At 31.9% G+C, this 57,969-nt stretch overlaps 2 protein-coding genes across 2 annotated transcripts; both read left to right on the top strand.

The window, feature by feature from the left end:
• Positions 1–21,625: 21,625 nt before the first annotated feature.
• On the top strand, positions 21,626–23,658 carry LOC129289084 (uncharacterized). The gene is made up of 3 exons (XM_054925904.1): positions 21,626–21,846; positions 22,018–22,619; positions 23,516–23,658. The coding sequence occupies exons 1-3, from the start codon at positions 21,626–21,628 to the stop codon at positions 23,656–23,658; spliced, it is 966 nt and encodes a 321-aa protein (XP_054781879.1).
• A 3,920-nt stretch (positions 23,659–27,578) lies between these two features.
• LOC129289085 (receptor like protein 22-like) lies at positions 27,579–37,334 on the top strand. The gene is given in 9 exon segments (XM_054925905.1): positions 27,579–27,632; positions 28,278–28,566; positions 28,734–28,781; positions 28,893–29,143; positions 29,267–29,333; positions 30,026–30,103; positions 34,372–36,033; positions 36,036–36,515; positions 36,518–37,334. Coding segments are annotated over 9 exon segments (3,579 nt in total). The 3' UTR covers positions 37,168–37,334.
• Positions 37,335–57,969: the final 20,635 nt, after the last annotated feature.

A 57,969-nucleotide genomic window follows, 5' to 3' on the forward strand; every position in this document is an offset into this window, starting at 1 on the left:
AACTTGTAATTTTTTAAATACTTTTTTTAAAAGTGCTTTTTAATGGATATTTTGCACTGTCTAAAGGATATTTGGATAGTCAATTTAAAAATTTTTAATACTAAATTTGCAATGTTCAGAGTATATCTATTTTGATAATAAATTTATAAAAATTTAAATATTAAATTTGAACCATTAATATAAAATTTAGATCGTCCAAATTGATGAGCAAATTTATTAAATTTTTTGATATATTTTTATAATTTTTATTTCAATAAAAATAAAATATTAAATTTGGATCACCAAATAAAATTTAGATGGTCTAAATCTTAGTTGAGTATAGTGAAGCCTCCTCCTTAAAAAGCCTCAAAGGAGTAAAGTCAAGTCCCAGAATCCACATCTCTCCTAGACCATAAGGGAAGTCTAGATTGACAAATCCCTCATGATTCCCATATGGTCCAAGCCCACATGAAAAATAAAAGCTCCAAAAGCCCATTCGTTACATATCCTTTCCCTTTAAAATGAACCTTGTCCTCAAGGTCCAAGTGGAGAAGGTAAATCGTAGCAGCATACTTCTCAAGGTCCTGCCAATATATTATAGAAATCAGCATTGAAGAAACAAGTTGGGTCTAATAATAAACGAAAACCTTGTTACTGAAAATTGAGCCAATAAAAAGATGGGACAAGCAACCATATATGCCGTCATGCATCATCATCTCAGTAGATAATTTCAATATAATATGCAAGTTGACTTTTAGACGGTAGTAACAATTGACCACAAGACCAAGTAACTGAGTCCAACTTAGTGTAGCAACATAAAGATGTGCAAAGTCCACCTGGCTAGTCTTTAAGGAACCGGAAAAAAATCCTAATTCAGATGATATTGCAATAGTGAAGCTTCATTTGTATCAACAAGAACCCAAAAATGATAACCACAGTAGCCAGTTTCAAGCACCAATCTCTTTTAATATCTCTGAGATCAAACACCAAAACATAATTTGATAGTGTAGATGCAAGATTAATTCTTGAGATACTATCTTCAAGTGGAGTTCTTTGGTCACGTAGTAACACAGAAGTGGTCCTCACGGCTATGCAAAACCACTTTGCATCCAAAATAACATGGGCACCAAACAATTCAAAGGCACAATCTTCTAGGAATGTAACATGAAGCCAATTAATTCTGCCTTGTAAGAATTTAACTGTAATTTGTAAATCCAATGTGGAGCCTAACCAACGTGGAGTAGAGAAAGGATATTGCAAAGAAAATTTAGTCTTGCATACAGCAGCAAATCCACAAAAATGAAACATCAAAGCAACCTATAAGTGGCTCTCCTTAAAATTTCCTTAATGCCAAAATCTAGCCCATAACCACCTCAAAACAATTGCATAAAGGTTATTTGAAATTGCTTCTTGAAATAAGAAATTATATCTAATAGCAGTAGGATTCTTACCGCAACTATTTCTTTTCCATATAAAACCATCAGGCTTATGAGACAATGCTGAGCAAAATTCTTCAATGATGGACTTTACTTTATAGTCACTACTAGAGGGTAATGGAAAAATGAAATTATTAGGTAGCCAAACCTTGATCTCCAATACCAAATAAAATTTGAACACACAGAAATAAGTGAAATTCTGAGACTAGATATTAATCTAGCATGCAGCCCAATAATCAATAGATATTGATGATCAATTGTGACTATGAACACCCATATGACAGCAAGCATAGTAACTGGTGATTGCAAATTTTTAGTAACCAAAATCAAAGACATATTCCTCTTAATCTCTCGAGGGTCAAAAATGAGTCTTGCATTTAAACCAACAAAATCTAAACACTGATCCAATGATGACAATAGGAAGTAATATCTTCTTCCTTTTGAATTTTTGACCAGCCAAAGAGAGTTTTAAAGAAGCCAAACTAAACAGCCAAGTAAAATCACCGGAGTAAGCTATTAAATTCCACAAACCATTATGTGATAATTGAATAATGATAGAGGGACCAGGATCAAACACCAATTGTACACTCAATAGATATGTATTATATAGCAACCACTAATGTCAAGAAAGCCATAAACACCAATAACGTTAAACCCAACAATTCCTTCCTTATAGCCCAAATCCTCAATAATGCTAAACTCATGCAGTACATCATGTTCTCCACAGCCAATGACCTTGTCCTCAGGGTCATAGAGTAGTAAAGCACCAAGGTCAAAAAACCAAAATCATATCAAAACCAGCACCCCACAGCAGATATTGAAATTCATCTTGAGAATAGAAGACAAATGTGTTAAGTACCTCGACAAACCTATCAAGAAGAAGATGTGAGGGAAGCAGTGGAATGAAATCAGAGGTAGCATAAATTGATGACGAATACCCTGGAAAAACCAAATTGCTCGCAATAGTAGTGATCAAGGATGGGAACGATTGAAAACTATTAATAGCCAGCATTTTTGTAAGGTGCAGAGTCAGAATCAAGGACAAGTTTAGCATAGAAAGTTAAAGAAGAGCTTATGGAGATAGGAATAGACATTACCATGGGATTTGGATGCGTTGAGGAGTTTGCCAAGGGTGCCAAAATGAGAGGCAGAGTTTGGAAATCAAGCGACTCATCACGTAGACCACCACTAGTAACTGCCACGAAAGGACATAGGTCGACAGTTTCAATATTGGTAACAATCGAGTTCTCCTCCACTAACCCAAGGCTATCAATTGTCGGTTATTCATATTGTCTCCATCATCCAAGACAGTGGGCAAATACAAAGCAAGGGTGTTGTCTTCAAGGGCTGAATTTGAGCATGCAGGTGCTAAATTCGAAAGGGGAAAGGAATTTGAGAACGTTGCCCTGAAGGTAGGTCGCGCATCAACAACTCCAAATTGATGAGATGGTGACCATTTCAACATTTATTCGATGAAGGCGTGAAAAATCAAAGGTGCGTAGGCAATTTTCAGTCACAAACTCATCAAATGAACTTCAATTTGTCATAGTGAATCATACTCATTGATTTCTCGTTGTAGATTAATCCATGCCTTAGTCCATTCAGTGTCATGGAGTGGATAACACTTCTCAAAAGTATCTGCCAAGGAACCTATAGCTTTAAGAGCTTAAAGAGAAAAGCAGCCTCCAATCGATTCCAGCTTTCATCCATTTTAGGGTATGGTTTAGGTGTAGGAGGAAGAGCTCCATTCTCATGAGAGCATCTTTGTAATAGATTAGCTTGGTAGGAGTGTCCTTCAAACCTATAATTCTAGTGGCTCCTACTCCATGGCACTTCATTAAAAACCCTTTATGGGCAACCATTTTTAGACAACATGCTTAAAGGGAGTGGTACCACCACCTAATAGACTAGCTAATTGGGTGGAAGAGCCCTTCACACTTATACACCTCACACCACTTATGAAGTGTCATGGAGTAGGAGTTGTTAGGATTATAGATTTGAAAATAGGCATTCCTATCAAGCTAGTCTTTTAAAATAGGCTCTTCCTTTAGACTTGTGCTTATTACAAAAAAGTTTTCAAAAATAGTAAATATCTCCTGATTTATTCTTTACTCTATTTTTTCCCATTCAAATGAAAATGTAAATGTCTTTTTTTTTTTTTCATTCTTCAGGCCCAACAAGTCTCAGGAATGATACCTTTACCTTGTAATCCTCCCCAATTGTTGAAATGACATCCTTAAGACTCATGTTCTAATTCATCCTTACTTTATCCTTAGTCTTTTTGAAGAACTACTATTTAAATCTAGACATCCTTGAATTAAAAATACAAGTATGACTTGGACTAAAGGTTTCCACGGAATATATCATACAATGTGTTCCCTTCCTTATCAATCTTAGGCGATCACATACTAGACACTTTATAGGACATCTCACACAATCAATTTTGCTTCATACCCATTGAGAATGACTTATAATTTTCACTTACAAAAAATTTCATATGGAATTAGGGATTGACATATCATTTTTTCTTATGCTATATTTGGATACACATGTATTTGGATTTGGATTTGGATTTGAGTCAAATCTATTGTTTGGATAATTAAAAATTTATGGATTTGAACTTGACTCAAATCCAAATCCAAATTCTACCTCAATCTCTTTAAAATTTAAAATCTTTTCTTAACCCTCATTATTTCAAATCCCAACTCAATCTCTTTTATAATTTGACCTAAATCTACAAAAGCTTGATTGGTCTACCAACAATAATTGGATTGGATTGCCAAAATTGGTAGAAATAAGCTACTATCGTTGACCAAGACTGAACACTCGACTTCCATCGGGATAGGATCTATGAGGACTAGACAGTCAATTTTCACTAGGATTGGACTGATGGCGATGACTAGTACGGGACGACTGACTTCCACAGGGATCAAACAATGACGACAACTGGGACCGGACCGTTGACTTCCATCAAGAATGGACTGATGGTAACGACTGACTTCCACAGGGACTTGATTAATGGCTACCACCGGGATCGGACATCAAACTTTCACTGAGATTAGGCTGATGACTACCATCAAGATCGGATGGTTGACTTCCATCGAAAGTGGTTTCTATAGAAGTCAGCCATCCTATCTTTGTGATCGTTGTAGTTTCGATCTCAATGGAAGTCAATTGTCTAGTCATAGTGGAAGTCAAACATATTGTTCTGATACTGTTAGTTTGGTCCTTATGGAAGTTAGTTGTTATGTCCTCATAGTCGCTGTCGGTCTTGTCTCGATGGAAGTTGTCTATTCAGTCCTATTGGTCATTGCTAGTCCTGTGTCGATGGTCACCATTGGTCAGGTCGCAATGGTTGCCGTCAGTTCAGTCCCGATAAAAATTGGTAGTCTAGTCCAGGTCGTGGCCTTCAGTCTGGTCTCAATAGTTGCTGCCAATCCGATGTTGGTAGAAGTTGGCTGCCTAGTCCTAGCCATCGCCATCGGTCTCATCCCCATTGAAGGTGGCCATTTAATCCTGACTATTGCCATTGATCCTGTCACCATGGAAGTTGGTTGTTTAGACCTGATCGTCACCTTTGATCCTATCTAAGTGAAAGTCAGTCGTCTGGTCCTCATCATTATGTCTGTCTGATCTCGATGGTAGTCGGCCATCCCATCATGGTCATCACTAGTGCCACAATCCTCGGTGGTAGTCAGCCATCCCATCATGGTCATTATTAGTGCTACAATCCCAATCAATTTTGATTGTCTAATCTTGGTGATAGTTGGCCATTCATATCATTGACTTTAACCAAACATCCAAGTTTCTTTTAAATTCAAATTTAAAGTTTAAAATTTTACTTTAGATCTAAATAAATTATTTTAATATTATAATTTAAAATTTTTTATATCATCCAAACAAAGAATTTAGAATTTACAAATTTTAAATGTGAGATTTCAAATATAATATTTTAAATATAAATTCTCAACTTAAATTTACCAATCCAAATGCAATTTTTTTGTTTAATTAGCTCCTTCCCACATCCGCTATAGGAAAATTATGTCACATTTGGAGGTGGAATAATTTTGCGGGAATAAAAGTATGATTGAGAATGGAAATGAAGCAAATGCCATAACTGTGCTGGTACGATACGGATAAACAAAAGACGTCAGTTTTATTGGACAATGATATCCCTACAATATATTAAAATATTCTATCTTGATTTTATAATTATTAAAAAAATAAATTTTTAAATGAAAGTATGGTAAAATATTAAACTTTAATTCCTTCAGTTGGTGAAACTATTTTTAAATTACTAAATCACTTTTGATAAAAATAAAAATTATCATATAATTATAAATTAATGTTTAATTTCCAAATAATATATAAAATGTATGAAAATATTTACTATTTTTTTGAGCATTCTTTAATTTTTTAAAATATTATCGAAATATTAAATTATATCACGTTTTCTTCTCGTTATTCTCAAAAAAGGGAAACTTTTCATTCAACCATATATTATTTTCAGCTAGGCTTCGACATTATGCTCGCTTAATACATAAAAATGGATCATGGTTTGTTAATCTATGAGTTTAATTGCATCACAATGTGAGTCTTACAAATTAAAAGTGAAGAACCGATTTGCTCATTCTGTCTCTCTCTAACTTCATCTAATTAAAGTAAATTTTTGGTCATCCAAGCATGAACAAACAACAAACAAACCCTATACTACGAAATGTATGTCGACGTATCTAGATCCTAACTGGATCCTTCAAAGACGATTACATGATGATCACAATAATTCAAGCTCGTGATTGAATCTTCTGGTTCGCCATCCTTTGCAAACGCCTCTTTCTCTCTTCGTACAGAATCTTCGCCACCCTACTTTTCCCGGATCATAAACAATTAATAAAAAATAAATAAGTAAATAAAAAAATTTAAACCTATGATATGGATCAAAATTATCTAAAATAAACCCACATTGATGAGCCTTACAAGTAAAGTGAGGTTATAAGTATGAGAGGCTCTCTTACCTAATAAGTCAGTCTTTGGGGATGGGCTCTTTTTTAAGACTTGCACTCATAACATTGATGTTTTTATTGAGAGGCCAATATTACGAAAAGGGCTACTTATTTAAGGAGGGTTCTGAGCAGTATAAGGTTAAGTGAAGTGTTGTGGAGTGGAGTCATCAGGACATATTATTAGTCTCACATCAGGGACTCTCATAGTGTTACAAAGAGGGTTACTTATTATCCAACTAGTAGGAGGCTGAATGAAGTGTCGTGGAGTAGAGTCGCCAAGGACATTTGCTTTAGAATGAGAAGTGGCATTGTTATAAGTCTTATGTCAGGGAGTCTCATAAGTAAAATAGGGTTTATAAGTATGTGGGACCTTCCCCCTTGACATGTTAGACTTTTTGATTTGTGATCTTCCTTTAGACTTATGCTAGTAACATTTAGCTGTCTAAGGTCTTGTGACTTTTAAATAATATTAATTTCTAGCTAAACAAACCTTTATAATTCAGACACCTAATAAAAGAAACATTAGCACTTTGCTTGAGTCATTGAGTGGTTTCATTGGAATATTAATTGATAATCCATAAATGAGACATTCTTTAATTCTTTATTGCATGAAAATTTTATGCTACTTGATTTAATCAACAATTAATATTATCTCAAATTCATGGAATTTTAGACTGCAAGTTTAGAGGATTTTGATCCGATATGATAAATCCACTTCTCCAACATCGATCTTTATTTCTAGTTTTAGGGTAACAGAACATACGCGCGCGCGCACCTTTCAAGATTCACTTCATTTGTAACCTTGTTTGGAACTTCCTCCTGCTTAAAAGTGTTGGCGTTCCACATTTTAGTCACATTCCCTAACAGATTCTCTCCAAAGTTTTCAAGATTCTGAAAATTCTCTAGTTTACAGTTGTCATTTGAGCCATCTGGTGTTAATGAATTATCCTGCAAATCTAAATGATGAAACTAATACATGTTTTCATAAGGGATTGTGACCACCCAAAAATGAGGAACAAGAACAAATAGACAATAAGAGGTGGATAAAGGACACTATATTTTAATGCAAAATCTTAAAGTTTAAGTTTATGGGTGATCATTTCACCACTTTATCATATATTACTTATTAAGCTTACCACTTTATTATATATTACTTATTACAAATGGACAATAAGAGGTGGATAAAGGACACTATATCATCACGGCTCTCTTACCACTTGTAATCATTTGGGTTCTTCATCATTGGGAACAGCTCTGGATTTTCCCTCTTCTTGATCGTCACCTCACTCCAAGCCACTACACCCTAGGAGTATATAAGCTCCATATATGCATGAAGACCATCAAATAATATATATTACCTATTATGAGCAGAGGTTAAATGGAAAAGGGTGTGGAATATATTGTGATGCTTTCTCTCTGGTCCTTCCTTTGGGAATTTCTCTCTCTCTGACATTTCTATTCCCTTCTCTTTCTGCATTTTCTTTCACACTAGTATGCTTGTAATCTAATATTGGAACCTTATATCAGTATGTTGAGTATCAACATCTGCAGCAATTAGATTACTTGTGCTTATAATATTAATTCTTGGATTTGATTTGCTGGTGATCATGACACATCGCTATATTTTAGAGCAAGGCATACAATTTGGGCACTTCTTCCAACTGCATTGTACGATAGAAAAAAAAAATTATAGAGTTGATCATAGTCTAATAAAGCTCTGTTCCCTCTGGTCCTTATTATAAAGTATTTCTAACCACCTTACCGGAATTAAAGAAACAAAATTAAGGTATTAATTTTCTTTAAAAATGGATTAAACTTTCAATTTTATCCTTATTTAAATAATTTTTTAATTTGTATTATATTTTGTCTCACAGTTAATGAGTTTAAGTAGGGGTAATGTTGGAAAACATAATTAATACCTTATTAAGTATTCTATATTAAGAATAATTTTTTTTAGAAGCTAAGGCGCTTTATAATTGCGATTGGAAGGAGTATTTTACTGTTCACTCGCTCGTGAATGTAAGAGCTAGCCGAGCAGTTCGCTCCGATCCTACATGTAAAACGCTAATTTCTTTTGCTTAATGTTCACATTTGTCATTTACTCCCAATGATTGCACGTAGACATTAAAGATAGTTTTCAATGTAAATACTTAAAAGAATCAAGGGAAATTTTAAGAAGATTGACATTAGTGCTTTTTTCATATATAAATGACTAATTTAACGAATTTTCTTAATTTCATATTAGCTCTCAGATTTAAAATTTGAAGGAGTATTACAAAAGGCTTAAAGTTTAAAAGCTGATGACGTATAACTTCACGCACAATTCTTTTCAACACCCAAAAGCTGACTAATGTGTCCGGACTCCCGACAAAATTAAGAATAATAAATATTGTACCTTACACGTTGAGAACAGCGTAGGCAAAACCTGCTTCGTGTCGAAAGCTGTGATAACAACATTCGTCAAAGTATCGCTCAGTCTTGTTTGGTTCGACATCTTCTGTGTCATTCCACGCAAGTGCTACTATGCTTGGGCGTCAGCAGGTTTGGGCTGCATATACAAATTAAAACTTCAATGTCAGTCTACAGAATAAAAAATATGAATTTATGGATCTTGATTTTTTATAGGGATAGATAATAAATTGCGCCTTAAATTATAAGTAAAAAAAAATCCAAAACATTAAATTCATTTTTTTATTACAATTTTTTTCTTTAATATTTGAGAACATTACAATATAACTTTTACGATTAATAAATATAGTGTTAACTTTAATCATTAGTTAATTAAAAATTTACATAAAATAATTTCAAAAATTACAAATGTTAAATTGCCTTAATCCATTTCTATGATATTTTGGATTATGGTCTGTAATTTTTGGGTCTTTTATTTTCTGTATTTTTTTAGTCTTTTTTTCTGTAATTTTCTTCTCAATTAAGGGTAAAGTTAACTTTTGTTAACATTATGAGTGACATTGCACTATTTGTAAAAGTTAAATAAAAAAGTTGCACAAAGATGCTTCTAAACCTATGATTTAGAGGGCCAGTTTACCAATTACTCTTTTATCTTATTATAATAATTATAATAATGAAATAATGTGTAGCAATTGGGCGGTGTATGCAGAGGGAAAATATTGGGTGCTTCATCTTTGTAGAACTGAACTATTTCAGAAGCAGCGAACAAAGGTCAACTGTAGAGATGAAAATTTGGGTAGGTTTGGCCCTTAAGGGCTTAAGTTCTAAAGCCCGACTATGTAAGATTTGACATAATTCTGAGGCTTGGTCATTATTTAAAAGGCTTAGAGCCCGACCTAAAGCTCTTTTTTCAAAATAATTCAACACTTTAATTTAAATAAAATATTCTAAAATTTGGCATAAAACAAATCAAAGTCTCACATAAAATAAGATGAGAGTGAAAATCTTTATCAATATAAATCTAAATCCTGCTCATAATCATCTAAAAATAGAATATTAAATCCCTCAAATGAAAGTTCATTATTGAAGATAGAGGTGGAAGTTTCATGTCAATTATTTTTACAACTTCTTTATCACTTACAATAAATATTAACTAAATTATATCATTATTAATCAAATATATATATATTAAATCTATAATGACCCCAAAAAAATAAAATGATGATGATGATCTTCTGGTGGGGTACTATTTTGAAATTTTTGCAACAAGCTTTGGGTCTTTTTTTGTGATTTTTTCCAATCAGTTATTATTTCATTTCTTCCTTCTTCCACGTCGGTGTAAAAAAACGCTGAAACGGAAAAACCTTCTGCGCGTCTCTGACTTCCGTTCTCCTCACCGTCGTTCTTCATCTTTCTTCTCACCGCCGGCGACACAACTGCTTCCCCTTCTTCCGTGTCGTTCGTCTGCCACGGTTGAGGAGTAGTTACAGCTTTTTTTGTTCCTCCTCTGCTGTGAAGCTGTCGGCGGTGAGTGTGTGAGTTAGATTTCATCTTCTTTCCTTCTCAAATGTTGAACGCCCGTACGTGTGTGCATTGTAAGCTTAAGTCTTTTCATTTTTTGGTCAGTGATTTTCTGCCTCTTTCCCTCTTCGAAGAACAGCTGGGCGAAACTCTTCTCTTCTCTGGTGATCTGTGAGCTGTGGTGTGGCAGCCACCGTTGTGATTTGGTTGAGGTTAGGTATTAGTTTTTCCTTCTTCCGTGAGTATTGGCTTTAACAGCAGTGTGAATCATCCTTCTCCCTTCACCGACTGAAGTTGTGCCCTGATTCTCAATATTTCTGCCATGGGGTTTGTAGGAAGATTTAGGTGTTGATTGGACTAACGTTGAATACTAATTTATTTTGTGCTGAGCTGAAATTTGGTGAAGAAATTAAATCTTGAAAATTCTTGAATTTGCTTGGATGTTTGCCTAATAAATTAATTGATGGTGAATGTTCTGATAGAGCTAGAAAATATGTTTAAAAAAATTGTTGGTGGACATAAGATTGTTAAAATTTTTATAGTAGAGCTTGAAAGAATTATAAATATTATTTGAGGGAGCACATGTTTTTACACGTAAGTTTTAAAGTTGAATTACTCATTGAAATCATGTAGCACCTAAAGGAATATTAATAGACTATATAATAATTAAAATTTTGTTAAGTTTGGAATAAGAATGGTGTTAATGGTTGTGGTTGAATGTTGTATAGTGTTATTGACTATTTGATAGAAGTTGTTGAGGGGTTTGGTGGGAATTTAAGGGGTTATTGAAAAATTTAATGAATAATTGAGGAGCTTGAACGTTAATTTCATTTGCTTATATTAAGAAGGGAAATCATAGTGACATAAAATGTGTTTGTTTACATATTAGATTAATTTGACGCATTATTGAATTAAGCAAAAAATTGAGGGAGTCTGACTATAAGATTTTTAAAAACTCAGGTGAGTGAGTAGCGTTTTGAATAAGTTTTGGAAAAGTGTTTATGAATTCCTCTATTTATATTTTAATATTGTTCTTCCAGGTTATATAAAACATTCTGGCAAATTCTATTTTATAACAACTATTTTATAAATGATGATTTCTTGGTTTCACCTATGATTTATGTTATTGCTAAGTAATAATTGAAGTTGATATATGACAAACGATATTACTTTTCAAAAGTGACTTATTTAATAAATTCTATGTTTAATGCTAATTTTTAAAAAATAAAATAAAATACAATTCGTTTATGGAGCACAGGAAAAATAAATATGAGAAATGGAAATGGATAGTTTAACTATATAATTGAAAGAGAAAAAAATTTGAAATTTTATTTTTTTCCATGCATGCTCGATTTTAATAAGGGAGACTAAATTCAAAATGTTGAATGTTAATGGTAGTTTTATTAGTCCTTGGCATATCATAATACACCTAGCTAGCAGGATGCTTATAGGTTATATAAACATTTTGGAAAATTTTATTTTATGACAACTATTTTTAAATGATAATTTCTTGTTTTCACCTATGATTTTATGTTATTGCTAAGCAATGATTGTTTACATATAATGGCCAATGCATGTGGAATGAAGGGACAATTATTCATGAGCATTGTACTTATGCTTGTTTTCATGGGCCTCATGCTTGCGCTTGTTTTGTATCTCTCAACCATGCTTGATTGGTTATTTATCCTCGTGGACTATGTATTTGCGCTTGATTAGTTATTTACCCTCATGGGCTGTGTGTCTACGCTTGTCATTCATTTTGATATAGTCCTCCTAGATTTAAATTAAAATTTATTATTTGTATATTAGTTCTCTAAAAGCATTCTATCTAATTGTACCAGTACCCAAAATTGTTATATTCTATAAGTTGTACAAATCTTGATAAATCTATATTGTTTTATTAGTATTGCTCAATTTTAGGATTGTATTATTGAAAAAGAATTGTTCTTTATTGTTAGTTCAAGTATATGTTTCAGTATTTTATGATATTGTTTTAGACAAAATTTATTAGTTCTATCTTCATAATTTTTGTTTATAATTTTGATTGGAACGCTACTCACCAAAAATTTTGTTGGCCTTAGATATTGTAGATGACCTCGCACCTCCAGCTAATTATTGAGGGGTTCTTTTGCTTTTTTGGAAAAGAGGAAGCCTATTGTGATTATTTTTAGCAAAACTTTGTATTGTATTTTGTAAATTATAAATAGTGCTCCATGTACACCATAGTTATGTCCTAATCTTATTTTGTTAATATGTAGATTGTTGGAATGGAGCTAGCCTCTTTATTGGTTTGGTTGACAAGTTTTTTCATTGTAGAAATTTCATGAGGTCCAAATTATAGGGGACACTCTGTCAAAATTTTTACAAAACATTTAAAACTCTATGAACTTTACTATTATTATATATAACTTATATATATCGATATTTTAGTTTAATTTCTAGTTAATCAAGTCTTATAGAATATAAGTTCGCCTCATATTTCAAGTCAATCATACCCTTAGTATCGGGGTGTGACAAGATCCCTTATATGTAGGGTGTGAGCCATGAGGCAGAGATGAGGAACGTGAGGCGTGAGGTTGACTGATTGACTAGTTGAGGGACTGAGGGAGAGACGAGCAAGGAGAAGTAAGAGGTGATCGCTTAATTTGAGTTCTCCAATCTTTACAAAGTTGAGCGACCTTAGGGCTCAGCAGGGTCCCTTCTTCAAGCATAGCATTTCACAAAAAAATAAAAAATTGATAATAAGATAATAGGACTAAAAGAGTTGTCCGAGTTCAAGCTTTTTTTTATAGGGTTTGAAGGGTCAGACCCTCAAGCCTGATTACTTTTAAAAAAGTTTAATTTTTAAAGTTCGAACCCTTATTTAAATAGGATCTCTAGGCTCGGTCTTTTAAATCTGGTCCTTATTCTCAACTCTAATCTGTTGTTAGAATTTAGAGCTGTGAGCATTTCAGTAATAAGTCCTCCAGTGCTAGTTCCAGCAATTACATCAAAAAAGTCCGCGATCCATAATTGCTCATTATTGGCTATTTCCTGATTTAATAATATTTTCGTGGGTTAAATACATCAACCCATTTACCGACACATTAAACTACTCTCGGGGTTAAGTAAGTGGGAGTTGGACTTAATTACTAAGCTTACAACATTCATGTAAGTGGAGTCTCAAAAAGTATCATTTTCTTAAGTCTGGTCCTAGAATTGTTCGTACTTATTTGAGCTAGTTTGTAGACTCTGTATTACTAGCAAATCTAATACTTAGATGCAACTTTTGCCAAAAAGTGAGGGGCAAGTGTCTAATCCCACTTGTGAATATTGTATTTTGTCAAATATTTTTTAAGTTTTATAAAAATAATAATAAATAATTAAAAAATATATAAAAATATAAAAATAAAATTTAATCTTTTTTAAATTATATTTTCAAAACAAAAAAATAATAATTAGTAGGATTTAATTTTATTTTAGAAAAATTTTCTATTGGTTAGAATTTTATTTCTTTTAGTTCATTAAAAAAATTAAAAAATATAAAAATATAAAAATAAAATTTAATCTTTTTTAGGATTTTATTTTCAAAAAAATATAATAATAATAACATAAAGAAGATAAATAAATTGGTCCTCAGAATCAATTTTGAAAATAAAAAAGTCTTGCTTAAACCTTGCAAAATCTCTTCTAAATTATTTCAACAATTTAAAATATTAGAAATTAACTTTTGAGAGTCAACTTAAAATTTCTCTCCTTAAATCTTGTTATTTTTCATTTAAAAAAAAAAAGAGAGATAAAAGATATTCTTGTTCAACTCAAAATCAGATTTCCTTTTTTAATCTAATTTTTGAGATTAACACTTTAAAAAAAAGTCTGGAAAACAAATAAAAGAAAAACAAAAGAGAGGAGCAGACATAAACTCACACTCACGCGGGCAGAGAGAGGAGAAAAAGAACACAACATTTCACCCTTATTTCCTTGAACTGCTCTGGCTGCACGCATGAAGACAGGAAAAAAAAAAATGCAGAAGAGCAGACAGCAGACACAAAGGCAGTAAGAAACACGGAAAAAAGAGATGAAGTCAGAGAGCACACGAGCTTGAACCTAGTTTTTTTTCCTTTTGCCATCTTCTTTACCTGGTGCGAGTGAAAGACGCAAAGAGCAAGCCCTAAAGGCTTTTGCCACACAGTAGAGACGCACGCATGCACGTTGCAGAAGAAGCAAAGGAAATAGAACAGAAACGCATGCAAGTAGCAGAGGAAAAGAAAAGAAACAGAGCCAGAGATGCACGAGCAGAAAAAAGAGCAGAGAGCAGAGGCAAACACAGCAAATGCAAAACAAAAAGAAACAGAGCCAGACACACACGAACACAGCAGACGGAACAGCAGAGAAAAAGTGAGAAAAACAGAGCAGAATGGCAACGCGTTCGAAGACCTACACGCAAGCTCTTAAAAAAAAAAAAAAAAAAGCTCTTCTGCTTTAAAAAGGGAGGTTGGAACGAGCAAGAGGGAAACGGAGGAGAGAGAATCGAGAACGAGAGAGCTGGGTTCTGGAGGACGGAGATTTCAAAATGAAAAAAGAAGAGAGACCGAGAGCTGAGAAGGCTGGTCCATGAGCAGAGTTGTCTTTTTAGAAGCGGTGGTCATTGTTTCAGTTGTAGTTCTGCTGGGTTTGTTTAACATATAAAAGTTTGGAACCAGTTTAGAGGTAAGGTTTTTCAGGATATAATTTATCGTGACGTGTTCTATGTTGATGTGTTCTATGTATTACTGCTGATCTGGATGATTTTTTTGTACGAGCAATATAGATTACTTTTGCTTGTGTGGTATTTCTGTGTCTCCTCTTCGCTTATATGGGCCAAGCTGCTCATTTGATGAGCCAAGCAATGTTATCTGCTACATTCTCATGCGTGAGGCAAGCTATAGCTTCGGGCTGCTTCCCAAGGCTCAAGATAATTCACACGTCAAAAAAGGCATATGGGTCAAATTCACATCCTTGTAATGAACTATTTTCTTATGACCACGTGTATAGTGGTCATTTCCTTTTTCCAGAGCACAATGTGTCGAGAGGCTTCTTCCTCCTTCTTCTGGTCCATCTATGAAGTGCGTCAAGAAGTTTCAGTCCTCATCCTTCATTTGTCTTTTGGGTTTTCTTTTTGTGGTGAGCTAAACCCTCTCCTCCCTTCTCTCCTTGCAATAGATATGTGCATGAGTTTCTGTGTTGATTATACTGTTATGGGACTAATTCTTTATGGGAATTTGCTTGTGTTGAAATAAGGAGATTTGGAATCTTTGAAAATTTTAGTATTGATAATGGATATTTAGATAGATATTTGAAGAGGAAGTAGCTTTGTATTATTGTGTGAATATTGTCGCCCGTAAGATGTTTGCTAAAATGTATAAAAGAGGAATTGAGAGAATTCATATGCTTGTTAGACCAAGGTTAAATTGGATCTAAAATATACTTTGTATAGCATAAAAGAGCATATGAACCGAATCTGATTTTTTATCTCTTTGTTTCTTAAAGTCAAGATATCAGCTTGATTTTGATTTCCATGGGAGATAAATTGGGTGATTGATGGTAATGATGATATGTGGATCTTATTAATTTTAATTGTTGGATACTATTACCACTACTCTCATTATTTCCTTTTGAAAGTCATATGTGAGCATTAAACTAATTTGAGAAATCTTGAGGAACATATCCGCAAGTCAAAAGATGAGTGAAGTGTCAAAATAGTTTCTTTCCCAATCATAAAACAAAAAAATTATTTTTGAACTCTTTTCTTTTCTTTATTTCAAAAATTGAGAAAATAACTAAAATTATATTACTTTTTGTAATTTAAAACATACATATTAAAATTTCAGAAATTGTTTTATTTGCAAAATGGTGAATTATTTTTAATTAATTTCTCTTTAAAAAAATATTTTCACCAACAATTTATAAGCCCGAACTATATGGACTTTGATCCTCATCGTAGGGTACGTAGGCCTTAGAGTCTGATTCTAAGTCAAGTCTTCCCTTGTAAATAAATAAATATTTCTCACTTAATTTTTATCATTTTTATATCAAACACATGAATAAAAAAAGGGATAATTAAAATAACTTTAAAATCATATTAATATAGCACTACAAACTTTAGGTAATTGTTCTTACGAATGGGTGTTGTAGGGTGCCTAACACCTTCCTCATACTCAATCGACTCTCTAACCTATTCTCTAATTTCGCAGACCATTCTTATTCTCTTTTAAATGGTTTCCCAAAATTTACCTCAAAATTTTGGCGGTGACTCCCATTCAGTCGGTTCTTGCCCCAAAGGTCAGAACCTCTGCTCGCGCGCCGTCTGCGTCGTATTTTCGAGTGCAACACAACTCACTATTATTATTGGCAAGAGTAGTTGAAGGATACTATATTTTTACTCAAAACCTCAATATTTAAGTTTCCTTCAATCTCCTTTGCTATCATCACCTCTAGTCCACTCACTCTTGACAACCTAATACTACCTTTGATAGAAAAGTAAACTCAAAAAATAAATTGTGAAAAGGATCGATGAAACCTGAAGATCAGCTTCAAGGCGTCGGAGAACGATGGCAGGGATGAGTCCTTTGAGACCACCTACATCAATACTGTGAATGGTGACAATATTTCCATGAGAGGGTGGTGGAAGCTTTGGAATCTCACTAACACACAACAGCAAGTAAAATGCCATTGCCTTTGTAATTAAGAAAGCTCAATTAAGGATGCTTCAAGGATGTGGAGGCTATTTAAAGAGGCCATGCATTCCAAGAAGAAATGAAACTTTATGAATAAATAATATTTAGGGCCTCTTAATGCTCTTCATAAATCTATTTTATTGCAAATGTTCCTCTCTCTTTCTCTTTACCGTGTTGTGATTACTGTGATTGATGGATTTAATTGAGGATAAAATAAAAACATTTTAATAATTGGTATGTATAAAGTCTTATAAAAAGCAATGAAATGGGAAAAATATTCAAAGTCTTGCAGGCCACATTCCAAATCACTTCAGCATCCAAAAAATGCTTTGTTCTGATAATCTTCCACCATGTGACCTCTGTCGTGTCGTGAATGTCCCTCTGCTGTATATTTATTTCATTCCTCCATACCCTGAAAAATTTGGAGGTATTATCATTTCTTGTCCATACTAATTCCAACTTCTACTGTGTTAGACTATTATTATGAATGATGGCTTCACAGGTACATCGAGAATACTTTTAATATATTTATTTAACATATGACTGCATGTATCAAGATTCACCCCAGGATAAGTTATTCAACTCCCTTACATGATGTCATTTGGACGCTATTTGGTCTAGTGAGTTGTGGCTTCATAGGTTATATGGAAGTTGTCGGGGAGTAATTATTTTTTCATAGTTACATTAACTTAAATTAATGAACCTCATAACATATTTTAAATAGAGTAAACATTTTTTGATCAAACATATAAAAACATCTTAAAATTTACCAGTTTTGACTATTATTAAAGAATAAACCTTTTTAGGAAATTAAATATATAGAACATATTTTTAATATATATAGTTTTGACTATCGAATACAGGAAATTAATTTGTATAGCTCAGTTATTATATTTTAGTCATATTCTTTTTTATCTCCAAATATTTCAATAAAATAAACTTATGAATTCAATGGAATTGAATGTAGGTTTTTTTAATTATCTAATGCTATTCATTGTAAACATTTGAAAAATTATTTGTTAAATCGCACATATCTCCCTTGAGGTATGTATAGATAACTACCCTAAACATTAAATTATATGCAAATAATTAAATCCCTGATTATATTATATTCTTTTAGTAAAATAATGGATAAATTAATATAAAGTTTCCAATGATTTATGGTAAAGTTTTAAATATTAGTGAGGTTGTATGAATGCGTGCACATAACTCAAACTTCAAGGATTACGTATAATTTTGCCAAAATTATTGGTAACAATGAAAAATGTTATAAATAAATAGGAAATTTAATGGATAAAAAACATAGGATATAAAAGCAATTTTAATTTGTAAATTCTGATCTTGAGTATTGGAGTTCCCTGTTTAATAATTCTACACTTAATTGATTCGTAGATCTCGTGGTTAATTGAACAGCATTATCCCATCAAAGGAATTAATTCTTTTACACAGTCGATTTCAGAGTATTTACAAAAATATTTCAAAATATTTGTCTCTTCTGGAAAAAATTGTTTCATGCATGCGTGTGACTCTCTCTGCTCCTCTTTTACGTTATTGTATTTTATAAGAATCAAGAAAAATCTCAAATTTTATTAACTTCTTAAAATTTAATAAGTAGAGACTTTACCCCAAACAAGGACAAAAAGAATTTTCTTAATAACGTTTTTTAACATTGAATGAGGGTAAAAAGATAAAGGTAAACATAAAAAAAATGATAAAATGTTTTATAAATAAGATTTAAAATTTTTTCTTCTCTCTCTATCCTAAAAAAAAAAATACCCGAGGAGTATAGTATTTCAGTTTTGGGCAAGCTTTTTATTCTCTGCAATAATCCAAAACTCAGACGTGGGATTAACGACATTTGACTTAGGAGACTTGTGTGCCCCACAAGACGACTCTTGTTTTCCGTTGAAAGAAATATTATAGAAAAAGATTACAAACATAATTTTTTTCTTTTGGATGAAGGAAATGTTAGAATATTTATTTATTTATGAATTAATATTAATTAATAAGCCCAATCAGATTAGTCTTTATTATCTTATGTGGACCTGATAGGTGGATCACAAAAGTGAGCCCAATGGGCAGAGGCCCAACCCACAGCCCAGTAGCTGTCAGTTATTCCCTATCTCTTAACTGACTGAGTAAGAGATAATGCAATATTTTTTTATTTAATTATTAAATGAAGCGGTTATTGATCTGATCCTTATAAGCCGATCAGTCGATAACCGCATAGACACAACTCATTTTCTACTACTTTATTATCTCTGCACTCTCTGAAGACTCTGAGAACCTGTGAGTTGTGCACCTGTCTACACTCAAGATAATCGAGCCTTCTCAAGTGTTCATGGATTTTTCAGGTACGCATACATTACCATACTTATTCATATGCATTGAGATATACAAAATTCAACACGTGGCATCAGAGCCTGGTTACCATGGTTTGGAAACCCGGACCGAACCGACTAGGTTAACTCGAAAACTGGCTACCCGATCCCTTGTCCGGTTTGGGTTTATGGCTAAACCAGTGTGAGGTTGACCCGAATTAATCCGGTCAACCTGGGTTCAACTCTGTATGAACCGGACAACCCGATGGGTTGACTGGGTTAATCGGGTTGATTTTTTTTTTTCAAGTTGAACCCCCAAAATGACGTCGTTTTGGGGAAATTTTTTTTTTCAAGCCCTGCCGGCCTGCCCTGACGAAATGAAAGAAAAATAGCGACTCAAGAAATGAGGAACAGGTAATAGCCGAACAGGGTTCGCCTTCGCCAGTCACCACTTCGCTGAGGCTTCAAAAAAAAAGGGCACGGCACGAGCATCAGATTCAGATCAGCATCAGCATCACTCAGTCGCCCACTCATCTTTGCCACATCGCTGCCTCAGAATCAGAATATCAGATCTGAGATCACTGATCACTTAGTCATCTGCGTCGTCTCTTCCTCTCTCGTCCACTCACTCAGTCACCCTCATGCTCTGTCTCCGACCTCTGTCTCTTTTCCAGTTCTCCTCTTCTTTAATCGATCTAAAATTAGAGGCAGAGCACGCACAGGAGACACATTTCATTGTCCCGATCCGTAATTCTTCACTTCTTCTTGACAGCGTTGAGCATTCAGCATCAGCCCATTACAGTGGTTCAGCAGCTCGTGCTCGACTTTCAGCATCAGGTCAGTGTCAGTTTCACTGTATCTCGTGCTGGACTTTGTTTTTATTTCTTGGTTCAGCTCCTGATTATTGTTTTTTTGCCTAATTGTTGTTTCTTGAACTATATTGCTTTTGCAGCTAAGTAAGCTGATTGCTTTCTTGAACTATATTTGCTAGAAGTTTTTGTAGATTGGTCAGGCTTCACTGTAGGATCTGTTTCATAATAGATCACTGGGAGATATCAGATGTGCTTGTCTTACGTAAAAATAATGTATGATTGAGAACAGATTTAAAGATATTCTAAATTTGAGTTCTGAATTTTGAATGTAAAGTATCAGATTATGTCGCCCTTGCATCCCATCATTTCACCTTTATCTTTGTTTTCCTATGGTGTTGTGATTGGTTTCTTACTGCCTCCGTGACACACACTATAGATGATTGTATGATTGAGAACAAATTTAAAGATTTTTCTCGTGATTGTTGTCTCTTTTTGTTATTATTGTTTTTAGATATGATTCAACTTGCCTCTTCTTATGCCTAGTTGTTTCTCGATTCAGCTTTATTGCTAATTTATTATTTGAATTTTGCATTTGTGTTAAAAAATAAAATTGAAGCTTTGTCTTTAGCTTGCAGAATAAAATATAATCATTGTATTGATTATGGATATTGGAAGTAGTCCTAGTGATAGAAATGAGAATCTTACCTCCAATTCCAATAATCCCCATCCTAGTGGTAATGACTCAACATGTGAGGCCCTATTTATGCGTGGAAAAATTGATCCTACTTAGGCACATGTTGCCTTAAGAAAAGAGGGCAAGAAAATATATATATACTTGCCTTTATTGTGCGTCAAGTTATGGAGGAGGTGGGATTAACAAAATGAAGCAACATCTTGCTGGTGTGAGTGGTCAAGTAGCTTCTTGTAAGAAAGTTCCTCATGATGTACGTCACAGGATGGTTGAGTCTTTGAAAGGTTGGAGAAAAAGGAAGGTTGATGATAGAAAAGAATAAGAACAAGAACAAGAACAAGTAGACATTGGGGACCTCAAAACTAATGATCCAATTGCTCCTAGTCCAATTAAGACAGTCCTTGAGAGAAGTGCCAATAAGAGGCAAGCTTCTACTGCTTCAGTTGAGAATTATTTTGCCCCTAGGACAACTCCTGGTTCCCAACCTAGCATCAAGAGTGTGCTTGCAACAAAAGAAGCACAATACAATGCAAAAATGACTATTGCTGAATGGGCTATCGTCAATTGTATTCCATTTAATGCATTAGATTTCCCTTTATTTCAAAAAGCCATAAATGCTATTGCTTCAATTAGGTCGGGATTCAAGGCCCCTAATGCTTATGAATTTAGAATCAATTTGTTGATAGATTAGAAAAAAGGAATGTCAATTACTTATTGAGAGTCATCGAGCTAAATAGAAAAACACTGGATGTACACTCATGGCTGATGGTTGGACAGATGTGAGGCAGCAAACTTTGATTAATTTCTTAGTCTATTCTACATATGGAATGGTTTTTGTGAAATCTGTTGATGCTTCAGATTTGGTAAAAGATGCTAGGACTTTGTTCTCGTTGTTCTGTGAAGTGATTGAGTGGGTTGGTCCCAAGAACATTATTCACGTGGTGATTGATAATGCTGCAAATTATGTAGCATGTGGCAAGTTGATTAAGGAAAAATATAAAAACATTTATTAGTCACCTTGTGCTACACATTGTTTGAACCTTACTTTAAAAGATATAGCAAGCTTAGACAATGTGTCAACACTTACCAATAAGGCATCAAAGATAACTATTTTTGTTTATAATCATATGATCTTCTTGTCATGGCTTAGGAAAAGACTAGGTTGGAAAGAAATTGTGCATCCTGGTGCAACAAGATTTGCTACTACATTTATCACGTTACATAGCATATATATGCATAAGCATGACTTGCAAGCTTTGGTGATTGATAAGCACTTTGTAGATCACAAATTGTCAAAGACTCAAGCTGGAATAATTGTTACTACCATCATATTAGATAATGGCTTTTGGGGTGATTGCTTAGAAATTATGAAGGTTGTATCTCCTCTTATAAAGTTGTTGAGAATTGTGGATTCATATGAGAAGCCTTCTTTGCCTTATGTTTATGAAGGCATGCAAAGGGAAAAAAAGGCAATCAAGGCAACATTCAATGATAAGAAATATTATTACAAGCTTTACACAAACATTATTCAAGCTCGATGGGATAAGTACTTTAAGACAAATCTTCATGCAGTGCCGTATTTGTTGAATCCTGCATTCTTGTATGATGAGAACTTTATTCACAAGAGAAGGTTAATGGATGCAATGCTTGACGTGTTTGAGTCCAATGAAAGTGAAGAAATTGATTATATTGTGATGATGAAGCAGTTAAGTTTGTATTGTGATCGTAAAGAGTCTTTTGACAAAACTTCATGTCAGAGAGCAGCCCAGAAATTAGATCCTTATGAGTATTCATATTTATTATTTAACATGTCCATGGTAATTTTAGTTATTATATAATTAACATCTAACTAAATGTTTTTTATTTACAGATGAATGGTGGTCATTTTATAGAGGTCTATTCCAGAATTGCAAACTCTTGCAATGCACATTCTTAGCCAAACTTCTTCTTCTTCTAGCTGTGAAAGAAATTGGAGTTTGTTTGAACGCATCCATAATAAAAGACAAAATATATTACAACATCAAAGATTGAATGATTTAGTTTTTACAAATTATAATTTGCGATTGAAGCATAAGTAAAAATTAGAGTTTTGAATGGCAATGCTTTTATATGTGATGTTTCTTTTCTTTTCTTCTTATTAGTTTATTTTTAATGGCATGGATAGATTATTGTTATCTTAACATTTAATATGTAGTTTTATGTGCTATTATGGGGAGATGGGTAGCATAACAAATTCAAAATGCATGATGCACAAGGAAGGGATTACATGTGCATGTACATATTCATATGTTTTGTGTGCGTCTCAGTTTCATGATGCTGTATTTTTTTTATTGTTTATCATATTTAATTGCTTTATTTTTTTTTCAAGGAGACAATTGAGGAAAAATAAAAGTTATGATCCCACTGATTATGAATCAATTGATAAAGTTGACTTTTGGGTGGCTGAAGAAGAGGAAGAGCTAGCTCCTGAGTTTGATTCTCATGATGTTACAAATCTTGAAAGTTTCATTCACAATGAAACCACAGCTGCTCCATCAACCTAGAGAGGGATCATGAAGGTTTATTAAATCTACTATCATGTCTAATACAAGTATATGAATTTCTTTCTTAAAATGCCATTCATTAGTATTAATCTTTGTTTATTGTAGGTGATGAATATATGAATGTTCTAGAGTCCCCACCTTTGCCTGATGTTGCTAGTGGTTCTGGTTTTTCTCATTCAACTCCGAATGTCTCAATGCCCGGAGATTTGAATGAAGTTAATGATGATTTTGGTATTGGTGAATATTAGTTTTAGACTTTTAGACTTTTTAATGATTGACGGGTTGTAATTATAAGGAATTAAGGATTGATATTTGAAGTGTTGTATTTTATTATTGTTGGACTTTTGAGTGGTTGGATTTAGTTGACTTTTTTATAATTAATATCTTTTTATTTAAATTGTATTATTTTAATTATGACCGGTTTGTCATTGGTTCAACCCCCGGTTAAACCACTAACCCATGACCCAATGTCGTGACTGGTTCAATGACCGGTCCGATTTTACATACCTTGCTGGTTACAAATATCAATCTGTATGTCTCAATTCATTATTTATATTATACATACGTTATGAATTAATAAAATTCATTTATGAGCATGTTCAGATTTTATTAATGTGCTTAATAATTTCCTTTCCATTATTCTTTACCGCGTATGAGATTTACTATGTAATTGTGTATTGCCATGTGACTTTCTTCCTTCTCTTCCCTTTCATTTTTTTTCAACACCGAAGACGGGACGGAATTTAGTGCTTCTGCCGTTAGGTCGTCAAAAACGAAGCTACCGATGTGTTGTCTGCAACTTCATTCTTCGTCGCTACTCGCCTACTCCAGGTCGCCAGTGACGTCCTCCCCTCTTCCTCCGTCTACGGATTCGTTCTTCACCATTGCTCGCCTGCTCCAAGTCGCCGGGACTTCCTCCCCTCTTCCTCATCTCCTACACAGCTGGACAGACCCAGGGACAGGGTCAATAACCGAATCCTAAGGATCTGCTTCCATGAGTTTTGGGCCCATTTTCATATGGGCCCAAATCTTTGATTCAAAAAAACAAGGGTGGAGGCATGAACAGGGTCAGAAACCGGATCCTATAGATCCGGTTTCATGGAGTGCTGGGCCCAAATTTTGTTTAGACCCAGACTTGATTTAAAAAAAAACTGAAAAAGGGAAATGGGCCATGTTCACTTGAAGATACTAATTCTGGGCCCAAACTGTATTAGCCCAGATCAGTGTCAAAAAAATTATTGTTTCTGTTAATTATGTTTTGGCCCCAAACTAGAATTACCTCCTATGTCCCATAATTTATCGTATTTACTTCGTGACCCTAATAGATTTCTGGAATTACATTTTAGTCCCTTAACTTTCAGAATAACATTTTGACCCAAATCTCCTCTAGAATTACCTATTTACCCTTGGACACCTTTCAAATTTTCACTTAAGTCTCAAATTTGTTCCTTAATTCTCAAAAGACCCAAGGACTTTGAAATTATTTTGTTTTGTCCTAAGGTCATAAAATTTATGACTTTGTAAATTATTGATAATGCTTAAGATCTTGTAACATTGATAATGGACATACCCCATAGGTGTAACATTATTGATGTGATTTTGATGGTTGGTTTTGAGGATAGGCTAATAGCACTCCTTTAATGTGTTAGATATTTGTTGCACCCTATAGATATGGAAATGTTTAATGCATTATTTTGTATGGACTTTTATATGAGCTAGATCTTTATGGTATGTGAGCCTTCTTGGTACATGATTATAGTTGCATAATTAATAATCGCTTGTTGGGAATTCTATTTTATAATTATGTTATGCACACATAATTAATATTTCCCATTTTCTGTTTTGCAATTTGAGTTTCTGCTTTTACGTAAGTATCCTTTGTGAAGGCTCTCAATGGGACTAACTATGATGATTAGAAAGAGTCCCTCAATATGTATCTGACCATTTCTGAGAAAAATTTAGCTCTGAGAGAACCCAAGCCTGCGGATCTCTCTTCTGAGTCCAGTGCTTCTAAATGGCCTTCCATAAATAATGGAGTGAGTCCAACCAGATCTGTCTAGCGATCATCAAGTACACAATTGAAAAGGGAATCAGGGATATTCCTGAAAAGGATACTGCAGTGGAATACTTGAAAGCTGTTGGTAACAAATACAAGAAGCTTGACAAGACTCAAAAGAACTACTATTTGTCACTTCTTGACAATATTCGATATGACAGAGTTTCTGGTGTCAGGGAACACATTTTGAAGCTTGTTCATTACTATAACAAGCTTAAATCATATAGAATTGACTTGGGTGAAAGTACCTTAGTTTACCGTGTTCTTCAATCACTGCCATCGGAGTATGCATTATTGAGGACTTCATATAACTCACAAGAAGCTGAATGGTCTATTGACTAGATGATATCAATAGTCACCCAAGAGGAAAAAGCTATAAAGAAGAATTCCTCTCACTTAGTAAACTATGTTTCTTATGGCTTTAGCAGTAAATCTGGAGGGTCATATAAGAAAAAAGGAGAAGAAGCATGAGGCCCCTAAGCCTAATAATCCAACTTTTAAAAAGGATGGTGATAAGAGTGAGAAGTCAAGAAAGAAACCCTTTAAGAGGTTATGCAATTATTGCAAGAAATCGGGTCACATTAAAGCTAATTGCTTTAAACTGAAGAACAAATAAGAAAGTGAAGGTACAATTCTTCAAACTGTCCCTCTAGCTCTAGTTTGTTTTGAATCTAACACCATTGAAACTCCCTTTGACTTATGGTGGCTGGATTCTGGTGCCACTGTACATGTTATGAATTCTCTACAAGGACTAAGAAACCAGAAGGTTCCAAGTGAGGCACAGAAGTTAGTCTTTGGTATAGCAGGGAGCAAGGCATCAGTTGAAAGCATTGGAATCATTTCTTTGTATTTAAATTTTGGTCATGTTTTACATTTGAACAATGTTGTTTATGTACCTTTTGTGAAAAGGAATTTAATTTCAACTTCTGCATTGGATATTCGTGGCTATTCATTCTTTCAAGGAAATGGGAAAATTGACATTTGTTTTGATTCCATTAATGTTGGTTTCGCTTTGTTGATATATGGTTTATATCGATTAAATGATTGGTCACTTGAACTTCCTAATCTCCATATTAATGCTGCCATTGGGCATAAATGACAAAGGCCTAATGATAATTCCTCCATGTTATGGTATTGTCGTTTGGATCACATCTCTAGAGAGAGATTGGAATGCATGGCCAAGCAAGGTGTCTTACAAGACCTTGATTTCTCAGATTTTGAGACTTGTGTTAACTGTATAAAGGGAAAATTCCCTGCTAGAGCTAAAATCAAAGGGGCAAAGAGATCTGAAAATACTTTAGACCTAATCTATACTGACATATGTGGACCTATCACACCTCCGGCTATGGGTGGTTTTAGATATTTCATCACCTTCACAGATGATTACTCTCGTCATGGATGGATTGAACTCTTGCGTGAAAAGGATGAGTATCTTAATGCATTCAAGACCTTTAAAGCAGCAGTCAAATTGAAATCTGGCAAGTTGATTAAATGTGTGAGATCTGACAGAGGAGGAGAATTTTATGGGAGATATACTGAGACTGACAGAAACCCTGGGCCATTTGCTTTATACCTTTAAGAGCATGGCATTGAAACTTAGTATACTATGCCTAGTACCCCGCAGCAGAATAGGGTTGTAGAAAGGAAAAATCGTACTCTCATAGATATGGTTAAAAGCATGACCATTCACTACTTATTGTCGAAATTCTAGTGGGGTGATGTACTTAAAATCGCTGTTTATATTTTGAACCAAGTTTCTAGCAAGTCAATTCTAAAGACTCCATACGAGTTGTATTTAGGAAGGACTCCTGTGCTGAAACATATGCGATTTGGGGTTGTAAAGTATAGGTAAAACCTTACAATCCACAATAGATGAAACTTGATGCTAAAACTATTGATGGTTTCTTTATTGTCTATTGCATCGAATCTCGTGGGTATAGATTCTATTGTCCAAATCACACTATTAGGGTAATTAAATTTGATCGAGCTTATTTCTTTGAAGATGCCTTAGACAGTGGGAGCTCTATGCCTATGCATATTACTTTACATGATGAAAGCAGTATTTTGCCTATACCTATCTTGACAACCCCTCATGTTAACAGAAATAATGCCATGGATCAGGATGAAGCTGAAGATGAACCACCTTTGGAGGGTGATGGGGATTTGGTTGTTGAACTAAGACAGTCCTAAAAGGTTCACAGGTCTGCTATTCCAGATGATTACATGGTGTATTTGCAGGAATTTGATTCAGATGCTATTGATAGTTTAGACCCAATATCTTACCAAGAGGCTATTTCTAACTCGCATTCTTCTAAATGGTTGGAGGCTATGAGTGAAGAAATCACCTCTATATATCGCAATCATATATGGGAGCTTGTAGAGCTACCAAAGGGTTTTAAACTAGTAGGCTACAAGTGGGTCTTTAAAACAAAATGAGGAGCTAGAGGTGAAATTGATAGATACAAAGCCAGACTTGTAGCTAAGGGCTACAATTAGAAAGAAGGTATTGATTACACAGAGACCTTCTCTTCGGTGTCCACCAAAGATGCTTTTAGAGTAGTAATGGTTTTAGTTGCACAATTTGATCTTGATCTTTACTAGATGGATGTCAAGACTACGTTCTTGAATGGCGATTTGTATGAAGAAGTCTACATGACACAACCTGATAGTTTTGTTTAATCTGGTAAAGAACATCTAGTGTGCAGATTGAAGAGATCCATCTATAGGCTAAAACAAGCCTCTAGGCAGTGGTATCTAAAGTTTGATGAAGTTATTACCTCACTCGGTTTTGTTGAGAATGTCTCATATCAGTGTATTTATCAGAAGTTTGATGGGAACAATTTTGCCATTCTTGTTCTCTATGTTAATGATATCTTCTTAGCCAGCAAATCAATGAATTTCCTCAATGAGATAAAACACCTATTGTCTTGCCATTTTGATATGAAGGACATGGGTAAAGCATCCTTCATTCTTAGGATACAGATTCATCGTGATAGATCTCGTGGTATTCTTGGTTTATCACAGACCACTTATATTGAGCAGGTACTTAAGAGATTCAGAATGGATTCATGTTTTCCCTCACCTACTCTTATTCAGAAAGGTAAGCTGTTGTCAGAGTTACATATCCCAAGGATGATAAGAAGAGGGCTGAAATGAGAAAGATACCATACGCTTTCACTGTTGGTAGCCTTATATATGTTCAAGAGTGTACTCGACCAGATATAGCCTTTGCCATTAGAGTGCTGGGTTGATACTTAAATGATCCAGGTCTGGATCATTGGAAGACTGCTAAGAAAGTTATGAGGTATCTTCAAGGTGCAAAGAATTACATGTTGACTTACAAAAGGTCAAATTCTCTTGAAGTTGTTGGGTATTCTGATTATGACTTTAAGGGATCAGAAGATCTTGAAATTGTTGGCTTTTCAGATTCAGATTTTGCCTCTTGTCTGGATGATCGTAAATCCACGACCGGCTATATTTTCTTGTTGTCTGAAGGAGCTGTCTCTTGGAAAAGTGTGAAACAGACACTTACAGCAGTTTCATCTATGGAAGCTGAGTCTATTGCTTGTTTTGACACTACACGTCACGCTATATGGTTGAGGAAGTTGATATCTAGCATACGCCTAGTTGAGTCAATATCACGTCCTCTAACCATTTACTATGATAACAAATCTGCAGTATACTATGCTAACAACCACATAAATTCTAGTCGTACAAAGCATTTTGATATCAAACTTATATTTGTGAAAGAGAAAATTGATGAGTCTCAATCTCGTGTGGTACACATTCCTGGCATGCAGATGCTTGCAGATCCGCTGACCAAGGGCTTACTTGTAGAAGTTTTTCAAAATCATGTAACTTATATGGGTATTATGAAATCCTTTGACGCCTGGTTTAGTGGGAGTTTGAGAACCTTTTGTGTTGCAATTTCTCTTTAGGCTTTATTTTTCTTCTGTGAGTTATGTTCAGTTCAGTTAGATGCATCAATATTATTTGTATCCTTATAAGATTCAATGATTCTGTTGTGGTACGCTATGCATATCACTTGTTTCCCCATAGGAATCAATGATTTATATTGTTATCTTACTGAGCTGTATTTGAAATAAAATTTTGTGTTTTATTCAAATTATGAGATATCATATCACTTGTTTCCCTATAGGATCCAATGATTTTATGGAGTTTCATTTTCTGAATCTTGTTTGTGGCTTATTTATACTACTTGCTTAATTAATGCAATCCAAGTAGGAGATTGTTAGACTATTTATTTATTTATGGATTAACATTAATTAATAAGCCTAAATAGATTAGTCTTTATAATCTTGTGTGGACCGTGATAGGTGGACCACACAAGTGAGCCCAATGGATAGAGGTCCAACCCACAGCTCAGTAGCTATCAATTATTTCCTATCTCTTAACTCACTGAGTCAGAGATAATGAAATATTTTTTATTTAATTATTAAAAAAGCAGTTACTGATCTGATTCTTATAAGTCGATCAGTTGATAACCACATAGACATGACTCATTCTCTACTACTCCATTATCTCTGCACTCTCTGAAGACTCTGGGGACCTGTGGGTTGTGCACCTGTCTACACTTGAGGTAATTGAGCCTTCTCAAGGGTTCATGGATTCTTCAGGTATGCATATATTACCTTACTTATTCATATGAATTGAGATATACAAAATTCAACAGGAAATTAATCTAATTAAGGTCAATTCAAATAATAAACTAAACGATTTGCAAAAGATAGGACATGTAACTATCTTCTTTTAGAAGCTAAGCAATGTTCTCACATTTGATATTTTAAATTCCTAGTTTGATTTTACATAACCCCCACTTAATTTGGATGTGATCTGAGCTGCCTTGTGTGTGTATTCTAAAATTTGGGAGAAATTCTAATATGAATACAACAATAAGTCTTATTTCACTAGGTGGGGTCTGCTATATAAATTACATGACACTATTGTGCTCCATCATTAACAAGCTTTAAAGAATATTATTAACTAAGAGGTTTCATTCAACAACTTTTATAAGTGTTCTCTTTGATTTTCACCTACCCGTCTTTATAGAACTTAAGATTATCTGTTTTACTCTCCACTTGAATGTTTCTCATGTTCTTCTCTGTACATATCCAAACATTTTTAAATAATTTTCTATCATTTTCCCTTAACAAATGCTACACCCACTTTTTTCATATATGTTCATTTTGAATTTTATCTTTTTATATATGCCCACATGTTCATATCAACATTCTCATATCTGCCATTCCAACTTTATGCCCCTTGCTATTTTTTTAAAGCCTAACATTCTAATATGAATATAATAGATAATCTTATTTATAATATACTTCATATAAAAAAATAGGCAATATAAAATTAGGGGTGCCCACGGGATGGGATGAGACCAGGACACCTTTGTCCTGTATACCATCCAAAAAAAAAAGATTGAGACTAAATTTTTGTCTTGTGTCCCATCCCATTAGGAATCAGGACAGGATGGGACACGAGACGTCCTGCCATCTCAATAAATTGGCCAATGCTGAAAATAGATCTGGATAATAACATTTATTAAAATTTTAAATCATATAATTTATTAAGTTTAAAATCAAAACAACACAAGTACATAAATCACAATAATTTAAAGTCAATTATTAAATTACATTGATCACAACTACGCATTATAATAGCAATTATAACTAATCTCTAGACTATAAGAGCAACAACAACATGCAAGCCAAGCACAACATCAAATCATTACTCTTCTACTTTAGTTAAGATGTGCTAAGCCAATTATTCTTTCAAAAATAAAGCAAGAAATATGATATAAATAAAATTTATTAAATAGATAAACATAAGAATAAATTGTATTAATATAATTAATATATTATAAAGAAAGATATCGCCCTGTTTACTTTATATCACTAAAATTATCAATATAAAAAACTTTATTTTTAAATAAGAATTGCATGTATTGAAATTATAATTGATATAATTAATACAAGTATAAATTATGTTAATATATTTAATGTATATTTTTAAAACAAAAATAATATGTATATATATAATATTCGGTATGAGAAGGATGTTCCGATAGTAATCTTGTGTCCCATCCTGCCTTAAAACCCTTTCCCATCTCGTCTTGCAAAATCTTATCTCTATTGTTTTTGGGTTGGGACGAGACCCATCCTGATTATATCGAGACGATATTGGGCCAATCGGGACAGGTACAAGTAGAACACCTTTATATAAAATAAGACCTATTCTACAAAATTTTCTTTTTATTAAATCACAAAATTCTCTCCTTTTCCTTTTTGCACAGTCAAATTTGTTCTCTTATAAATATTTTATTTTATTTTGATAATTGAGAACCACACATCAGCATTCAGTAGTTTCCTAGTCATCTGCTTGTATCTCACTTCATAGTCTGTCATGGTGGGTTTGTCCTCTTCTCTAATTCCTTGTATTTGAAATTCAAATATTGTATTACATTCAAAGTAATCATCACTTTCCTCTTCTAAATTTATGTCTCCTTCAGAACCCGACTTGCACTGCTTTAATGTTCTTCCATGCAGACCCGTTCAAATATACATAAACTTTTTGCAATCCTGAATTGCTGATATTTTAGATATAATTAATATTCATTTTATAAGAATTTTCTAATTTTGCCTAAAAAAATCGACTTTGCCCTTCTAAAACACAACACTCTAATTTAGATCTGTATTTTCCTTTGTTTTCCTCCAATATTGCTTCTGTTTGGCTCCTTTAATATTTTAAAACCTTAAATACAAATTTTTTAAAAATATTATTTTTTTATATTGATTATAAAAGTAAATTTTAGAAAAAAATTTAAAAAAAATAAAATGTTTCTTGGAAGTCCTTATCATAAATATTGTTTATTCTTATTTTGTGGATAAATGTTTTTAATTTTAATCATGCTCTTAATTATGGAATTTAAGAAAACACTAGTAAAATAATTTGAAATATGACTTTTTAATAGATGATTTCGTTATCTGTATCCATTAGTAGATTTTCATATATCATTATATAAAAGATTACCAATAAATTTTATTCAGATAAAAATAAAAATATGATTTTAATAACTGAGACATATTTATAAATTATCAAATATACTTTTTTACGTTAAATCATTCAAGTTTATTTTAATAAGTTTATATTTCAGAAATTTTTAATTATGATTATTTTTTAATTTTGTAAAATCAATTATTATTTTATTTATTCATGTCCAACTTATTATTATTTTTTATAACGCTAATGCACAGAATAAGATACCATTCATGACCCAAGAAAAAGTACGATAACATTTGTTCTTATTCAAGAAATAGGTAGGAAAAATGCAAAAAAGTATTGTAACATTTGTTGTTATTCAAGAAAAAAGATAGGAAAAATGCAAGTTCAGTTCTACAAAAGTTAAGGAACACTTAATGATTGCAAATAGTACATTTAAATTTTAAATGAAACCTCAATTTACAATTAAGATTTCTTTTTGCAACTATTTGAATTAATATTTACAATTCATTTTTTAAAAAAATTTATTGAGAACTTAACTGTCACTAATTTTATCTTTCAAAACTTTTGTCATTCTCCAAAAAAAAAAATATTTAGAACATTGGTACCGCCTCTGAAGGAGTCCGGTCTTATTTATAAGGAAGTGATAGAGATTTTTTTGGCCATATTGATAAGTCATGCCATTAAATTTTCTTCACAAGTTTTTCCTTTTACCTCCTATTAAATATTGATGAGAAGAAATACGTTATTAAAGTATATATGCAGTGAAAATGGTGCAGTGGTTGGGAAGTAGGAAATCCTCATTGTGCATTTTATCTAATGGTCGAGGAAAGAGACGTGCATAAAAAAGTTATTTATAAAATTAATTTTTTTAATAAATCTGTTTTATACCTAATCTAGAGATATTAATTTAATTTGGATTGTCCAAATTTAATAAATTTGTTTTATTACTACTCTCTAACATTTATAATTTTTTTAAAATTTTTTTCTGAAAAGTATCAATTAGGACATTATTTTTATTTTTAATATTAAATCTGGACAATCCAAAATCCATCTAGGTAATTAATTTATAAAAATTAAAAAATATTTAATATTTAATTGGACCATTCAGATTAAATCTATACTGTCTAGATTGGTAATTAGCGAATTCATTTAAAATATTTATTTTTATGATCTATATAATTTTTATAAATTATAAAAAAATTAATGAACTTGATTGTGTGATTTGCATATGAGAAACTATTTTATGCACCTCTCTTTTTCCGACAATTGAATAAAATGCAAGGTGAGGATTGCCCCGCTTCCCAATCACTGCACCATTTTCTGTATGTATAATCCGTCCCCACATTTAATATGGACAAAATTAAAAGCTTATTAAATTTTTAGACTTAATAAGTTTCAAAATTTTCTTTACTTCCCATAAAATACATGAGAAACGACTTACTATAGAATACAAACACAAGAGGAGGGAGTATGATGTTAGCTATGTTTAAGTTCAAAAAAGGGAACTAGAATAGTCGTTGATGACTTGACACATAATTCTGCTCCTCAAGAACGGCACCATGACATTTTACGGACATGAAATTCAAATACAGTGTTTTCTGTTCATTTGCGTGTATCTCACTTCGTAGATTTTTGGATTATTCTTGTAGTCTCCCTTGACTTGTTCCATTCAAAATACGGTGTTTGAATCCATCGATTAGTCTTTCCATCCTCCACTCATAGATTAGTGAAGTTTTCGTGATAACTTCATTTTCAGTATTTTTTTTCCTTCCAAGTGGACCCCATTTCTCAGTATATTTCAGTAGACACGCAACATAAAGTGATTCACAAAGCATCTATAAAATGATGACTTGATCATGGCAAAATCCATCATCAGCTACAGTTTGTTTCCCATATTTGTCTCCAAAGAATATTCCAATGAGAAATAACTACTCATGGATTTTCTCGATATTGTTCTTCCACTTCATAAACTTGATCAGTTTCAATATCTTTCAAGTGACTGGTCATTGCCTTATCGGCCATCAAGAATCTGCCTTGCTTCATTTGAAGAATAGTCTCACTTTCAACCCTGCCAACTCCCAAAAATTGGTTCATTGGAACCAAAGTGACGATTGTTGTCGATGGAATGGAGTAACATGCAACAAGAAGGGATTTGTTATAGTTTTGGACCTGAGTGAAGAATCTACCTCTGGGGGAGTTGATAATGCTAGCGGTCTCTTCAACTTACGGCATCTACAAGACTTGAACTTGGCTTACAATGACTTCCATTCATCGATTCCTTTGGAGTTTCACAAATTGAAGAACTTGAGGCATCTAAATTTGTCAAATGCTGGCTTTGAGGGTCAGATTCCGATTGCAGTCTCTCAATTAACAAATCTAGTTTCTCTGGATCTGTCATCCAACAACTTCACAGGCGGTCTTCCATATTTCAACATGTCCAAGAACCTCGAGTATCTATCTGTTTCTCTTAATCACTTGACAGGTGAAATTTTATCATCTCATTTTGAAAGTCTTGACAAACTCATCACCATTGATTTAGTGGGAAATTCCTTTTACAGAAGAGTTCCTTCATGTCTCTTTGCACTTCCATCTCTGAAAGAACTTATGCTTTCTCATAATAGATTTGAGGGTGTATTGGGTGAATTCCCAAATGCATCATTCTCCTCATTAGAGATCCTTGATGTTAGTGGGAATAATCTAGAAGGGCCTATTCCCTTGTCCATCTTTCAATTTAGAAGGCTTAGTTTTCTCCAACTTTCCTCAAATAAGTTTAATGGCACTATGTATTTGGATGCTGTGAGAAAGATGGAACATTTGGTCACACTAGGCCTTAATCACAACAACCTGTCAGTTGATACAACTTTGAGGGATAACTCTGATGACTTGTTAACATTTCCCATGTTGAATATGCTCATGTTAGCTTCTTGCAAGTTGAAAGAATTCCCAATCTTTCTAAGAAATCAATCCAATTTAATCTACCTTGACCTATCTAGCAACCAGATTCAAGGTAGTATACCCAATTGGATTTGGAGGTTTGATTTTATGGTATTCCTAAATCTTTCAAACAATTTTTTGACTGATTTGGAAGGGCCTTTTCAAAATATTAGCACCAATCTGTTTACAATTGACCTTCATTCCAACCAACTTCAAGGCCCCACTCCCATTTTTTCAAAAAATGTGATGTTCTTGGATTTCTCAAGCAATAGATTTAGCTATTTAGCCCCATTTGACATTGATAACAAACTTCAGTTTGCATTTTTCCTCTCTCTTTCAAACAATAGATTTCATGGCAAAATTCCAGAATCTTTTTGTACAATTTCAAATCTCCGATTTCTTGATCTTTCTGATAATAGCTTCAATGATACCATTCCTGAGTGTTTGATAAGAATGATCACTAGCACTCTTAAAGTATTAAATCTTGCAAGGAACAAACTCGAAGGGAAAATTTTGGATACATTTTCAACTTCCTGTGCTTTAAGGTTCCTTGATCTGAATGAAAACTTCTTAGGAGGTGTTATCCCAAAATCTTTGGCCAATTGTCAAAATTACAAGTGTTGAACCTTGGAAGCAATCAATTAATTGATAGATTTCCTTGCTTCTTAAAGAACATATCCACCTTAAAAGTCATGATTTTAAGATCAAACAATTTCTATGGCCCACTTGCATGCTCATATAGCACTGGAAATTGGGGCACTCTTCAAATTGTTGATCTAGCCTCCAATAAGTTTAGTGGTACCCTACCAAGATCACTCTTGCAAAGTTGGATAGCTCTCATGCTCGATGGTGAAGCTACTTCACAATTTGGCCATTTGTTTTTCGACATCAATGATGGCATTAACCCGTTGGGTTTTTGGAGTCAATTGCACTTCCTTTTGAAAAAAGATCTTGCACTAAAACTAGCCAAAATACTGGAAGTAATGCCACCTTTTGCGATTGATCACATATTTTATGATGTCTATCTTGTTGATTTTGGAGGTACGAGTTACCAAGATTCAGTAACAATTGTCAACAAAGGGAGACAAACGAAGTTGGTAAGATTTTTTTTGACTTCACTTCTTTGGATTTCTCATCCAACCATCTGGAAGGGCCAATACCGAAAGAGCTTATGAGTTTCAAAGCACTTCATGCTCTTAATTTGTCACTGAATGCCTTTTCGGGCTATATCCCTTCATCCATAGGGAATCTGAAGTATCTTGAGTCTTTGGATTTGTCAGCAAACTCTTTCAGTGGGAATATTCCAACAGAACTAGCAAGCTTATCTTTCCTTGAAGTTCTAAACCTTTCCGTCAATCACTTGACAGGACCAATCCCAACTGGTACCCAAATCCAGTCATTTGATGCAGATTCATTTGAAGGTAATGAAGGACTATGTGGACCTCCATTGACACATAATTGCAATTCTGGTGTAGGCCCAACATTGTCACCGCCATCATCTGAAACATCTATGTTGAATTCTAGAAGTTCTATTGATTGGAATTTCTTAAGTGCTGAATTGGGATTTATTTTTGGTCTTGGAATTGTGATCTTACCCCTCAGTTTTTGGAAGCAGTGGAGGCTAAAATACTTCAAACATGTGGACTCAATCCTTTGGAAGATCATACCTCAGCTTGATTTTGCATATGAAAACCATGGGGGGAGAATTTACAGAAGTTTAAGGTGGAAACCTTTCTAAACTCACTGAGAACAAAACCAGAGTGCAATTTCTCTTATTTGGTTTTCTTTTTTTTAGTTAGAGTATGTGATACTTATCCTGAAGCATATAGGTGTATTGTATTGGTTAAAAGCAAAATGTGACAATGTAATAAATGCATGGATGTGACCTTCAAGGACATTATCTCATGTTGGGCTAGTTTAATTATAAAAAGAGGGGAAAGTGATACTTTAGTCTCTTCACACTTTTGTCCATGAAAATTTTAAAATGATATTTAAGGTATAAGGGCTTCGTTAAAGTGTAAGAAAATGCAATTGATGAAAATGTTGTTAGATGATCAATAATTTCATATATTATAAATATTGCAATTTTCATGGTATAATGCCCATCCAAAAAGTGGTAAGACAAGGAAATTGAGATGCCTGTAACGATAAGGAACAATTGCTAAAAAAAGATCAAGTGGTGAAGATATTTAGTAAAAAGAACCTGGAATTTTCCCATCTGATCTGCAAGTGACATTTAAGTTTCAGCATGTAATCATCCCATTTGGCCATTTTTGCTATTTTTTCTTCCAATAACATTTAAGTTTCTTCATAAAAAAATAATCTGCAACTAGTCTTTTATGATTTCTATTTTAACATGATATTTAAGACCGAACCAGTGAATTGGCAAAGCGGCCAAGTAATTGGTTTGGAGAAATAGCAAAAATCTGTTGAAAAACTGAGTTGAAAACGGAGGAGGAGGAAGAAGTTGCATGTGAAAAACAAGTTTGCTTTTAAAAACCTAAAGAAATAAGACAAAAGAAAAGGAACAACGAAGAAGAAGAAGATCAGAGAAAAATACAAGGCTCATTTCCTTGCTTGAAAAGAATATGAAGTGGATTGAAAAAATAAAAATAAAAATACAATGAACAAAATGTGGAGAAACTATAATTACAAGAGGGAGGGTAATTTAATTTATGAAGTTGGGAGTCATGATTATTGAGATTTGTAAAAGGTGTGATGATTTCTACATTTAAAATATATTCAATTTTTTTATGTTTACCATGCGGGATTGAATAATTGAGTTCATTTTTATTCTTGTTTTTTTAGCCCATCCCATTCATATCATTTCAAGCAACCAAGTGACTCCTAAATGATTTGTATATTTAAAAAACAATAAATTTATAGTAAATGATAGCTTCAAGTTCAATCATTCAAAAATCTCATCATTAAACCTTGCAAGAGCGTGTCGTTTAGGAATTTGTGTTGGTGAATAATTTCATATGAGTAGAGAAGTACTCATCTTTACTTCATATGTAAATAAAGTTTTAATTTATTCATTATATTACATTAGGCAACAAGCCAGCTAGATAACCCGGCCCTTTATTTAATTCAGCTGCTTTCTTCATTTCCTTCTACGATCCGTCACCGTTGCTCTGTGATTATAGCTCGACTGCTTCCTCCAGTTCCCAGATTGATGACACAAATCTGCGGGGAAAACAAATCAAATTAAGGTTCCGTTTAGTTGCTAGAAAGGATGAGAATATAATAGATTAAGAAAATTAGAACAAAAATGAACTAAAACACTATTTTCTTTTTATTGTAAGCATGCTAAAACTCAACAAAATGTGAGAATCATCACAACTTTCAAGAACCTCATAAATCATGACTTTCAACCCTTGAACTAAATTACCCTTCTCTCCTATGAATATAGTTAACCTATCCACTTTCACATTTTAATTATCTTATTTTTATTTTTATGTTTTCAATTTGTTCCATTCTCTTCTTTTTTAACAACAAAATGAGACCTAAGTGACATGAGGAACAATCTCTCCCTCTCTCTCTCTCCCCCTCACTCCCTCATACACACAAAAAATTATTAACGTAATTAATTTTGAATATAATTGATTATGTTACGTGGTATAATTTTGTAATGACCCTAAATTTTAATTTTTAAAAAAAATTTCTAATATTTTAATAAGTTTTATAGCAATTAAAAAGTGGTAGTTTATAGGAGATTATGCTAGAAACTTTTGCAGGGATCTAGAGTCTAAGCTGAAGTTTGGTTTTAAATCATAGAAAAATTTTGTGTTCTTTTTTGTAATTTTCTTGTGCCTTTTATTGTAATTTTTGTGTGCTCTTTTTGTACTTTTCCCATTTCTTCTTTTGCTTTGAATCAGCTCATTTACGCAAATAAAAACAGAGCATCTCGATCACTCTTTCTCACCACCATTCTACACTTCTTTAGAGCCTCACATAGTCGGTTCCTCTCTCTAACCCTTGCCTACATCCTTACTTGGTTGCTGGCTGAGAGTTTTAGTGTGGCTGTTGCTTCATTTGCTGTCACCATCATCACTGTCGGCCTCATCGTTCCCCTGCCAGCCACTATGAGTTGGATTGCTAATATTTTCCACTGTTATCGTGCTATTCTGTGTCACCGAGAGTCTATCACTACGTTGCCAGCGTTGCTGTCACCTTTTTCCTCTCCTTTATCTTCGTTTATCTATCATGGTGGAAGAGGAAGATACGGTTCTGTCGTTCTTCTCCATTACAGGGATGCTGGTACTGAGTTGAAGCACTAACACTCTTCTTTGTTTGGTTTGAGATCTCGATGCATAGTAGCTATCATTACACTTTGACAGAGATTAATTTTGGAGCACCATTGGAATAAGCAAGAAGTTGTGAGAATGGACCGTCAGATTTTAAAAACTCAAGTAAGTGGATAGCGTTCCAGCTGATTTTTTAATAAAGATTTCCTTTACTACAATAGTACATTTGTTTGCAAAATTGTTTTAGTAACAACGATGTGGTTATTGAATAGTTTGTTTATTAAACTTCTTTATTTTGTAAATTACCTTTATCAGTTTTGAAATTTTAATTATTAATAAATATAAGTTTGGACTTTGAATATGAGATTTCATTCTATCAAACATTGAATTGATACAGAGAATGATTCATGCGAGTTTGACTTTGAAAACGAAAATTTTATTGTGAAAGTGATGATTTTCTTACATGTTTGAAAATGGATTTAAAGGGAACTTTATATAGAATACTGGTTGCTAACGGCAGTTTCGTTAGCCCTTGACGCGCCATGGTACACCTAGCTAGTAGGGTGTTTATAGGAGGTGCTAGCCTCGTGCGATGGCCAATGCACGTGGAACGGAGGGATGATTATTCGTGAGCATCGTACTCACGTTTGTTTCCTAGCTTCGGCCGCGTGTGGTTACTTACCCTCGTAGACTGTGTGTCCACGTTTGTTTTTGTGGCATAAACCGCGTTTGGTTATTTACTCTCGTGGACTGTGTGTCCACATTTGTTAATTGTTCTAATAAGTCCCTATAATCATGAATCCAAATATTTGATGATTTTATATTCCATTGATGTTATTCAATAATTTGTTTATAAATATTTATTTTATTTATGTGCTTTCTTTAAATCAAGTGATATTATCATTTGCTATGATAGTTTAATGATTTGAGATTTTATTTGAAAGTTATAGAGCCATTTTATTATGAAGTTTATTAAATTTTTTATGAAAATTTTATCTATTTAACTTACATAACTATTTCAAATTTTTCACTTTGTTTATGTTCTATTATTTATTGTTAGGACGTTATTCATTGAAAAATTATTTTGGTCTCAGATACCTTAGCTGCCGTTGATCTTTCTGCCAATCCTTGAGCACTTATAGACAGGTGGAGGGTTGATTGAAATTTTTCTTTTAATGTAATTATAAATGTTTACATATCTTATTTTTATTTTATTTTTGAAAAGTACAATTAGGTGCTCCACATAAGCTATAACTAGGACTTTTATTTTTATATATATGCTGTCTGTCGGTTGGAAGGAGCTAAGCTCGTGATTTATTTAATATTTTGACTGCATCAAAATATTGTAGAAATTTTGAGAAATTCTATTTACAAGGGGGGTTTTGTCGAAATTTTTATGAACATGTTGAAACTTTGTTATAATTATTAGTGTCAAAAGTGTTATAATTTCAATATAAATTTGATTTAATTTTAAAAATAGAGTGAATTTACAATTTAAGGCTTACAAGGATGTGTGAAACGGTTCACATCCCGTGCCGGTCGCTCTCCAAATTTTGGGGCGTGACAAATTTATTTATAAAATAGAATTGAAAATCAAGTCATTAAAATCATAGTTTTATAAAAATATATTCAAATACTATATATTACATGTCAAAATTAATTATAAAAAATATCCCAATACCCCTAAGGTTTGTTTGGATATCCATTGGCGATTATAAAAAATTTGATTAATATGACTGATTATGTCATGTAGTATTGTGAAAATTATAGTTTTGAGAAAATATATCCGAACATTAGAGAAAGGATTTATAGATTGAACTTACCTTGGCGGAGGTGGTGGAGAAGGTGGTGATGGTAGTGAGGCAAAGATGAAAGGAGTAGCAATACAAGTAGCGCTTGCCTTTGTGCGATCTTGTAAATTGATTCCAGCTTCGATAACACATATGCGAATCTCAAAGAGTTGTAGTTTACCAAACTTGTCTTTCTTGCATGTTATGGCTACCTTTTTTATTATGGCTTCCTCAATCACCTTCAGTACTTTATCTGCCTCGTATGTCGTCGTTCCATTAGGAAGGATATCTATGTATGCATCAAGCCCAATATTTTTATCAAATTGGCTATTGGCAATGTCCAAGATTGGCCTTTGGAAAAATGACAATTAAAGAACCCATAAGGATATTAATGACAATTATAGACCTTCAATTATTGAAATCCCAACAATAAACCATAGTTCTTATACTTACAAATTAAAAATGCGAATAGTTTATTAAAAATCTACGAAATATACTTGTAACAGAACGATGAGTTGTATATATGCCTTTGTTCTATAACCAAGTTTCCCATACTTCAAAATAATCAAAATTTAGACGACCTGGCGGCGGCGGCGGAGGAGATGTTGAGGGTGGTGTGGGGTAAGGAGTTGCAAGGCAAACTGGTGAAAGAGAAGGCGGCGGAGGTAAAGGTAGTGGGGTTCCGGGAGGAGGTAGTGGGCTTATAGGTGTAGCAATCCTTTTTGGGTCATCAATTACACTACGGCATGAGCAACAGACCCATGCAATAAACAATGCAAGAAGAAAGAAGTCATGTTTCGGTTTCACAGTGCTCATGTTGGTATTGTTTTAATTAGTTGAGCAATGTAGTTGGGCTTTTATAGCCACTTCTATACTAACACACTCAAGCATGCACGTGAGCTTGGAGAGAAGAAAAGTCCTAACTCCTGTTTGATTATTAAAAAAGAATAAATGAAATGGATTAAAAAAAAGATAACAATAAAATGATTAAAGGGGATAACTAAGCACATTCATAAGGAAGATGAGTAATTTAGTTCATAAGATTGAAAATAATAATTCATGAGATTTTTTGAGGGTGTGATACTTCCCATATTTGTAGTATATATTAATAAGTTTTTATCATACTTACCATGAGAGAAAGAGTGATTTAATTTTTTTTTGTGTTTATTTTTTTAATCCATTCCATTCCATTCTTTCTAGTAACCAAACAAGACCCTGAAGTTTTCTCCTTAATAATATATTAAATATTATTTTGTCTTAAAAACCAGATACTTGTTAGATGCAAAATACTTATTCATCTCATGCATATTCTTTCCACCAGAGTGTTTTGATCTCTCCTACAACTGCACGACGTGGATGTAATTAAAATTTGAGGTATCTAGGTCGTGTCAGAGAATAGAGATAACTATAGTTATTTAAAGAAATAAATAAAAGTTTTGAAAAGGATTTAATAATTAATAAAGCAAATAAATAAAAATGATAAAAAAATGATAAACCAATCGATCAGACAAACATTAAGGATGAAGATTCAGCTGTTAGGATAGTTTAATTATTTTCCTTTTATTTCTAGCAATAATCATTAATAAAGTATTTTAATTATCCCTAAGTATATTAGGATGTATTTATTCAAGGTTGAATTAGCTCTCACTAATCTATTGAGACCTTAAATAAACTATGAAGCTATGACCTAAACCACCTCAAATCCTAAATTATCTTTAATATAGTTATCTATGTCTATCTTTAATTTAGTTATCTATGTCTACCTCTCTAGATCTATAACTCTTCACCTCTCAATTTTTCAAATAGCTCACAAACAGATTATATGGCAGCCATTCTACATAAAGAAAGTAATTAAAACAAGAGACATAAATATAAATAGAAATAATAAATTCTCATAGAACAAGAGCAAAAATTCATCCAAATCAAGCTACTCTTTATCCCTACTAGAAGCTTAGAAACAATGTTAGCTCTTAGAATTCAAACTAAAATCCCAAATAAAAATATAAATATAATCAAAAGAAGGAGAAGAAAAGAAAGAAAATCTCTCAACTTGGAAGAACTCCTTCGACTCCTAAATATATCTCCTAGCCTTTAAATATGATACTAGATTATTTAAGAGAATTTTGAGAGGTTTATTTATAATCACTACATGATCTTTGAGCTTGAAATCCGAATAGATCACGCATAAATTTTATTTGATTCCTTAATATATGATATCTGATTCTCATTATTGTGTTCTTTTCTTCCTTTTCTTCAATTGATTTATTCTTTTTTTCCTATATAAAAAGAAGAAGATATTAGTAGAATTTATACTAAAAATTCTTCTCTATTTTATTATTATAGGAAAATATACAAAAGTTAGTTAAATAAGTATAAAATATTAATAATTAATAAATATAGTCAAATATAATCCAAATTTTTTTTACCTATTTTTCTATAAAATATGCCTTCTCATGTTTGTTAGATTCCATCGACATCCGCAGTAAATTAGCTATAATAATCAGAATGATAAATCAATTTTTGTTTAAAAAAGGTTGAGCGATCCAATTTCCCATATCAACTTTTGGATCAATTTTTAAAATGGTTATGATTTTACAATACCAAAACTTATATATATATATATATAGAGAGAGAGAGAGAGAGAGAGAATCAAAATAGTGCTAATTAAATTAAATCATAAAAACGAGAAATAAAAGGCCCACGACGGATCTGATAAGCTTGACGTGCTATGGTTGTACGTATATTATAATATATGCCCCGGGGATCACGAGGAATCTTTCCAGAGAAATTGAATCATGGCTATACCTTTTTTTATTTTTTTTTTAATTTTTACAACAAGCTTTTACTACCAAGTGTGATGCATGGAATATTATAAAATAATAAAATTAAAATGATTGATCTCGCAAATGCATGAGATTATAATAATAAATAAAAAAAGACTTATTATTATCTGTTGTGCTTAATTGTTTCTGCATAATGCCAATCTGACCATGCTATCGTGTCAGCGTGAGAAATCTTGAAGACAGAATTAATGTCATATTATTTAAAGATCTAATACATTAATAACATCCCTATCATGGTGATTTCATTAAATTAAATTATGTAATAGTCACATGCATGAGATATGATGAGATGTGTAGATAGTTAATGAAACGAAGCGTGATTTGAAGAAACACACATGCATTCACTTTTTTCTTCTTTGGGCCACAATCACACAGAGGCATTCACGAGATAAACAAAACTCGACGTTGACGTGTTTATTTGTCGTTATGATTATTATAGCTAATCTATTGCGTTGGATGTGGAAGGAATCTAACAAAAAATTTGCTAGAAATAAAGTGAGATGCAGAGCCATGTTTACTTGTGTCCCCTCACTTTAAGAAAAATTATAAATAACTATGTAAACTTTACAACTTTGTATCCTCTATTTTTTATATTTTGCACCTTTGAGCTAAATAAAAAAGGATATGCAATATTTTAATAATCAAATGTAAAGAGCATATTTATATAAATGATCATATTAACATGTTCAATATAATTTTCTAAAAATAAAAGTGATGGTCAAAATACTTTTGTGTTCTTACAATTTTAATCCTATGCAATTATTATTTTTAATTATTTAAATTATTATTCTTAAAAATTATATATTAATTTCTAAATTAATTATCTCACATCTCCTAATTCCGGGTCCTAGCCCCACCATTTTCAACAAGGATTTGGATCTTAATCTTTGCTATATATCATCTTTTCTGATTATCCCTTTCTATGTTATGTGGTTTAGTCTTTCTTTTCTTAATGCATTATCCTAAAATAATTTTAAGTGAAAATTACATTTAATTCTACCTCTGTTCTAAATTATAAAACAATTTAAGACAGTATTACGCACACTAATAAAGTTCAATAAAGATACTTTACAAACTTACTTTTTAAAAATAAAAATATAAACTTTTAAAAATATCCTTCATTTAAGATAACTTTAAATTTATAATCATTTTAATTCTCTCTTTACTTTAAGAATAATATTGAAAAAGCATAATTAATAAAATAATATTTTTGTCAAATTGTCTTTTACCTTAGAATAACAAAATACCTAATCTTATAATTTGAGATAGAAAGATTATATTATTAAGGAGGAAACTTTAATATATATATATATATATATAGTGTGTGTATACATACAGAAGTAAAATTGTATTAAGTAAATTAAAACAAAAAAACAAGCCATAAAAGACCGAAGATGGATCCGATGAACTTGACGTCATATCGCTGTGCATATACGTCACGTGGATCATTACGAATCTTTGCAGAGAAATAATTGAATCATGGTGTACTTTTTTCATTTTCACAATTAAATCACGTGATTGTTTCATAAAGACATGTTTTTAACTTTGTGTGTGTAAGTATATTATATAATCAAAGCGTCATTCATTATCCGCTTATAAGAGCCAAACGTGGATGCCGGCCAAGGAGTTTTAAAATAATATCATACATGCATGTGAAATCATCACGGCTCAATTATGAGTTTATGACAATGAGTTGTTTGACTATAAAATAGAAAAAGATTATTTAACGTGAAGTTCTATATTAGAGTAACTTGTCACACGCACTAAGCAAATCAAAGGCGTTACAATTTCAATTCAAACGACATGGGTTTCAAGCTCATCTGCGTCAATTAAATTGGATTGCCGAATTAAAAGCAGAAGGAAAATACTAAATGAAATCAAATTTGAAGGAAATTGTTGGCGTGCAAAGGGGCATTTCCTCAAATAGTCTTTTGTTTCAATTTTCTTGGATCACTGTGTGACTATCTGCACAATAAGCTCAACTTTCAGGAAAAATCAAAAGCATTAAGAAATAATAATAAAAAAAAACAGAGAGATAGTACAAGTTGTTGCAGAATTTCCTCAGAACTATGTTTAATTCTATATCTAGGCCTAAAATTTAAAACACAAAGTCACACTGAGAAAGGGCTCTGTAATATTAAGGGTGAGTTATGCTATCCAGTAGTCTGGGCATTTTGGATGATCGAGATCAAGTGATAATGATGACTTAGGGCTTGTTTGGTTTCTGTTCTTAGTTTTTGTTTTTAAAAATTATTTTGTAATACAGTTTTTAAAATTATTTTTCAAAACAAAATGAAATGAAAATCCATTTGGTTATATCATAATTAAAAAAAAGTTTTAGAATTAAAAAATAGACTGATAATGATGATTATAGGCTATTAATAGTGGTGACTTATAATAAAAACTGATCAAGGTAACTATAATTTTCAATAATCAAATGTAGGATATTTTAAAAATAAGAAAAGTAAAATAAAAACAATTTGAAATTGTTTCCAATTTTTTGTCTTTTTAAAAAATGAAAAAAATTTTAAAAACAATTAAATAAAAAGCATTTATCCAAACAAATTTTTAAATATTTTTTGTTTTTGAACATAAAAAACATTTTTTAAAAATAGAAAACAAGCATGCCCTTATTTTCTATCACTTTCATACCAGAGATCAACTATCCTTGTTTGAATTTAAATTTGAATTCTTCCCACCATTTTTTTTGGGATAACTATTCCTGCACCGTTAGAGATCAAGCAGTGGTAAAGTCAAGACTTGGAGTTTAAAATGCAAGATAACTCAACTTAAAAATTAATAATTTTAAAATAATATGATAATTTTAAAAATAATTACATTAGACCAAAAATTGTAACATAAGTAAAATTATACATATTTTTATACAAGAAAAAATATTGAGGATTTGTTTAGGCAAAATGTGTTAAAAAGGTTGACATAGGATTTAAGTTTGAAAGAAAAGAAAATTTTTACTCAAAAGGATGATTTAATTTGATGTGGTTAGATTTTATTATTCAAAATTCTAAAACTAGACTGTAAGGGCTTGTTTGGTTTCTGTTTTTATTTTAAAAAAATTTATAATATAGTTTTTAGAATACATTTTCAAGACAAAATAAAATGAAAATCTGTTTGATAATATTAATATAAAACAATTTTAAAACTAAAAAATAAACTGATAATGATAATTATAGATGGTTAATGATGGTAATTTATAATAAAAATTAGTCAACATAATTGTAATTTTTAATAATTAAATTTAATATATTTTAAAAATAAGAAAAATAAAAAAAACAACTTGAAATTATTTTTTTGTTTTTAAAAACAAAAAATGAAAACAGTTTTGCAAATAAGTAACTAGAAAATACATAACCAAACAAGTTTTTAAATTTTTTTGTTTTCAAAAATAAAAAATAATTTTTAAAAATAGAAAACAAACAGGCTCTAAGATTATAAATTTTACATACTCCATATGCAATTTTTTTCATGCGACGGAGACAAATGGGGCTCAGCCACTGTTGTTGAGGTTGTGCTTTGAGTTTTCAAGGAATCATGGCTCCTATGATTGCCCGTTTTACTTAAGTAGGCGTTGGATTGGACCTCCACTAGGATTGGGCTTCGCTTTCTTTAGTCTACTCTTTGCAGGTCCAATAATTATGCTAAATTCGGTCCATTGAGTTTCTAGGCCGAACAAAAATACAAGCACTATAGCGAAATTAACTCAACGGCAAGATTCCAGATTAAAACCATCTAAGATTCACCCCCCTAAAGTATAATTTTCTGAATTTGTCGGCACTTGAACAGTAGAATAATCAAATGATGATAGATGCATTTGATTTTGACTTGTAGGCGGCAATAAAAATTTTATGGCAATATAAAAGTATAATCCTGCAAGTAAAATGGAGGGAACAATTTAAAGCATTTGGCGTGATATTACAGTACTGAAATCACTCAAGCAAACAGTTTCATTTATCATGTGGTAAAATTGTAAACGTTCATTTAATATATTAGGAACAGAGCGACAAATGATAGATAATATAAGTACAAGAGTAGTGGAAAAAATAAAACATTTTAATTTAAAATCTAAAAGTTTGAATTTATGAATCCTTATACTTTATTTTATATTTGTTATTAACTTTCTACATCATCTTAAATCCACTCACATTTAAATTAAAAGTATTTTTTAAGTTGAATATAAATATTTATATGTTAAATTTTAAAAATAATTTAAAAGCAAACCTTCAAGTCATTTAATAAGATATAAGGGCATTGCCAAAGCTAAATTTTATACTATACATGCATGATGTATGTATCCATGTAGCTAACCCTATTTATAGTGGGGTAAGGTTTGTTATTATTGTTACTATATTTTATGTATGTATGTACTCCCTCTAATACTTAATATAAGGCAAACTTAACTAACTTCACTCTTATTAAGAAATGATAGTTATTCTTTGTAGTCTTATTTTTAAGTCACTTTCAGCATTTTTAATGAATTAAAAAAAACTTTAAACCTCATTAACTCTATTTAAAAATTCATAATGTGTTTTACTTTACCCCCTATTAAATATACATACTTTAAAAATAAAATACTCCAGTATTTAATATCTTTTTCAACATTTAATAGGAGGAAAAGAGTAAAGACGCACACAATAATGTCATGTAATTAAAATCAAAACAAATATTTTCTCTCTATCCTGTAAATAGGAGAAGAGGAATATATCCATAAAATCACTCTTATTTGCATTTAATAACCATATTAGGGCTTATTTGATTTCTGTTTTCAAAAACTCATTTAAATAAGTGTTTTGAATTTAATTGTTTTCAAAGTTGTTCTCAGTTTTTGTTTTTAACAATAAAAAATTAAAACATCTTAAAATTGTTTTTATTTCATTTTTCTTATTTTCAAAAAAATATTATATTTGATTATTCAGGATATATTTAGTTTGACCAGTTTCTATCATAAACCATAACTATTAACTACCTACAATCATCACTATCATCCTATTTTTTAATTATAAAAATGTTTTTAAATTAACATAACCAAGCAGATTTTTATTTGATTTTATTTTTAAAAAACAATTATAAAATCTGCATCACAAAACAGTTTTTAAAAATAAAAAATGGGAATAGAGCAAACAACCCTTAATTGTTGTTGAAGAAATCAAACCACTATAAATAAATAAGGTGGTGAACTAAGATCAAATTATAATTAGGAGATGTAGGGTCCGTTTGGATTTCAGTTGGGTATAATAGATTATGAAAATAATTGATTAAGTGGTAGATTTTAATCATAATTGATTATGTTATAACGTAATTTGTTTGGATATATTTTTTTTAAAATGATTTTAACTTAATATATGTTAACAACTTTTTTAAAGATTTAAAATTTGAATTTTACTAAGAAAAAAAAAAAGAAAAGAGAAGGGAGTTTAATTTTAAAAAAAAAAAAATTTGTGCTTTTTTATAATTTTTTTGGACCTTTTTATGTAATTTCTCCAGTTTTTTTTTATCAGCGTTTCTGGAAAAGCTTAGAATATTAGCTTTTGAAAAAAAATCGATTTTAAGGGTTAGAATCGATTTTTTACTTTTTTAAATGTTTGGCTAATAAACTAAATAATCGATTTTTTGAAAATAAAATCGATTATAGACATATCCAAACGGACACGTACTCACATTTAAAGACCAAATATATAGGTAAAACAAAATTTTTTTAATAAGAAGATATTTTTCCATCACAGTAAAAAAGAATCCCTTTCATCTTAAAAATATATGTTCCTTTTTTTTTTGAAATAAAATGTATATCAAATCTATAATTTATGCAGTTTAAGAAGAGACATTTAATTTATCCGTTTTAGGGTTTGGATTTTATATGACACAATAACGTACCCATGTTCTCAATCATGGGTTATCGAAATGGATTTAGACACAAAATAATAACAAAAACTGAAATAAAATAAATGAATAATTAAAACGTGACAATTCTAGATATGAACGAATTTTTACGCCTTTTTTATATTGACAGTTAAGACTCCAGATCCGTTTGCAGGGTATGATGCAACCTCAATATTTTATAGGGAAAGTCACTATCACTCTATCAGGTCTCCCAATATTCTGAATACCCAAAATCTCACCAAATCTATGTGTAGTTGTCAAGCCTCTTGGGACTCAGATGTAAATAAGATTGAAGTGACTATGATCAAAATACCCATAGTTTAAAACAAAAGAAAACGTACTCCCACTTCTGCTGATTGCTGAACAGCCCTTCATTCTTGACAAGAAAATTTTTAACCCAACGTTACCATTTCGTCCAGGAACTCTAGCTGTCTCCTTTTGTTTGGTGTTGTCAATTGATGTAATTTCATTCTGATGGTTGAGATGTGGGTTTTGGCCATTCTAATGGTTAAAGAAATCTGGCTTAATATGTAGTAGTTCTGGTTTTGATGAATAATTTACCATCTACTTTGTTTTGGGCATGCATTTGAAACTTGTGTGTTATTTGTCTTTTTTTATTTCTCATTCATCTCTTCATTTCATCCCCTTTTTTTTTCATTCAATAGATACCTGGTATCCTGGCCCTATTCCATGTTGAGTTGAGATGATTTTGGTGGGATCAAACTAATTAATATGCATTAAACTGGGTCGGATGAAACTTTATTAATAACGCTGCTGCATTTTCATATGTAATTCAAATTTAAAATCTCTGATTAAGTTAATACAACTTTCTTACCAATTAAACCAAGAGCTAATAGTTGTCTTATCAAGTGAAGCTGAGATACGGATTAAATCTATGATATGTGTTGAGAGTTGGCCAGTGTAAGGCCACGGGCTGATATTTTCTTTTCTTCTATTTTATTTTACCGAATGTTTAATTTAAGTAATGAGTCTCTTTCTCTTTGGCTTTTATAGTTATTATATTTTGGCCTGTTAGTTTAAGTTTAAAAAATAAATAATTTTTTAGATAATTTAAAGATTTTATAAAAAAATGATTTATTTTGTAGAGATCTTATAAGAAGCAAATATCATGTCATGTTTGGTTATAATAATAAAAACTTGATTATTAGTTGGTTATTTTAAAATTTTTTATGACATTTTTCTTAATTTTTGTTTTATAAAAATAATTTATTATCATATTATTTTAAAATTTTGTGGTATCTTTGGATATCCTGTTTCTTTAAAATACTCTCTCTTATTCACTGCTTTAGATTATTTCAAAAACTTCTCAAAGGGCTTGTTTGTTTTAGCTTAATTCATGAAAAAATCTCTTTTTTTTTGAAAAAAAATTCATTTTATGAGTTTTTATGATGTTTATTTAAACTTTTAAAAATAATCAAATTTGAAAAGAAGCATATATTTGATTATTTTAAGAAGCAACTTTGAGTAGTTTTTAAAAATAATATAATACAGTAGGTAAGAGAGTGTGTTTTAAAAAGCGGGATACTTCAAGATATTATAAAATTTTAAAATAATATAATAATAAAGCATTTTTATAAAACAAAAATCAAGAAAGATATCATAAAATATAAAAATAATTAACTAATATCATTTTTATTACTGTAACCAAACATAAAATAATGTCTACTTTTTATAAAATCTCTATAAAATAAATATTTTTTTATAAAATCTCTAAACTTTATAAAAATCACTTATTTTTTAATCTTAAACAAACGAGCCCAAAATAGCTTTTTAAAACAATTAGAAATATACTTTTTTTGAATTTTAGTTATTTTTAAAAATTTAAATAAACATAATAAAAACTTACAAAAAAAATTTAAAAAAAAATAAGTAATTTTTTCACGAAATAAGGTAAAACAAACAAGTACTTAGTATCGTTATCATGAGTTTATACTTTTTATAATATCAATTTTAATTACAAGCTGTGATATTTACTTTTCGGTGCGCAGTACTGCCATATATTCGCCCAGCGGTAAATAGCAGTATATAATACTATCTTACAACATAAATTTATTAATTATTGGCTAACAAATAAATGCTCCTTTCTAGAGTGGTATTTAAATCAGGTCAAGAAATTTTACAGCCGTTCCTTAATCATTAACGGCACTAAACACTGTGGATCCCAAAGTCAATAATAATAATAATAATAATAATAATAAATAATAATAATCATGAGGGAAGATCATGGAAGAGGAAATGTCCTAATCTCTATCATAAAATATCACTATTAATCACTTGTAATCATTAGGATTAACTTATTTTTTTAATCTTAAAATTATTTTTAAAATTTATATTACAAAACAGTTTTTAAAAACGAAATATAGGAATGGAACTCAAACAAGCTCTTAGATTGTGATGCTTGTGCTGATACAAGATGTTTGGTTAGACTCCTCTGGTCTTATTTATAAGGTAATGGAAAAATATTAATTTTGATCTTATTTATATAACACTTCATTATTTTTTTTTGTTCAAATTACTTTTTTTGTCAATATTAAATGCTAGAAAAATTTATTAAAAATAATTATTTTTATCCTTATTAAAAAATAGAGGTAAAAATTTATTAAATTTTAATATAAAATTAATGAGATTTAATATTTTCTTTGATTCCTATAAAAAATGTTCATTTATAGATACTTTCTCTATCCCAAATTATAAGGCACTTTTGGGGGAGATTTGCTGTTTCAAAATATAAGACATTTTAAAAATATTAAGGTTTCATTAAATATGTTCATTTTAATATTACCCTTTCTCTCTCTATTTAATATTAATTAAGTGTAGATTTAAGGTTATTAAATAAAAGATATTTTTAAAAGTTTATATTTTTATTTTAAAAAATAAGATTATTAAGTTATTTAATAAGATTTAGTGATACATGAAATTTTGTTTAAAAGTTTTAATAATTTGAGACATAGAGAGTAGTACTAAAGGAGTATAAGGACACAATGAAACTATGAATTTATTACCTATTGACTGTTGAGGATAAAATGATTAATAGATATTGGATATTAATTGTCCACATTATTCCAGATTCCGTATACACTGGGTTGCTTTTGTAGTACTCCAAAACTCGAAGTGGGACTAACGGCATTTGACTTTGGTGACTTGTGTGCATCACAAGACAATTTTTTGTCCTCATCAGACCAATACTTTAGAGTCCATTTTAATACATATTGTTTTCTGTTGAAAGAAAAATTATATCCTCTAATCCTATGGCAGAAAAAAAAAAATAGTCCTATTTATATAGCACTTATCAATTATCAATGTTTATCTTTATACTTTTGTCTTTATTAAATACTTTAAATAAAAAAATCACTAGTGAAATTTGAGAGCATTTATTAGAGGTAAAGATAGAAAATTGTTAAATTTTAAGATAAAATTAATGAGGTTTAAGATTTTTCTTGATTTCAGTGAAACATGCTGAAAGTAATTTATAAATAAGATCAAAGAGAGTAGAAAAATATTACAAACATAATTTTTTTTTATTTTGGATGAAAGAGATTAATCTAATTAAGGTCAATTCAAATAATAAACTAAATGATTTGCAAAATATAGGACATGTAACTATCTTCTTTTAGAAGCTAAACAATGTTCTCACATTTCATATTTTAAATTCTTAGTTTGATTTTGCATAACCCCAACTTGGACGTGTTCTGAGCTGCTTTGTTTGTGTATTCTAAACTTTGGGAGAAATTCTAATACATGAATACATCAACAACAAGTCTTATTTCACTATGTGGGGTTGGCTATATGAATTGCACGACATTATTGTGCTCTATCATCAACTAAATTTTAAGAAATATTAATAATTAACAAGTCACATTCAACAACTTACATAAGTGTTTTCTTTGATATTGATCTATCCTTCTTTATAGGACTACATCCTTCTCTATATATGTCCAAACTATTTCAAATAATTTTTTATCATTTTTTCTTGAACAGATGCCACACTTTTTTTCGTATATACTCATTTTGAATTTTATCTTTTTATATATGTCCACATGTCCATATCAATATTCTCATCGATGTTATTCCAATTTTATGCCTTTGCAATATAAAATAAGACCTATTTTACAAAATTTTCTTTTTATTAAATCACAAAACTCTCTCCTCTTGCTTTTTGCATAGTCAAATTTGTTCTCTTATAAATATTTTATTTTATTTTGATAATTGAGAACCGCACATGCATTGATAAAATTTTTGATAGTTTTTATAATTTTTATTTTAATAAAAATAAAACATTAAATCTGGACTGACCAAATAAAATCTAGTCGATCTAGATCTTAGTTGAGTGCAGTGGAGCCTCCTCTAAGAAATGCCTCAAAGGAGCAAAGCCAAGTCCTAAAATACACACCTCTCCTGGACCATAAGGGAAGTCTTTATATTGACAAATCCCTCATGAAGCCCCTAGCCCAATTCCCATAAGGTCCAAGCCCACATGAAAAATAAAAGCTCCAAAAGCCCATTTGTTGCATATCTTTTCCCTTTAAATTGAACCTTGTCCTCAAGGTCCAAGTAGAGAAGGTAAATCATAGCAGCATACTTTTCAAGGTCCTGTCAATATCTTATAGAAATCAGCATTGGAGGAACAAGTTGGGTCTTATAATAAACGAAAACCTTGCTACTGAAAATTGAGCCAATGAAAAGAAGATGGGACAAGCGTATGGGACAAGCCATCATATACGCCGTCATGCATCATCATCTCAGTAGATAATTTCAACGAATATGCAAGTTGACATTTAGAAGGTAGTAACAATAACAATTGACCACAAGACCAAGTAACTGAGTCCAACTTAGTGTAGCAACATAAAGATACGCAAAGTCCACCTGCCTAGTCTTTAAGGAACCAAAACAAACATCCTAATTCAGATGATATTGCAATAGTAAAGCTTCATTTGTATCAACAAGAAGAACACAAAAATGATAACCACAGTAGCCAATTTCAAGCACCAATCTCTTTTAATATCTCTGAGATCAAACACCAAAATATAATTTGATAGTGCAAATGCAAGATTAATTGTTGAGATACTATCTTTAAGTGGAGTTCTTTGGTCACATAGTAACACAGAAGTGGTCCTCACCTTTATGCAAAACCACTTTGCATCCAAAATAACATGGGCATCAAACAAATCAAAGGCACAATCTTCTAGGAATGTAACATGAAGCCAATTAATTCTGCCTTGTAAGAATTTAACTGTAATTTGTAAATCCAATGTAGAGCCTAACCAACGTGGAGTAGAGAAGGGATATTGCAAAGAAAATTTAGTCTTGCATACAGCAGCAAATCCACAAAAAAGGAAACATCAAAGCAACCTATAAGTGGCTCTCCTTAAAAATTTCCTTAAGATGCCAAAATCTAGCCCATAACCACCTTAAAACAATTGCATAAAGGTTCTTTGAAATTGCTTCTTGAAATAAGAAATTATATCTAATAGCAGTAGGATTCTCACCGCAACTATTTCTTTTCCATATAAAACCATCAGGCTTATGAGACAATGCTGAGCAAAATTCTTCAATGATGGAATTTACTTTATAGTCACTACTAGAGGGTAATGGAAAAATGAAATCATTAGGTAGCCAAACCTTGATCTCCAATACGATCCAAATAAAATTTGAACACACAGAAATAAGTGAAATTTTGAGACTAGATATTAATCTAGCATGCAGCCCAATAATCAATAGACATTGATGATCAATTGTGATTATGAACACCCATATGACAGCAAGTATAGTAACTGGTGATTGTAAATTTTTAGTAACCAAAAGCAAAGACATATTCCTCTTAGTCTCTCCAGCGTCAAAAATGAGTCTTGCATTTAAACCAATAAAATCTAACACTGATCCAGTGATGACAATAGGAAGTAATATCTTCTTCCTTTTGAATTTTTGACCAACCAAAGAGAGTTTTAAAGAAGCCAAACTAAACAGCCAAGTAAAATCACCGAAGTAGGCTATTAAATTCCACAAACCATTATTTGATAATTGAATAATGATAGAGGGACCAGGATCAAACACCAATTGTACACTCAAATAGATATGTATCATACAGCAACCACTAATGTCAAGAAAGCCAAAACACCAATAACGTTAAACCCAACAATTCCTTCCTTATAGCCCAAATCCTCAATAATGCTAAACTCGAGCTTGTCCTCAGGGTCATACAGTAGTAAAGCACCAAGGTCAAAAAACCAAAATCATATCAAAACCAGCACCCCACAGCAGATATTGAAATTCATCTTGAGAATAGAAGACAAATGTGTTAAGTACCTCGATAAACCTATCAAGAAGAAGATGTGAAGGAAGCAGTGGAATGAAATCAAAGGCAGCATGAATTGATGACGAATACCCTGGAAAAACCAAATTGCTCGCAATAGTAGTGATCAAGGATGGGAGCAATTGAAAACTGTTAATAGCCACCATTTTTGTAAGGTGCAGAGTCGGAATTAGGGACAAGTTTAGCATAGAAAGGTAAAGAAAAGCTTATGAAGATAAGAATAGACATTATCATAGGATTTGGATGCATTGAGGAGTTTGCCAAGGGTGCCAAATGAGAGGCAATGTTTGGAAATCAAGCGACTCATCATGTAGACCACCACTAGTAACCGCCACGAAAAACATAGGTCGACAGTTTCATTATTGGCAACAATTGAGTTCTCCTCCACTAACCTAAGGCTATCAATCGTTGGTTATTCATATTTGTCTCCATCACCCAAGACAGAGGGTAAATACAAAGCAAGGGTGTTGTCTTCAAGGGCCGAATTTGAGCATGCAGGTGCTAAATTCGAAAGGGGAAAGGAATTTAAGAACGTTGCCCTGAAGGCAGGTCATGCATCAACCACTCCAAATTGATGAGATGGTGACCATTTCAACATTTATTTGATGAAGGCGTGAAAAATCAAAGGTGCGTAGGCAATTTTTAGTCACAAACTCATCAGATGAACTTCAATTTATCACCAGTGAATCATACTCATTGATTTCTCGTTGTAGATCAATCCATGCCTTGGTCCATTCAATGTCATCGAGTGGATAACACTTCTCAAAGTATCTTCCAAGGAACCTATAGCTTTAAGAGCTTAAAGAGAAAAGCAGCCTCCAATCGATTCCAGCTTTCATCCATTTTAGGGTGTGGTTTAGGTGTAGGAGGAAGAGCTCCACTCTCATGAGAGCACCTTTGTAATAGACTAGCCTGATAGGAGTGCCTTTCAAACCTATAATTCTAGTGGCTCTTACTCCATGACACGTCATTAAAAACCCTTCATGGGCAAACCTTTTTTAGACCATATGCCTAAAGCGAGTGGTACCACCATCTACTAGACTAGCTTGTTGGGTGGAAGAACCCTTCACACTTATAAACCCCACACCACTTATGAAGTGTCATGGAGCAGGAGTCGCTAGGATTATAGATTTGGAAGGCATTCCTATCAAGCTAATCTTTTAAGATAGGCTTTCCCTTTGGGCTTATGCTTATTACAAGAAAGTTTTCAAAAATAGTAAATATCTCTTGATTTACTCTTTACTCTATTTTTTCCCATTCAAATGAAAAGGTAAATGTCTTGTTTTTTCATTCTTTAGGCCCAACAGTCTTAGGAATGATACCTTTGCCTTGTAATCCTCTCTAAATTGCTAAGATGACATCCTTGAGACTCATGTTCTAATTCATCCACTAGTACAAAATATCATTTTACTAGATATTTTTCGCCATAATTTATAA

This window comes from Prosopis cineraria, unplaced genomic scaffold (assembly GCF_029017545.1).
Source record: "Prosopis cineraria cultivar Desert tree isolate PC_DT_omini unplaced genomic scaffold, ASM2901754v1 PC12, whole genome shotgun sequence".
NCBI classification, from domain to species: Eukaryota; Viridiplantae; Streptophyta; class Magnoliopsida; order Fabales; family Fabaceae; genus Prosopis; species Prosopis cineraria.

What these genes read in the sequence shown, in the direction of transcription:
- LOC129289084 (XM_054925904.1), top strand. Translation starts at nt 21,626, where the DNA reads ATGGCTGATGGTTGGACAGATGTGAGGCAGCAAACTTTGATTAATTTC. An exon ending in AATTATGTAGCATGTGGCAA is followed by an intron (nt 21,847 to 22,017) that starts GTTGATTAAGGA and finishes GTCATGGCTTAG; the next exon opens with GAAAAGACTAGGTTGGAAAG. An exon ending in GTCTTTTGACAAAACTTCAT is followed by an intron (nt 22,620 to 23,515) that starts GTCAGAGAGCAG and finishes TGTTTATTGTAG; the next exon opens with GTGATGAATATATGAATGTT.